This window comes from Dermacentor silvarum, chromosome 2 (genome assembly GCF_013339745.2).
Source record: "Dermacentor silvarum isolate Dsil-2018 chromosome 2, BIME_Dsil_1.4, whole genome shotgun sequence".
Classification (NCBI taxonomy): domain Eukaryota; kingdom Metazoa; phylum Arthropoda; class Arachnida; order Ixodida; family Ixodidae; genus Dermacentor; species Dermacentor silvarum.
The window spans coordinates 120,362,178-120,434,266 of NC_051155.1; the positions used below are offsets into that span (position 1 = coordinate 120,362,178).

Sequence of the window (72,089 nt, forward strand, 5' to 3'; positions counted from 1 at the left end):
ATTATTAACATCTGTAAATTGGAAGCGTTTGCGAGATAGCTGGCTATTAATTCAATGACATGGCACGTATTCCATAACATTGCAGTTTTAGCAGTAGTGGTACTATGATTACCGAATCAAACGCTTTTCGCAAATCTAGAAAGAGCCCTAATGTATAATCCTTATTTTCAATACTTGAATGATTTTCTCCCCTTTCCTTTGCACGAAGTCGCTAGTTCAGTTGACTTGTGTTTTTGAAATCCAAATTGCGAACTAGATATGATATTATATTTCTCTAAGAACTTTGCTATGCGATCATTAATTGCCATTCAAAGACTTTTGATAAAACAGGTAATACGATATTGGCCGATAATTTGTAAGGGCGCTCTTATCTCCGGATGTGTGTATCGGAACACCCTTGCTATTTTCAGTTGGTCAGGGAAGATACCATGTCGAACATTAGTTATAATATGGCGAGACATTTTTTAGTAAGCTGGAAACATACTTTACTGGTTCAGCCCTAAATTCGTCATAACCAGCGGCGACATCATTTTTCATTCTATTAAGTAACTCTTCAGTCTCTTGCGGGGAGACGTGATACAAACAAACGAATTTGGTAAGAACTGATATGTCTGGTTTGTTGATGACTGCCTATAATTGAGCTATCTGCCTGCCCTGATTCTATAAAATACTCATTGAAGGTGTTAGCTAAACGCTGCCCTGTTATCGCATTTCCATTTATCCCAATCTCTTGTACGCTGGTTGTTGCATTTTTCTGTTTGTCAATCTGTTTACTGTTTCCCATATCTTTTTCACATTAGTTTGATGGCGGAGAAACAAATTTTCATAATAATTTTCTTTTGCTTTCTTAGATCTGAAGTTAGTTTATTTCGAACCTTTTTGACTCCTTAAATAGGTTTACATCGCGCGTAATAATAAAGTATGATACATCTTGTTTTTTTTCTCTTATTCTTCTGTATAGTGCAGGGTTAATCCACGGTTTCCTTATTGCTTTCTTATTTTTGGCGGCCACATTGTAAAGGAAACGCTCATCATAACTTACTCTTAACTTGTTATAGAAGTTCTCATAAGCATCATTAGGATCATTGCAGTCATACACGCTAGTCCAGTTTACTGCCTCGAACCAAGAAAGAATTTTTTGAGTGATTTGTCATTTATCACTCGATACTTGCTTACTTCAAATGTTGTCTGCGTGTGAAGTGATCAGTAACACAAACCACGGGCAGATGATCGCTTATGTCACTACTATCACTCCACCCATTAGTTCTGATACACTGATATTCGTAACACAGATGTCTATGGTTGTACCCGTTTTAGGACCAATGCGTGTGGGAACCGAAACCAAATTCTCACACCCGTATGACATAATCAGACTCTTATAATTCATCGCGTACTGGTCATTACTGACCGTATTTATATTTATATCACCAATAATGAAAAAAGGTAACTTGTTTGCCTGAAACACAGTTGAATAAAGAATAAACACAGTTGTATGCATCGAACTTAAATTTCACAACATTCCATTACCCGCTCCATTTTTGAATTTGAATTTATTCCGCAACAAGAAAAAGTACGAGGAGGGCAGGTAAAAGCTGTAAGAACAGCTTGAGGTGCCCTGACCCCCCTAGCACACGGGGAAGCAATAAAAGCGTGCGGCTAAGGAAGTACAACCTACTAAGGAAACACTTACAAAAGATATAAAACGTCACTTAAAAAGGGCATTACGATGCAGTCATAAAGAAAAAGGGAATCATCGTATCACATCATTATACAAACATCAAACGCAATTGTTTTGGTGATGTACTAGATATGTCAATGTTATTTTCTTTTATTATGTGGTTTAGAAGTGTAGGCAATTGAAATTCTAACATTTGATTTCCATAATTAGTTCTACATTTCGCGACATACCACACTTCAGGATTAATGCTTCGCTTCATATTACAGCACGTTACAGCACGTACGGTGAATCTCCATTTTTTTGAACAGCAGTAGTAGTATTTTTGTGGAAATAAACATACAATCAAAAGGAATGGCCAATGATTGAGTCGCACAAATACGCTCTGAAGTGTATGAAGTTGAGAAGCAAAGAAAAGTTTATTATAATTGGCAGAAAGGCAGCATGTGATACGTTACCGCCACCCGGCTCTACCTATAGTAACCTATTGTAAGGGGGAAAAGAAGACCAGACGACGACGACGACGACGACGACGACGAAGAAGAAGAAGAAGAAGAAGAAACAGCGGCAGCAGCAGCGGCAGCAGCGGCAGCAGCAGCAGCGGCAGCAGCGGCAGCAGCGGCAGCAGCAGCGGCAGCAGCGGCAGCAGCAGCGGCAGCAGCGGCAGCAGCAGCGGCGGCAGCGGCAGCAGCGGCAGCAGCAGCGGCAGCAGCGGCAGCAGCAGCGGCGGCAGCGCAGCAGCAGCAGCGGCAGCAGCGCGGCAGCAGCGGCAGCAGCAGCAGCGGCAGCAGCGGCAGCAGCGGCAGCAGCGGCAGCAGCAGCGGCAGCAGCGGCAGCAGCGGCAGCAGCAGCGGCAGCAGCGGCAGCAGCGGCAGCAGCAGCAGCGGCAGCAGCGGCAGCAGCAGCGGCAGCAGCGGCAGCAGCAGCGGCAGCAGCGGGCAGCACGCTGCAGCAGCGGCAGCAGCGGCAGCAGCAGGCGCGGCAGCGGCAGCAGCGGCAGCAGCAGCGGCAGCAGCGGCAGCAGCAGCGGCAGCAGCGGCAGCAGCAGCGGCGCAGCGGCAGCAGCGGCAGCAGCAGCGGCAGCAGCGGCAGCAGCAGTGGCAGCAGCGGCAGCAGTGGCAGCAGCAGCGGCAGCAGCGGCAGCAGCGGCAGCGCAGCAGCAGCAGCGGCAGCGGCAGCAGCGGCAGCAGCGGCAGCAGCAGCGGCAGCAGTGGCAGCAGCAGCGGCAGCAGCGGCAGCAGCAGCGGCGGCAGCGGCAGCAGCGGCAGCAGCAGCGGCAGCAGCGGCAGCAGCAGTGGCAGCAGCGGCAGCAGTGGCAGCAGCACGGCAGCAGCGGCAGCAGCGGCAGCGGCAGCGGAGCAGGGCAGCAGCGGCAGCGGCAGCGCAGCAGCAGTGGCAGCAGCAGGCAAGCAGCGGCAGCAGCAGCGGCGGCAGCGGCAGCAGCGCAGCAGCAGCGGCAGGCAGCGGCAGCAGCGGCAGCGGCAGCAGCAGCGGCAGCAGCGGCAGCGCGGCAGCAGAGCGGCAGCAGCAGCGGCAGCAGCGCGCAGCAGCAGCAGCAGCAGCGGCAGCAGCGGCAGCAGCGGCAGCAGCAGCGCAGCGGCAGCAGCAGCGGGCAGCAGCAGCGGCAGCGCGGCGGCAGGGCAGCAGCAGCGGCAGCAGCAGCAGCAGCAGCGGCAGCAGCAGCAGCCAGCGGCAGCAGGCGGCGGGCGCAGCAGCAGCAGCGGGCAGCAGCGGCAGCAGCGGCAGCAGCAGCAGCAGCGGCAGGCAGCAGCGGCAGCAGGACAGCAGCGGCAGCAGCGGCAGCAGCGCAGCAGCGGCAGCAGCGGCAGCAGCGGCGGCAGCGCAGCAGCGCGCAGCAGCGGCAGCAGCGGCAGCAGCAGCGCAGCAGCGGCAGCAGCAGCGGCGGCAGCGGCAGCAGCGGCAGCAGCAGCGGCAGCAGCGGCAGCAGTGGCAGCAGCGGCAGCAGCAGCGGCAGCAGCGGCAGCAGCGGCAGCAGCAGCGGCAGCAGCAGCGGCAGCGGCAGCAGTGGCAGCAGCAGCAGCAGCGGCAGCAGCAGCGGCGGCAGCGGCAGCAGCGGCAGCAGCAGCGGCAGCAGCGGCAGCAGCAGCAGCAGCAGCAGCAGCGGCAGCAGCGGCAGCACAGCGGGCAGCAGCAGCGGCAGCAGCGGCGGCGGCGCAGCGGCAGCAGCGGCAGCAGCAGCAGCAGCAGCAGCGGCAGCAGCGGCAGCAGCGGCAGCAGCAGCGGCAGCAGCGGCGCAGCGCGCAGCAGCGGCAGCAGCGGCAGCAGCAGCGCAGCAGCAGCGGCAGCAGCAGCGGCAGCAGCGCAGCAGCAGCAGCGGCAGCAGCGGCAGCAGCGCAGCGGCAGCAGCGGCAGCAGCGGCAGCAGCGGCAGCAGGCAGCAGCAGCGGCAGCAGCGGCAGCAGCGGCAGCAGCAGCGGCAGCGGCAGCAGCGGCAGCAGCAGCGGCAGCAGCGCAGCGGCAGCAGCAGCGCAGCAGCAGCAGCAGCGGCAGCAGCAGCGCAGCAGCGGCAGCAGCAGCGCGCAGCAGCGCAGCAGCAGCAGCAGCGGCAGCAGCGGCAGCAGCAGCAGCGGCAGCAGCGGCAGCAGCGCGCAGCAGCGGCAGCAGCGGCAGCAGCGGCAGCAGCGGCAGCAGCGGCAGCAGCGGCAGCAGCGGCAGCAGCGCAGCAGCAGCGGCAGCAAGCGGCAGCAGCGCAGCAGCAGCGGCAGCAGCGCAGCAGCGGCAGCAGCGGCAGCAGCGGCAGCAGCAGCGGCAGCAGCGGCAGCAGCAGCGGCAGCAGCGGCAGCAGCGGCAGCAGCGGCAGCAGCGGCAGCAGCAGCGCAGCGGCAGCAGCGGCAGCAGCAGCGCAGCAGCGGCAGCAGCAGCGCGCAGCGGCAGCGCAGCGGGCAGCAGCGCAGCAGCAGCAGCGGCAGCAGCGGCAGCAGCGGCAGCAGCGGCAGCAGCGCAGCAGCAGCGGCAGCAGCAGCGGCAGCAGCGGCGCAGCGGCAGCAGCAGCGCGGCAGCAGCGGCAGCAGCAGGCAAGCAGCGGCAGCAGCAGCGGCGGCAGCGGCAGCAGCGGCAGCAGCAGCGCAGCAGCCGCGGCAGCATGCGGCAGCCAGCGGCAGCAGCAGGCAGCAGCGGCGCAGCAGCGGCAGCAGCGGCCAGCAGCGGCAGCGCAAGCGGCAGCAGCGGCAGCACAGCGGCAGCAGAAGCGGCAAGCAGCGGACAGCAGCAGCGCAGCAGCGGCAGCAGCAGCAGCGGCAGCAGCGGCAGCAGCGGCAGCAGCAGCGGCAGCAGCGGCAGCAGCGGCAGGCAGCGGCAGCAGCAGCGGCAGCCAGCGCGCAGCAGCAGCGGCAGCAGCGGCAGCAGCAGCGGCAGCAGCGGCAGCAGCAGCGGCAGCAGCAGCGCGGCAGCAGCGCAGCAGCAGCGGCAGCAGCGGCAGCAGCAGCAGCGGCAGCAGCGCGTACAGCACGCGGCAGCAGCGGCAGCAGCGGCAGGCAGCGGCAGCAGCGGCAGCAGCAGCGGCAGCAGCGGCAGCCGCAGCGCAGCAGCGGCAGCAGCGGCAGCAGCGGCACAGCCGGCGCAGCAGCAGCGCAGCAGCGGCAGCAGCGGCAGCAGCAGCGGCAGCAGCGAGCGGCAGCAAGTCGGCAGCAGCGGCAGCAGCAGCAGCAGCGGCAGCAGCGCAGCAGCAGCGGCAGCAGCGGCAGCAGCGGCAGCAGCGGCAGCAGCAGCGGCAGCAGCGGCAGCAGCAGCGGCAGCAGCGGCCAGCAGCAGCGGCAGCAGCGAGCAGCGCAGCAGCGGCAGCAGCGGCAGCAGCGGCAGCAGCGGCAGCAGCCGGCAGCAGCGGCAGCAGCAGCGGCAGCAGCGGCAGCAGCGGCAGCAGCAGCGGCAGCAGCGGCAGCGGCAGCAGCAGGCAGCAGCGGCAGCAGCAGCGGCAGCAGCGGCAGCAGCAGCAGCGGCAGCAGCGGCAGCAGCAGCGGCAGCAGCGGCAGCAGCGGCCGCAGCAGCGGCAGCAGCGGCAGCAGCGGCAGCAGCGGCAGCAGCGGCCAGCAGCGGCGCAGCCGCAGCAGCAGCGGCAGCAGCGGCAGCAGCGGCAGCAAGCAGCGGCAGCAGCAGCGGCGCAGCGGCAGCAGCAGCGCGCAGCAGCGGCAGCAGCAGCGGCAGCAGCGGCAGCAGCAGCGGCAGCAGCACGCAGCGGCAGCGGCAGCGGCAGCAGCGGCAGGCAGCAGCAGCGGCAGCAGCAGCGCAGCGGCAGCAGCAGCAGCGGCAGCAGCGGCAGCAGCGGCAGCAGCGGCAGCAGCAGCGGCAGCAGCAGCAGCAGCAGCGGCAGCAGCGGCAGCAGCGCAGCAGCGGCAGCAGCAGCGGCAGCAGCGGCAGCAGCGGCAGCAGCGGCAGCAGCAGCGGCGCAGCGGCAGCAGCGGCAGCAGCAGCGGCAGCAGCGGCAGCAGCAGCGGCAGCAGCGGCAGCAGCAGCGGCAGCGGCGCAGCAGCAGCGGCAGCGGAGCAGCGGCAGCAGCAGCGGCAGCAGCGGCAGCAGCAGCAGCGGCAGCAGCGGCAGCAGCAGCAGCGGCAGCAGCGGCAGCAGCTGCAGCAGCAGCAGCGGCAGCAGCAGCGGCAGCGGCAGCAGCAGCAGCGGCACCAGCGGCAGCAGCAGCGGCAGCAGCGGCAGCAGCAGCAGCGGCAGCAGCGGCAGCAGCGGCAGCAGCAGCGGCGGCAGCGGCAGCAGCAGCAGCACGGCAGCAGCGGCAGCAGCAGCGGCAGCAGCGGCGGCAGCAGCAGCGCAGGCAGCAGCGGCAGCAGCAGCAGCGGCAGCGGCAGCGGCGCGCAGCGGCAGCAGCGGCAAAGCAGCGGCAGCGGCGCACAGCAGCGGCAGCGGCAGCGGCAGCAGCGGCAGCAGCAGCGGCGGCAGCGGCAGCAGCAGCAGCGGCAGCAGCGGCAGCAGCAGCGGCAGCAGCGCCAGCAGCGGCAGCAGCAGCGGCAGCAGCGGCAGCAGCAGCGGCAGCAGCGGCAGCAGCAGCGGCAGCGCGGCAGCAGCAGCAGCGGCAGCAGCGGCAGCAGCGGCAGCAATAGTAGAAGAAGAAGAAGTAGTAGTAGTAGTAGTAGTAATAGTAGAAGTTGTAGTTGTAGTAGTAGTAGTAGTAGTAGCAGCAGTAGTAGTAGTAGTAGTAGTAGTAGTAGTAGTAGTAGTAGTAGTAGTAGTATAGTAGTAGTAGTAGTAGTAGAAGTAGTAGTAGTAGAAGTAGTAGTAGTAGTATTGCTGCTATAACGGTAGCGGTTTTGGTCTGGCAGCACATATTCCGGAGACGGTTTCGATTCCGCATGTCTACACTTGCATCAAAAATACCTTGTTTGTTACTGGCATAATGTCGATCGCTTAGCCAGCACTTGGTTGACAATTCATCGAGTGGTTGGACTGTTACAAATTGTCTACTCTAACATACCTGTTAGGTTTGAATGCATGCTTTCTCCAAGTGCTTCAGTGAATCGAACTGAATGAAATAAAGTTTTGTAGATCAGTCAACCATCCAAAAGTGGTGACTAGCCGTCAGTTAATATCGGCATTGGTGGCCAACGTCATACACCCTACGTGTGTATCACGTTCCACCGAATGAATGATATGACTACGCTATGCCTAGTTAGCCACTTGTCGCGTTAGTATGCACTTTTCGGGTTATATTGATACGCGTACATCTCAGATTACCATATACATTGAAATGAATGATTTGCCTATAATCTTAGCGTAAGTTCTTTTAAGATAACCATGATAACGGCATTGTTCACATGTTCAGCTGTCCAGGCGTCACGAACAGCCCTCATCATTTACGAATTTTTTTGGGAAATGAAGAACGAGAACGTTAAAATACTGTTTCTCCTTTTTTCCCCTTCTCGCTTCCATTGCAAATCAAAATGAGTCACTCGCCAGCTTTATGCACTGTGGTAGGTGTACTAATTGAACAAAAGGGCGGCCCCGAGAATTCGATTAACAGCCCGCAACGCGTCATTAATGAGAATTTACAAGGAACACACTGTAATCCTGCAGAGCAAGCATCGTCAGACATGCAGATGTTCACGCGGGCTGTTCACGCAGCGGTTCAAGAAATTACTCATGCAACCGAAAACACCAAAGTAACTCACCATTTCCACCGTCGAGTCCCTGGTGAAGAAGTTGAGTATAAAATTTCTCACGGAGAAGGTGCTCGCATCATCCCATTCGGCGAGGAACGAGTATTTCTTGCCCGACACTGAGCAAAGAAAACAAGAAAGATCCTTGCAGTTTCTCGTGATCCACACTTCGCACCCACTCTCGATATATGTTCACTTTCCCTCACTGTTCCACCTGGTTTTGACCTCGTTCGGTAAAGACGGGTGAATAGTTCGTAACTGTAATTCCAGCACCTCTCCTCCAAATATTCACCGTGCAGCGGCTGTACATATAGCAATGCATGCAACATCAGGGTCCAAGAGCACACCGCTGCGCTGAAACATGAAGAGCTCGCTGACAGTGACGACGGCACTGATCATATCCCTAACATTGTGGGATGAAACACACTTCAAACCGTTCTGATGAACTGCGACAGTTTGTTTGGCGCTTTGGATATTACAAGAACAATGCGCAACACTTGACATGATCGGACGAGTATTGTTGTACACACCGGTACCGCGCGCGAGCAAGATTTTCGCTGCGCGCGCCGTATTGACGTCGGATGAGAGAGCGAGCGCTGGCAACAGCGGCGGAACGTGACGGTGCCATAGAAACCATGGTTGGAAACAGTCTGCTGCTCGCTTTATGTGAAGCAGACGCCTCTCTCCTCGCATTGGAACACAGGCACACAAGTAGGGATGAATCCTAACTGGCCCAGTACCGTGCACGTATACGAGCAGGGCTGTCGAAACTTGCAGCAACCGCTGCAGAAATAGTGTCGGCCCAACGCCAATACAAGCTCTCATGTGCGTCGGATGTACTCAGTCTGCAAAACGCACTTCCGTCGTTGTTAGTTTAACGTCTCCCAGCGATACGTACACTTGGCTGCATTATAACATGCGTGGAATGAGCCATCGTTGGAAGGAACGTCGGTTTCCTTTTCTGCAAATTATTCTGTTGCAACAAACAAAGGATCGCAGGTTAATGCAGAGGATACAAGAGACCTACTTTGAAAGCCGCTGGGATTCCAAAGGGTAGAAAAATTATCCTCTCCGGTGCTGGTCGTATAAATAAAATGCGTCCGCTCGGATGTTGGCAGGGTTGCCAGACGGCGGAATCCACCCAACCCCCGCTACCGCCAGGGTTGACGGTTAGCGCAGACCGAAGTGTGTCGGCATTGTTATACATATCGACCATCGCTAAGAGTATTTACTGAGGGGCCAGCCCTTCCACACAAAAATTGTTATAAAGATTCAGTCATATGTTACTACTGACTTGTCATCGCATTCAATTGACTCAGTAGAGAAAGTTCAATAAAGAGCGTGAAATGTGGGTGTAGCAGACCGCAAGCGACGCTCAACTGATACTGTCTCATATAAGGACTTCCACTGACCAAGTCGTAACTTATCTCTGAGTTACAGAAAATATCATCAAAAGTTCTTCCTACGCTTTGCACAAGAATGATTCTGGTAATTAGCTTCGTTCTCATGGCATTTGCTCCTGGGATAACAAACTTAGACAAGAATCTGCGGCTGAACACCCAAAGATTTTCGTTCGTAAATGTTCTTCGTAAATGTTCTTCGTTACGCTCGCCTTCTGTAATAATATATTTGGCAGGAATTTGCACTTAAGCATTATTCTAGCGTAAGAGCTCTTTTTTTAATACGGGCCGTATACCATAGTCGAAAATCGGTTTACCCGCCGTGGTTGCTCAGTGGCTATGGTGTTGGGCTGCTGAGCACGAGGCCGCGGGATCGAATCCCGGCCACGGCGGCCGCATTTCGATGGGGACGAAATGCGAAAACACCGGTGTACTTAGATTTAGGTGCACGTTAAAGAACCCCAGGTGATCCAAATTTCCGGAGTCCCCCACTACGGCGTGCCTCATAATCAGATCGTGGTTTTGGCACGTAAAACCCCATAATTTAATTCTTTTTAATCGATAAAGTCGCATTGAACATTGACCAAGAAGTTCACGGAGAATCTCCTCAGGGAGTTACATGAATGATGCATAAGCGTTTCGTAGTAACGACGTGGTGTTGAGTGCTCACACTCAACACTGCTGCTAATGCTCAGCGGCTGCGGTCATCTTGGTGGCATTATGGTAAATGCGACAGCGCTGCGGCGGCACGAACTGCTGCGGAAGGAGGCGAAACGTGAACTGATGAGGCAAACTGCAGGTGGCGGCGCCAGGTGCGCTGGTGACGTTCCGATTCGAAGCCATGGCGGCTGCACAGTTCTGGATTACCAAAGGTGTGCCTAGTGCGTGTCTGATTGCACACGCCCCATGGTCACAGAGACGCGCTTGTGCCACTTTGCGCGTTCGTCATCGTCTTCTTCCATAGCTGGCGAACTTGAAAGCGATCGTCTAACGCGAAGTGCGGACGCACGGACAGTTTTCTCGTTGGGTAACCATAAAAATGCTGACGCATTTAAGAGGCTTAGTCTAGGACTTCTGCGGTCTGAGCAGTCTCTCAGGCCTGTCACGCCAGTCTGCGCTGGCCACGTGGTTCCAAGGAGGTTTGCGTGGTTCTGAGCTGAACAGCAAGACCCCCCACTGTTCGGAGGTGGGGTTGGTGATGGGAGGTGTCTTGGGTGTGTGGATACATTCCCAGGTGGTGTGGTAGAGTGGGGCCTATTCTTAATAGTATGGACATTTGTAAGAGAAAAATGTGAGTTGTATGGCGTGACAGTGACTGAGGTGGGGGAGCGTGTTTGTTCGAAGCTGGCGCCATGCCTTGTTCTTTCCCGTGAGCTCTTCTCATTCACTTTATTCTTACACGTAATTTGTCGTCTTATTCTGTTACTTTTTATTGTAATGAAAGTATAATCTTGTGAGTGAATTCGAGTTATCGAGCAAGCGAGTGGATACATACATTACACACACACACACACACACACACACACACACACACACACACACACACACACACACACACACACACACACACACACACACACACACACACACACACACACACACACACACACACACACACACACACACACACACACACCACACACACACACACACACACACACACACACGCACGCACACACGCACGCACGCACGCACGCCGCACAGCGCTCTTGGAGTCAGGTGCAACCTTCCGCTCACCAGGAAACACTAACATTCAACGTAAACGCAAATACAAAGTGTTGCATAAGTAGGAGTGCCAGGTGTACCTAACCATTCCTACTTCCAGATGGTCTCCACTCAAATGTTGCACAGGGGCACCATTTTTCATGAAGCTTAGTTTATTATTGCGATAGCCATTATAAGGACACTCCAAGCGGATTTCTGCCGCCGGCGTCGTCGTCGCCATGAGGTTCCGTATAGAGTCCAACTGCGATGAAATCGTCACCGCGCGCCGTATGCTGTATGTGCGAGTGCGGGGGAGCGAACGCACGGCGGAGAGCAAACGTGACTTCTTCCGTCGCGCGAAAGGCTGGTAGGGGACGGGAGGGGAGGCAACGTTTAGTTGCAGCACCAAATGAGTACTGCACGTCCAAGTTTATACAGCTGAGAAAACTACTATCCTTACTCCGTATAGCTCTCTACTAATTTCGGGTGAAACTTCGACATTTCTTACCCTCCTTGCTGGCATTATTTACCGGGTTCGTCCACAATTAACCCAAGGTACTCGTAAGTGTCGACTGCGGCGACGCCACTCTAAACATGTCATTTCCATTGGTACTGAAACGCGTTGTCATCTGTCACGGACGATGAACACCGTGTTTTCGCCGTATAGCAGAGACAGATGGCGCCGGAATGACTGCGACACATGTGTCAGCTGAATCGAAAATTTGTGAGTAGCATCAGGCGCATAACTACGATTGTTTTTTTTTTTTTTTTTTTGAGGAGGGGGGTGGGGCTACGGTTGCATACGCCCCTCAGTGGTTCTGTTACGTCTGTGCAGCAGGTTGTGGCTGCCGACGATTTATTACAAACAAGGGAACATGAACCCGTTAAGCGGCATAGCTTAGGCGTTGGAGTCAACAACTAGCTAGCGTTGGATGCCAAGCTCGCGCTCGAGCCATCTCGTCCCGTGCATCGCGCGCACTTCGTGGTCGTCTTCTTCTAGCCCGACATGTCAATCCTTCCTCCCTTAGATGAAGTCTCCATAGCGGTCTGGAGGACGCCTAAGTTCAGGTGGTCGCAGTTTCCGGGTGGTTCCTGCTTGTGACGTCGAGGTCGACGGTTGCAAGGAAGTATTGTCTTGCCTGTTGAGCGAGTCAGGCCGTTGAACCGCAGAACTCGAAGATGTCTCTTCTGACGTGGTGCCTGAGAGATCGTCTGCTATGCTCCAATCTATCGGTGATTGGGTTGCTTGTCCGGTCTGGCTCGTCTCCTTCAAGCACCAGAGAAAAGCTTCGTAGCGACATTTCCCTGCTATCTTGTAACAACGATTACATGTTAAAAAAAGAAATACAGAACAAAATTATTATCATTATAAAATCAAGAGCCCGGAGAAGTGTAGAATGGCATACTTGTTGTCTTGGTATTACTTCCATCTACGCGAGATAGCCGGGCATTAAATGATCAAATAAACAAAGAAAGAGGGTTGGAGGTGTGGAGAGAGTATATAAAAAGAATGAATGCTATTCAAACTGGAAGGAGCTTTGCTGCACCGCTAGCTTTCACTCACCACAGAGAAACGAGCTTATCAGAAGCAAACCGGTGAAAAAGGGAAACGAAGTCTAGTGTTGACTAGATGATGAGGCACGTAATCTACAAGACATGAATGCTTAACATGATACCGCACTCAACGTATCTGCAATTTTCTTTACCCCTAGCCTGAAGCTTAAGAACTACCAAGAACTAAGGAAACACGTTTTTATGCAGTGTTGAACATGGGCGAATCACACACGCCCTACGAATTTTATTGAACAGTATACGCGTATTTGCAAATACCAAGGAAACCATGTAGTACGTGGAATCTAAAGTTTCTTATGATTACAAGGAACACATAAGCTCCTATAATTTGGTCTTCACATGAATACCTTAGGTGAAAATGACAGTAACGCACAGGCTTGCCATTGTTGCATCACCAATTATTTAAAGAATTTAAATTCTGGAATGTGAGCTGATTATATGAGGCACGCCATAGTTGGAGATTCCGGAATAAACGTGAACACGGGGGTTCTTCGAAGTGCGCTGTAAATCTGACAGGGTTGTGTGAATAGTAACTTTTCAGACCAAATCGAATACGAATCGAATAGTACCACGAGCGATCGAACCAAATCAAATCGAATATTTTAAAATAATGAACATCTGTTTTCGTCATTATTATAAAACGAGTTTCACATCCCAAAATAACGTTAGCAAGTTTCTGTCATTACTGTGCAGGTTATGAAAGCCTTGCTTATTGAATGCACAAGTGAAGCAATAATTAGGAGCACATATAACGTTTCTGTGCATGTCCAAGGACTCTTCTGAGAGTGCGAATGATCGCCTTTTAACCAGTAATGCCTGGCTCTCTAGGCGAAGTAAACTTACTAATCAGGAGGCCAGGGCTGGGGGCCTTAGTTCTCATGGGGCTAATAGATGTTATATATCTCTCTCATGCTTTATGCCTCTTATGGCTGCGGGGATGATATTTGTTGGACTTTTGCTCCAATTTTATGTGTCATTGAGTACAGTTCATGGCTCTGAAATATTCGAAAAATATTCCCATTTACGAATAGTCGACTATTCGATTCGAAGATCGAATCGAATAGGACAGTATTCGATTCGTTATTCGAAAGTTGCGAATATTCGCTAGCCGCTAAAATCAAAGTGCACGAATGTTTTCGCATTTCGATCCCATCGAAAAGCGGCCAGTGCGGCGGGGTCCCAACCCGCGACCTCGAGCTCAGCAAAGCAACGCCATTGCCGCATGTGTTACCGCGGTGAGCTCAAATCATTTTCCGTTTCGCACATTGTCCAAGGCCGTGCGGCGCTACGCCCACGTTGTCACCGGGATTGGCCAGCCGAGAACACTTTATGATAGGAAATAAATAGAAACAGATGTAAGAAATGTTTTATTAGAAGTGTTTTGATTTCATGTGAAGACCGTTCGAGCTCTTTATTTGATAAGGATAGCCAGGGCTCGCTACCGCCTGCGCCGCCAGAAGTTAAAAAATCATGGGGTTTCACGTGCCAAAACCACGATCCGATTATGAGGCACGCCGTAGTGGGGGGGACTCCGGAACAATTTCGAACACCTTTGGTTCACTTTCGAACACGTGCACCAAAATCTTAGTACACGGCTGTTTTCGCATTTCGCCCCCATCGCAATGCGACCGCCGTGGCCGGGATTCGATCCGTCGACCTCATGCTTAGCAGCCCAACACCATAGCCACTAAGCAACCACGGCGGGTCGCCAGAAGTTGCTGTGCGCCTTGCTTCTGTAACCAGGAAGCCAGACCGACTGCACCTCTCTTTCCTTTAACCCGTTCATAGTGTAGAAATATGCATAGATGTTAAACTAGAATTAATGATACGAATCTAGAAAGAAATCACGCACAAAAGCATGGTAAATATGGAAACAAGCGATGCTCAGTGCAGTGGCTTTATTATTATTATTATGGTTTTCTCATGACTCTTTTCAATGCTGTGGCCAACCCCTTCCAGGGCCTTCTCTATTCATTTGTCTCGCTCCAGAGGTGGGTGATAAGGTTGGCCGAGTTGCGGCAGCCTCTGCAGCGGCACCCGTCGCAGGCGACGCCGGCCACATAGCACGAGCATCGCTGCCCGAGGCACATCGACGGCCGCGGATTCGGGCTCACCCGCCCGCAGCGGCAGCCCTTGCGTTTCGCCGGCGTCTCCGGTCGCTGGAAAGGCAGCACGGTGGTGGTTGGCGTCGCGGTTGGTGCCGCCGCCGAAGGGCTGCCGCACTCCTTCTTGACCGTATAGTATCGCCGGATCACCAGCACTGCGAAAGAGCGGGCATGGGACAGCGTTAATGGATTCCAAAGGCAAACTTGAAGTCGGAGAGTGTTACCCTTCAAGGACGCCTCCGACGGTGCAATCATGTCACTCTATAGGTTCGAACCGCGAATCTTTATCATCCACTAGTCACGATGGGCCGATCGTAGATGTAAATAGGGTGCCTCGATAGCATACCGTTATCGCGCCGTTTAAGGTGGCGACACGTTCGTCATTGTGGAACACAACCGCCGTACGCAGCCGAGCCCTCGCCGGTGATTGGACGGGGGTCGTAATTAGCTAACCTCATATAGCACTGCAAGAGTGCAGCTCCAGCTGGAAGCCGCGGTCACAGCAACTGCTTTTGCTCTGTGAATGTAAATTCTTGGTTAAAATATGTCCTCTGGCAGATTAGTAATATCGCAATTTCCCGTACTATTTGCCAAGGTCAGTTCAAGCTTTTCATCCCAACACCTGTCACGCAAAGAGAAACGTTGACCAGAATCAGAGTCGCCATTGGGGTACAAAGCGGCCCAGGGCTGCTGAAAGGGTGCCACCATCCTCAACGGCGTCCCTGCTGCTTTCGAGGCACCCTAGCGATAAATAACGCCCTATAGCCATAAAGTATAGGCGGCGCGCTGCTCTTCCGACTACGGATTAAAAGCACGGAAGCAAAAAAAAAAATGTCGCAGTTTCACCCGAAAGGCGAAGCATCAATTGCGATAGCAAATTAGTAGAGAGCTATACGGAGTAAGGATAGTAGTTCTATCAGCTGTATAAACTAGGACATGCAGCAACACCAGCAACGCGCAGAACTGTTGTCGACGCCGTCGGCGTTTTGCCCGCGTACGTTCGCACCGAACGCGCGCTTTCACTCGCACATACAGCATACGGCGCGCGACGACAATTTCATCGCCGTTAGACTCGATACGAAACCTCACGGTGACGGCGACGCCAGAAATCCGCTTGGAGTGTCCATATAATTGCTATCGCAATAAAATAACTGTACAGAATGAACCATTACGTTATCCCGGCCATACAGTAGTAATAATAATAATAATAATAATAATAATAATAATAATAATAATAATAATAATAATAATAATAATAATAATAATAATAATAATAATAATAATAATAATAATAATAATAATAATAATAATAATAATAATAATATAGGACTCCTGCAATTCGTGCATGGGCAGGCTGACAGCAGTAACCGCACTGGGGGTTACCGGTTTTCCTTAGCGCACACGTATACATGGGGCAAATAAGTTTCTAATTTACTTTCTAATTAAAATTCGCAGTTATGATTTAAAACAGCACGCAGAACGGAGCAACAATATATAAAGTCAGGTATGTTTACATAATGGGTTTGGTAGCAGAAGACACTGCCCCTCGAATTCTCCTCCCGCATTGGAATGCAAATTCAATACCAGCACCAGGGCAGCTTTTGTTATTTCAGCTTTAGGGCTGGTGCGAATGATCCTTTAACCTGTCCGGTAACGGATCAACGCTTTATGCTAGAATACTTATTTTCAGTTAATTAATCATTAATTGGTTGTTCTCACAAGAACACAAGCATGCGACTATAGCGGGACCAGAGGTATAGACAAAACACGAGCATCGCTTGAAATTTCGCGCGTTATTAGCAGAGCACCGACCCAATGGACCATAATAAAGTTTTTTCCATCCATCCATCCATTAGCGGAGCACAGCCCTGTACGCGCAGACGCTGCGCATCTGATTGCCGCATCGCGAGAGCAATTTACTAAACGTCATTCGAAACACGCGTACAGCTTGTACTGCTTAATCGATACGCGCGAAACGGTGTTTAATGCGCACAAACACTACGCAAATCAACACCAAGGCGCAGACACAGTAAATGAACACCGCGCAAGAGACACAACAGCAACACCGACTATTATCATGCGGCGATAAAATAGCAATGGAAGCCGTAAAATAGCAGAGGTACTCACCAGTGAGCAAATGCAAAATGTGAAAAACGAATAAAAAAACAAAAAGAACCGAAAGCGTATGTCTACAAAGCACCCAACACGCACAGCCACAAACACATTCCGGTCATGCATGCAACCTAATGCATCATCAAAACAGAGTAGATAGGAAGAGAAACAAGTAAAAAGGAAGCCGTACCGATTATAAAATGCAAAGTACAAAGATAAGGGGGGGGGGGGGGGGGAAGAGACATACACACAGCGCATATTAGAAATAGCACCCGATAGGTACACATTCACAAACACATTCCGGTCTTGCAAACTAAAGCACTACCGAAACAGTGCGCTACGTATGATGCGACACAACGAATCTGCAAGTTGATACACAAACAAGCTCGGTGGGTTTTCGAGTCATTTCGCACGTCTTCGTTCTTCGCTGTGCTCCCTCAAGTGTTGCAGAATCAAGCGTCATTTCCTTCTTCTGATCATTCTCTCTCTTCGTCGGCTCGACTATAGCAACACAGCATGTGAGTAGTACATGCAACAACGGCTCACGAGCGGCAACTTCTGACCTTCGTTGTTCGCCTCTTGGGCGCTCGTAGTCTAGTCGTACTCACGTAATCCGTTTGCGTTATCGACTGAAAAGATTCCTCAACTCGGACTCTCCCTGGGAGTTCCTTAGGCCACCACTCTGCAACTCGGTTTTTACAAATATCTTCAAATACACCCGAGCGCCTCAAGCGACGGCCGCGGCGCGGCTCGTCATTGGCTGACAGTAGTCATGCGATTTTGAGAAAGGGAAAAGCTAGTCGCTACTTTCCTTTCGGCAACGTAACCATGGCAACGCACATTCTCTCTCTTCGCCAACTCTTTGATATGGCACGGCCGGTCTGAACGCGCGCGCGCGGACGTCGCGCGTCCAGACCGGCCGTGGATATGGAAAGTCAAAAACGACGCAGACGAAACCGTGCTCTTCGTATTTTTTTTTTTTTTTTTTTTTAGAGCTGAGGCCGAGTTCCTGGTGCATGTTTGTAACGGCTCTTTCGATGTATGCTGCTGAACGGACATTGAACAAAAGTGCGTTTGTTGTGTTGCGTCCGTGTGCGATGATAAGGAACACCACTAGGCTTCATTTTCGCCAGAAGCGTGCTTCTAGCGTTTTTTTTTCTTTTTTTTTAACATTATTATTTTTTTCTCAATTGGCGTTGATACTTTTGAAAGCGGTTAAAGAACAGAAACGTGGGCCAGTTGGTACAGGTTCATTTCAAAACAAGCGCCGGTGTTGGTCTGCTTTTATACGTCCCTCGTTTCGTGGCACTTTGTTCTGCAAATGTTTTGAAAGCCGCTTTTTGTACAGGCTGTTTCACACTTTGGGGAAAACTCGGAGCGCATTGCATCGCGATGCAGCGGGCGCTGGAGTCGGGTGCCGGGAGCTGCTCGCGCAGGCGCACACGCTCGAGGCGCGGAGTTTTGAACCGCGCGTTGTCTGCAACGGCGGAGCGCGCTTGCCGCATTGTCTAGGGAGCCTACATGCAAGCGCTGTTCTTGTATGTAGGCTCCCTAGCGTTGTCGAGAAGCATGCTACTGTTAAGGGCAGGGCACGGATTTTATCGTTACTGCGGGAACTGAGCCGATATTCTTTACTAAACGTTGTGGAACGCCAACCTCTGAGCCTTCATTGGCGATAATGCGGTTAACTCTACAAACTTCTTTTGACAGCATCCTTCGTTTGTTTTTTCGAAAGGCCGGGCTGCTGAGTGCGTGCACGTACATTTCCGCACTGTGTGTGCTACTGTAATACGCAGCGACAAGAAACAGACACGAAAACGCGCGCGGCGTGGGTGACTGTTGCAGGGGCACCGGCAACAGTCACCAACACCGCGCGCGTTCGGTGCGAACGCGGGCAAAACGCCGACGGCGTCGACAACAGTTCAGCGCGTTGCTGGTGCTGCTGCATGTCCAAGTTTATACAGCTGATAAAACTACTATCCTTACTCCGTATAGCTCTCTACTAATTTGCTATCGCAATTGATGATTTGCCTTTCGGGTGAAACTGCGACATTTTTTGTCGAAATTAGCGCCATAATAAAGCTTTCCGATTACAAAGAATTAACGGGCATATATTTTGAACTCGTTACATTTGATGCTAGCATGCTGCGTCTTCCGTATCACGAAAAAAAAAAGCATCACTTGATTTCCGAGCCAAAATAGGTAACCGAGCGAGCCGCAAAGTGCCAAAGAAACAGTGAAAATAGTCACAAGTAAATTTTCAACTACACGGACGTGCATATATTGCTTAAAATCTTAGAAAAACATTTTGCGCTTACCGCTGCTCTGTTCCTGCTCAATTTTCTCAGAAAGATCGAAGTTTGTTGTGTACGTCGATCGCTCACTTGGCACTATAGTGAACTAGAACACTTTCCTTGGCACCGTTGTTTCCTTTGTTTTTAAGGAAAATAATTTAATTTTGCCTTCGTTTATTGGTACGCAAGTTGCCGACAAGGCGGCGCTAGCATAAACTTGTGTAGCAGCCTGTAGGCAGCAGCTGAAAGAAACCGCGTGTTGCCCGCTCCTCTGGAGGGCTCGGCTATTATATAGGGATGGTTCATTAATTATACTTCACTGACGTATTTCCGTCACGGAAATACGTCAGCTTACAATGTGCACGAACATAATACTAAGAAAGAAACCAGAAGAAAAAGTTCCACAAACATGGAAAATTTGGAAATCGAACCCACGACCTCTCGGTCCGCGACGATAGATCGCCGAGCGTTTAACCCATTGCGCCACAAACGCATTTGCAGAGAGCTACACAGACGCGCCTTATATATCTAACACTCCTCCGTGTACCCGCGCTCTTGCTCGGGGCGGTGCCGCCGCCTACGAGCAGAAAAGAGAAGTACTGCATTATGACACTAACGCGCACCGACAGTGAACGCTTCGGTGGTCTCAGCACTACGACGCCTCGATGCCAGCATTCGAAGGGACGCTGGCATCAAGAATAAAGTCCCTAAAAAAACTAAAGTAGCGCCATTCGTGTCGCCCATGCAGGCTCCTCCTCTCCCGCGTGTCTTGCAGATTGTAAATGGAGCCAATTGAGGGGTGGCATGGCTGTTGGCCGAAAAGATGGGCTTGTTCAAATCTTTCCGCTAAACGGAATAGAGCGCTGCGGTCTAAAGCGATTCATTCGAAGAGTCTTCGAGAGATAAATACGGCAAGTATCATGCTTTGTAGACCAGTGAAATAATAAAAACGCTTGCACTGCAAAAAAACATCACCTCAAGCAAGCAATACTCGATGCGAGAGCCGACCGTTTGCTTGCGGACGCGCTCGGCGCTGACGCTCTCGATGGCAGCGCCACTATCGCCGTGTAAACTCGGCGGCGCTAAGAATCTGCAAGCATGACGCACTAGCTTTTCTGAAGGTAGTGAAGGCGCCATTTTGTCTGTCCACTGCGTTGTTTATTTTGGCACGCGATGCCGACCCGAAGAGCCGCGCGCCGCTTTCGCTTTCGCGTCCGTAGTTTCCTCCTGGACGCTGTAGGGGTGCTGCTGCATCTACTGAGAGAGGAGGCAGAGGCGAAGGGGTGCGGTTGGCGCTACTTATTTTTTTAGGGACTTTAATCAAGAAGCACTACCAACGCCACCTAGGTGGCGTTCACCGTACTCAGCACAGCGTTTTTCGATTGACGATTAATCATTCATCATTTAGCCTTTAATCGATTAATCGCTTTCCATGCAGGGCTTTTCATCGATTAAGTGATTAATCGAAGTGTTCGGCAGCGAACTTGAAAAGGTTGGAGCACGTCTACTTTTGTGGGACCCTCTTTTAATGTTTGAGAGTTGGAACGAAGTTTGTATAAAGTTTGATAAAGCATAATCTTCAGTTTGTTAAAGACTGGAGTTGCCAGTCGTGGCCATTGAAAAGATAAACAATATATGTTATAAAATGACACTTAGAGTAGAATTAAACGAGATACATGACACTATAGTGAATACTTGTACAGTACATTTAAACAAGAAAAAAGAAAAATGGCGAAACTGAAATGTGAAGTCAAGCTAAAATATGCAAAGGAGAAAATAAAGTTACTGGTTTAGGATTTTAATCCACTTGCTCTTTTCTACAGAGCGAAGGAACGTCGATTGGCTGGGATGTTTGGGTGAAACCGACACCTTCTTTGAATGGTCACACAACCAGCATTCGAGAACATGAACTCCATCGCTATGTCAAATACATGCTCCAAACCTGCGCGAATGCAGTGCCACGTCTTTAGTGGACTGGGAGTGGTACAACGATCGACGACTGGAGTTGCCAATAGTATGCCTAGAATTGGGAGGGCATTTCAAGCCTTCGGCTTCGGGCGCGTGTACGTTGCGGGGGAAGAGAGGGGAAGCGCTCGCTTCGGCATCACTCGGGACTCGGAAAGACAGTGGACAGTCGCTCTACCACAGCCGCACGGTCACTGCTCGTGCTCCGCCATTCCAGTACGATTTGAGAATTTTCGCGCCACCCCTGTCAAACTTTAGAAAACGGCTATTCGAACATGTCTAATGAAAGGTGAACATCGATGAACATCAATGGTTTTGCGCGATACCTTTCATTGATTAATCGTACATCTATATTACTACAGTGCCTAGAATAGTATATTCTAGGCACTGTAATATTACCAAGCCGAGCGGCCACCCTTCCTGAACGGCTCCTTTCTTCAGCTGCCGGCACGCGGCGACACAAGTTTATGCTGGCTAGAGTCACACACTGCCATGGCCGCTGGACTAAAAAAAAAAACCGAGAAAAAAAAAGACAAACCCAGAAAGAAAGAAAAAAGGAGGAACGATTTGCCGCGTGCATCGGAAACGGTGTCATCCCGCACCTTTTCTTCTTTTTCTTTTCTTTTTTATCCAGCGGCCGTACTACTGCAAGCTGCTGCTGCAAGCAACACCGTAAGTACACAGAAAGTTGTCCGCGAGCTCGTGTCCGCGAGCAAAGTCCGCGCGCAAGGAGAAAAGTGTGGAGAAAGTCACGTGGTATTTTGCGCTGTAGCTGCCATGTTGTCTTGACGCAATCGCGGTTTTGTTACGGTGGTGTGTGCTCATGTTTGTGCTACTCCGCAGGTCTCGCACCGTGGTAAAGGCATCGTGTGTGCAGGTTTGCGTTAGTCTCCGTGTTTTGTGCCGCTGTATTATCTAGACTGCGTTCTGTCCCGGCTGTTGCGGCCTGGTAGGACTCAATCAAAATACGTGAAGCAAGCGTTCGTACAAATGATGTACATCACCCCCTACACCACGGAGAAAGCACGATCTGGGAGTATTCTTCCCGTCGTCGATGGATTCATGCTAACGTGTCATCACAAACTGAAACCGCTGTTCTTCAGAATCTGTTCCGTAAACGCATTGCAAGTCTGTGACAGTTGTGCAGTTTTTGACAGCGCACGATGCAATTGTTGCACGCAAAACATCCATGCAAAAGGATGGGAAAGAAGCGGCTGCTGCGAGTAATTAAGGGACGAACCCCACTTACTGCAGAAGTCTTATCTGTGCGCCCGAGAGGCAGCAGGAAAGTGAAGGTTGGACGTTGCGGAGCAAGAGTGGAACAAGGCTCAACAGAAGAACGTGCGCCTGTGGGCGCGTCGAACGGCACAGCGCGGCGGCTACCACACAACTCTGTTTCCGTGAAGCCTCACTTACCGTGAGAAGAATACACATCGAGTCGCAGTCAGTGTATCTAAACGTGTTCTGTAATGCTGTCCTCTCTTCAGCGCGCTGTGGCTCATCACATCACCGCGCACCGCGGAGATGTGACCCAAAATTTGTTTAATAAAGCAAAATAATTCCCCAAGCGATGACCAGCGTATACGTGTTTGTTCTCGTCAACTACAGATGGCCTAGCCATAGGTCGATGTGTCTTGACGTATGTACGCGAAGTGTGCTGCCTGCCGATCATCGCATGTGTATTCTTGCAATGCAGTGAGAATGCATGCGCCGATTTATTTTCACGAAAGCCGGCTAGAATAGCGGGGACCGGCCTCACGGTCTGCTTTGCGGAGTTCACTATGTGCGCAATACTCGCACATAACTTTGGCACGGTATCGCGATGGTACACCGCGATTGGATCCGTTGGTCCGATCACTATATGTACGGCGCGCACAAGTGGTTGCACGCCGGAGGCAAGAAATGTAAATAAGAGGGAATGAATGAACGAATTCTTTTATTCAGAAAAGGGAGGACCGAAGGTCGCTGGTGGGGAGGAGGGATAAACAAGAGGGAAAGAACCAGCCCCGACAGGGTGGCAGAGTAAAGCCAATTATCGACGTCATGGAGGCTTCAGAAGAGCGACGTCAGGGCCTGTCCATTTTAACGCGACCCCGTCTCCCAGAAAATCCGGTGTCGGCGTTGGCGCCCCATGAGCGAAAATTCCTTATATATATATGTATATGCGTACACCACGCCTTGCTATATGACATGCGGTATATGCGGGTTATATTACCATCGCACTCTATAGCTAAAGTTGGTCATACCTTGTCTTACATTTTTGACAAAGTTATTCCTCGGAATTTTGAGAATGACAGCCCACAAACAAATGTCATGAAACACAACACCGACAGCGCATGCCTTTTATGTTAAATCTTCCCAGACTGAAATATTAAAAGTGCGAAACAACAAGAGAAACCTGAAAGTGATGTAATTTTTTTTGAGCGGCTTCGCACTACCTCCGGGATCGGCCCACACAAGAGACCGCGTTTCTACCAGAAATCTCGCCTTCGTGCATAGCGTTCGCCTCCGGCGTTTCCGGCATACATTACGGTTGCATAAGCTGCAGTTGCCGAGAAGCGTGAGAAGCAGTCAGGGATATTTCAGTGCTATCGCATCCTCGAATTTTTTCCCTTCCTCCATGGTTTCAATCGTTTAAAAGGTGCAAACAGACACGAACGACGCAGTGGCGCACCGACGGGAGGGGGGGGGGAGGAGGTTCGGGGGTTGTAAACCCCCCCCCCCCCCTGAAGCTGTGTTAACCCCCCCCCCCCCTTTTTAAGTACTGCAACTAAGATGTAAGACGCGCAATCGTCTGCAGACTCGCAAACTTGCACAAAAAGCGCATTTTTTGACAATTTCCCGTGAAGAAATTGAAATTAGTGCTGTTCAGATGGTATTGGCAAACTAAGGCAAACTGGCAACCCCCCCCCCCCCCCCCCCCCTCCTGGCAGAGATCCTGGGTGCGCTACTGGAACGAAGAGTGCATGCTGCCTGAAGCCATGCCAATCCAAGACAGTGACGGTGGCGAGCCGCCTGTGTGTTACCCACGATGTAGTGTTACCAATAGTTAACAACTTACCATAGGCTGGGCCTTCTTCTTCCTTCGATATAGACAACCAATCTCAAGAAGCCCGCATAGATAACGCCCCAACTCTGCTGGCGAGATGCGATGAAATATAGCGAAAGCCTTCTTTCACTTCCAGCGAAAGGGGCGAACTGGTTAGAAACGGCTGCCCGTTTCGTATAGGTGTAACGTATCGGCCCCACACGTGAACACCACGTCAGAGCGCGCGGCAGATTTTAATGCTCGCACTCTGCAGGCAGAGCTACGGCAGCGCAGCCGAAAAAGTGTGCATCGATTAAAAACTACCGGGAGCCAAACATTCTTGGCCATTACGCCGTGTCTCGGAAGTCATGCTGGGCTGTTATGGCGAGGGAAAAAGCGAGAATGGCTTCACGGTGAGTTCACTATACGAAGGATGGCTGCATTACGCAGTGCTCTCTCCTATTTTTTATTTTCTTCCTCCACGGATTTTCCTCTGTTCTGACGTCAGGGTGATGTCTATGACACCAAGTCAGGCACCTCGAGATAACCTTATTAAATTATTATCAAAGTAATATATCTTATAAGTGTCCCACAACCTCGTACTTGCGAAATGTTGCCTTTTTACGTGCGGGAAGTGCCCGTGGTAGTGTTTGTGTACAACTTCGAAAGTATGTGTCAGCACTCCTTCAAGAAAACAAACGAAGAAGCTCCCATGAAAATGCCAACAGGTAACTCGTATAAAATGCAATCAAAACACAGACACTCAATGCATTAAAACTTTATTCTCTGTGTTAACAGAAATTAATGTTCAGGTCGTCACTGAGAACCTGTGCGTAGTTGCACTCCAACTTCAAAGTTGGTTTGGCATCGAACATCAAAAAAAAAAAAAAGGGAGGAGAGAGAGAACAAAGACACACTCCTACAATCACGAGTCTTTTAAATATCAGATGAGGCATTCTCTCCGCCACAAGGACAAAATGCCACACGATAAAACTAGCAGGTCCCCGAAAGAGATTGTAATGATTGTTGAAAAAAAAAAAACATAAAAATCGTGAAAAAGAAGACGAAAATCTCATGCCAGTCTGCCCAGAAAGGAGGAGCTCATTACGAAGACAAAAAATTGCTCAAGTTCCGCTATCCGTCGGGCAACAACCACCTCGAGAAATGACCGCGCCTGCAACGGACTGCGTTTATTTCATGGCCAAAATGGCCGTTCATCTTAAGAGAGCGTTCCCTTGTATTAACAAACAATAAATAACAAGTGTAGACGAATGATTATTTGTTCGATGCGAACTAGTTAAGAGTAACAAGGAGAACGAAAGAAAATCGTAAGGCTATTTGTAAACCATGCATAGCCAAATATTTTACCATGATCCAACAAAACGGGCACGTTTCGCAACGCGAGCCTCACAAATTGACTACGGGTTAATCGTTACACTAATTTCTTGCGCGTCCCGTTTCTTTCAGATGATTTCACGGCAAGTGCAGCAGTACGAGAATGCCAATTTCGTCATCTCTTCGCTTTTTCGAAACAAGATCACCGCGGAACAACTCTGCATCGTTTGTACACGAGAGCTGGTACGCTATTAAACGAAGTCAAATAAGAATGAAATTTATATGATATAGAGATCTTCTCAACGCCCACTCGGCTTTACGTGGATGAAGTGTACATGTGTCGAGCAAACGAGATTTTCAATTCATTCCCAAGAGAATAATTACAGTGCTGTCTTCCCACGTGTGTAGCCAAGCCAATTCACAACATATAGTAACGACTACGCAATCGAGAATTATTTTTCAAAAAACTTAATCAATCTGCATGTTACTTTGTCTACACGGCTAGCGCCTTCACCAAATAACGACATTATCTAACAAAAAAAAGATGTGAGAAAAAAAAAACAATTCAGTCAGAGGCGCGGGCATTTTCTCGATTCGTGGGCCCGAATCCAAACTAGAAAGAGCTCTCACTTTTCAGCGGTCAGCAATGGACACACCTACATTAAAGTACGCCGAGACCACATTCAGTCGCACTTCTCACGCGGTCTGGCGACAGAGTACAGAAAAAGGGTAGGCGCGACAGTGCGCCCTACGACAAAGTTCGTGCAATTAACCCAGGACCACTACCCTATCATCGTGAACACCGTACCGCATATGAACAAGACAGAGAAATCAAACCACACGAGGCGAACGCCACGGTTATTCATAGTCTGCCGTTGCGATTGCATTGTATCGCTGTTCAGGATCCAACGATTACGCAGCAATAAAGACCACTCGGTCGGTTCCGCTACACATGGAAGCTCTGCGTGTGCGTTTGATAGTTGTTCTCACAGTGTTGCTTGATCACGTTTAACGCTCTTGCAATATCGGGGGAGTCTGTAAGGCGCTCGCCTACAGTTTTGACCATAACACCGTGCCTTAGTTAATTAGCTCGGCTGGAAGGACACCGCATACCTTGGTGGTGGCTCTATGAACTCCCACATTCAAATGGACATTGCATCAGTGTGTCACCGCTTTCGTAGTCGACATGCATTCAGGGTTTGGGAATTGCTTTGTGCAGCCATTGCCGCTGCTACAAGCACAGGTTCACGCCGTGATTCTGAAAGTGCGGCATCGCAAATGCTCTCTTCGCATCCACACATTAGGCAGTCAACGTTGGGATCATCACCGTAGGGCCCTTTTTCGAGAAAGCACTTCATGCTGGCCACAAGACGGCCTTGATTTAGAGGGATCACGAAGTCACTTAGAAATCTTTCCTTGCCATATGGCTTTTGTGTATGGCTGCACATACTGCACCTTCTTGTAGCCAGGCTCACGAGGATCTACATAAATACTTGGTCAATCAAGAATGCACAAGCCATTGAGCATGAGTTACCGGAAGATCAATAGATACCCCGAGTTCAGAAACCCTTAAAGCATGAGCATAATTCTGCCTAAATCTCTGGAGCATCGGGGAAGTATTGTTATGCCTACAGTTCCCCAGATACTTTTGACAAGCATTGAATGTCACGCATGTCTTCAATATCCAAAAGCCTATGAAAGCTGTAGGCGGGCATACCTCTACTGAGATGTTTCCAATGTAGTGCCGACTATTAATTCCATAGAAATTCTGTGCTATTCCTAAGGAATCGATAATGATTCCTTATATATCCTGCACCATTTCGGCAAGAATACTGCGGATAACTTATGAAACCAATGGATTGCAGATGAAGTGTTGAGAATGTTTGTGTAAACATGTGACTGCTTGTATTCAATTCTCAGAGAAAAATTAGTCAACTGTACATGCAAATACTAGGGTACCTAGCTGCTCTGCACTACTTAAACTAAATCTGCTGTTTGAGCTTAACTATTAAGAAAAGCAATGCACACAATGCCAAACAGCCAAGACACATATACATATTTTCTGACTATTTGTGGCAGAAGCAGAGCTAGATTATTGAGCATATAATCACAGCAACGGTCAGAAATGAATAACCATGGCGCTGCTCAGGAAATGGCAGAAAGAAATAAAAAACCAGTTTCTAAGAAGGAACAGAAATCAGAAGAGATCTCAATACTGTACACATACAAAAGGCAGTCAGTATCCAAGAAGCAGAACGGTTCTGCATTCCACCACAGGCCGTTCACAGGAGTCCAGCAGTTCAGTGAGAAACAAACCAAACATTGAAAACTCTCTCGTGACAAAAAAATGAAGACAGCCTTGTGCTGTCACAATCAGAGGCATTGTTTTGGCCCATAGTGTGCGACCTTTATTAAACCTTATTCTTATTTATCTTTGTAAAAATATGTCGCTGGTAATTCACCGCAGTTACAGGCGAAATTTGCATATATGAAGTATGTATATATGTACACGATATTTACACATGCAAGAGAGCGATAACTATACAGGGAGCTGTGAAATCCCGGCAAGCAGCTCACACCAAGAAAATCAGGATTTGAAGTGTGCATAACTTGCATCTCACTCGGTACAATTCGTTTCGTACCTATGTTCATCTGTGCAGCCAGCGGCTAATTGACTCAAACCTTCTCTCCTCAACCGGTTATTGTTGATACGTCACAATGCACGCATGTTGCAATGCAGGTGCAAGATGGGGCAAAAGTGAGATCACAAATGGTGCTTCGATCTGGAGGTGTTTTCTAAGAGCAGAGGCATCTGCAGAGGGTATAAGCCAACACTCTGAGTAGTTTATGAAATTCAGCATTTCCCTAATGAGTACAAATTTACAAATTCCAGACCATGCAGCTGAAACTTGGTACATGTTCCATTTCTGCGAAAGATCATTAAGTTATCGTAGTGTGAATAAGATTTACTTTTCTAGTATGGATTACTTTCTTGCTCTTAGACTGCCAGTACCCCGTGGGCACACAATCCCATGCTTAATTCATGAGCTTCTCCTTCTATCAGCGCATGCACTTGTGTAAGTTGCTGGGTCTGTTTAAACAGCAGTCACTACAGCATGTTCTGACATGTCTCTGCACACAATGAAAATATATGGTATGTCTGCCAAGAAAGTGCAATACAGAAAGTAACAAAAAAATTACCTTTTAAATTTCAACAATATTAAAACAAAATCTTTGTTCTTGGTAAGGCAACAAACAACATCTAGATTAACTATATATATGATCAAAGATATTGCAAAGCAAGGTACTGCCACCTTGTTGAAATGATAGCCAGCACAACTTGCATAAAAACTGAAGCAATGTGAATGATCTATTAGATCTACCACTGAGTATAGATGCCGTGGGCCAATGCATTACAGCAATTGCGAAACACTGACACATACATCATGTACTTTAACAGCTGATTCTGCAAAATGAAAATAAGGACTCTGTATAATTTCTTAACAAGAACCATAGTACTTAACCTTAACCTTAAGGGCATTTGTGTCAGCGTTCATCAAAGAACCTCAGTAAAATGCACTGAAAAGACATGGAACTGATACTGAAAAGCAACTATGAGCAACACAAGAACAAGTTAAGAGCAGGAGCCAATGTTTTGACAAGTGGACTTGTCTTTTTCTAGCCTTGAAAAAGACAAGTCCACTTGTCAAAACATTGGCTCCTGCTCTCACCTTGTTCTTGTGTTGCGCATCGTCTTCAGTTTCCAACTCCTGCATTTCCCGTGTTTCCCCTGAAAACCATCTAGAATTACATTTCCTTTTGCATTTCTATTTCCTTGAGCTTGTTATAACTGACACCTCAGTTAGTAAAGCAATCATTAAATATACAAACTACTTTGCTTTCTTGCTCTTAGTAACACCCTGTGCAAAGACAAGGCTAAAAAAAGAAACAGGAAGATAACCTCCTTCTGACAGGGCTATGTTAATGATGATGCAACAATGCCAGAGCTTCAGTCAATGTATATTTACCAATAGAACATTGATACCAAAGGAAAAGCGTGTATTAAAGGTATAGAACAAAAAGCGTGGGCAGAAGTTTTACCAGTGGTGCAACCAAGGTTCTTAAAAGAAAATGTAGCAATGTTTGCTAGATTAAGTAACTCAACCATATATGCAATATGTTGAGAAATTGTCTTCCAACTTAGTGCAATGCTGAACGACATCTTATACAATTATTCAGCGCTCAACAAACTTGTTCACATAGTAAGATCTGTCATGGCTGGCCCATTATTTGACATAGTGGCATGTTTTTTCTTGGCAGTGCAAAACTTGCAATATGATGAATGCCTACTTGATTGAGATATTAAAAGAGTGCAGAGTGTAAAGCTAAGCATTAATCTTTATTTCGTATTGTGTTTCCTCTGTGATGATGAAATTCATACGATGTGCAACAAGTGAATCTTGATCTCATGGTCTAAGGCAGTGATCCAAAGTCAGCACTGCTTGCTTCAAAGTGCTGCCCTCCTCAAAACGTGACAGACTAAAGCATATAAAAATGTTTTATGGATGTTAAATGATTATCAAACTTCCGGCCCATCTTGCACCTCAAGTAAGGCATACCAACATCTGAACACAATAGAACAGGCACCAGGAGAAAACAAGGAACAGTACAATGTAACTCAGGAACATCAAGCTGTAGTTGTCATTCATAGGTTGTTTAAAACATGCTGCCAAACAGTTCATCATCTAAGCACAACACTGACAGTGTCTACATTTTGGCTCAAGCCCACAATTGTTCTTTTGCTAGACATGCTTTCTTCCTGGGCCTTTACAAAGCTTTGCAACACAGAATACTGACAAACGCTTATTAACATCTTCGAGTAGACAAACCAAGAGCAGTCTCTCAACTTACACTCCCTTTGGCACAAAATATTCTGTTTTGCGAAGTGGCCTGAAAAATGGAATTATTGCTTCGATCAGCAGGCATCTGGGCTGTAATTTGACTGCAGACTAGCAGCTCACTGCAACAAGCATAGTTAAGAAACCTGAGCTTGACACAGAGTAAGCACAAAGAGGCCATCAGGAGTACCACGCTTAGTCAAAACATACCACAAGGCACATGACATAGGTGTGAAAGATGAGGTACCACGAATACAGACTGCCATGCTGTGCTTTATTCTACAAGAAATACAAGCTTTACCTACCAGGCATTCCTTTCACAAACTTTTTTTTAGTTACAAAGCAATCGCTTTAAAAGTCAGGGAGCAGAATCGGATTGTCGGTACCTACAAGGCACACAGAAATCATATACTGTAACCAGATCTAGCAAAATTAAAATGTTAAAGTAGTTACTGTGTGTAACAAAATGTGGTTACAGTTACTTCCTCTATATCAGCATTACGCATCTGAAATCAGTATTATGGTCATAAACTGTGAGTGAAGTAAAAAATATTTTCCACGCAGAAAATAAACAGATATATCAGAGCCTTACAGAAACTTAGAATTTCAAGGAATGGCTTTTTGCTACGACAGAATCTTGTCATTGCTATAAATGAAAAAATATTTTAGTGCACTGTGTTACGTTTATGTGTCTCACAGCTGAAAATTCATGTACGGATGTCTGAAAAGGCAATAAGAAATGTCACACCGCACTTTCTATATTTGCAGTCTGCAACCGTGGTGCCCTTATTCCGCAACCTTTATGTCAATATGTCACGGCTACTGTCAAGCATGCGACAGCCCTTAAATGCCTGCCAGCCAAAAGCCTGAAACCAAGACTGTCGACTGGCGTCCTAACAACGCCCTCGAGACCTGCAAGACGTGATGACGCATGCAAAGCAGCCAATGGCGAAAACCGCCCGCGGTGTTCAGCCAGTAGGTCGTTGCCATGCTAGAGTCCACTGGGTCTGCCACTAATGTATACCACAGCATGTACACCTTCTCCAGGAAGGCCCTTCGTCACATTGTCCTCGGACAGGTAGACCCACAGTGCTGATGGCCTGAATGAAGATGTGATGAAACAGAAACACGATAATACACAGATGGTCCATGCACATGCTGGCGTTGCGTCACTCGTCCACCTGCACGATGTGCACCACGTGTGTCCGTGGCTCGGAGGACGGCTTGCCGTCGGCTCCCGCCTTGACGGCATCGTGGCCGCTGCCCACTTGCAGAGCCTCGCCCCAGAGCTGGGTGATCTTGTCGACCGGGTTGCGGCACCCTTTGCAGCGACACGTCTTGCAGCTGGCGCCGGCCACGTAGCAAGGACACCGCTGGCCGCAGCACGTCAGCTTGCCCGGATTCAGGCTCGCCGCGCCACATCGACAGCCCCTGCGTGCCGCCGATGTCACTGGCCGCTGGTAATGCAGCACGGTGGTTGGCGTCGGGGGTGCCGCTGCCGAAGGGCTGCCGCACTCTGATGCTGACGTCGAATCTGAACCGGATCGGCTGATCTCCAGTACTGTGAAAGAACGAGCGCAACAACATGCGTTAAAGGCCAATTGCAACGAAATTCGACATTTTCTAAATTTGTGTTAGATCAGTAGTATTGGCTATTGAAGCAATATTGAGAAAGCTGCAGGGCTGCTAATTGCATACGTTTTTTATTAGCAACCCTTAAATAGCAGCTAGTGATAACGATTTGTAATGGCATCCCTTTTGAAAGGGGGCGGCGAGAAATGGCCACCTAGCCTGTTCGAGGTAATCAGGTTTTGCTATCTGTTGCAGTCTGGCATTACCTATCTCCACTTTACATGATTTCTCTTCTTTAAAACATTTATCTACATATTGTACAGTTACCTAAGCCTGTGAGGACCTCGACTCCATCTCTTCCCTGCTTTTCCCCCCCCCCTACACTAAACGTCGCCTCTTGTATGCTGATTCGATCACTGACCAAATAAGGCTCCCACCATCAATCCATATTACTTTAAAAAAAGAAGAAAAAAACATATACAGAGACACAAATTTGCGATTGCTCGAATTACCTGGATGACTGATCTAAATTTTAGCTTTGCGTGATAGGTCATACGTCATGCCACCGTGCGTTAGGTCGTCTGCACTAGCCAAGGAGGTTTAAAAAAAAGTTGTGGAGTGGCAATGCTGCTTCGAAAGTGAAGCCAGGCCACCGCCATCTTACTCGGGGCACGAAGAGACATCAGGGAATAGTGGAATATAGGAAACGCCTTCTTTACGCCTCCTTCATGTTGAAGATGGGCAATGTTGCTCTAAAGATCCTATTGAATGTACACCTTTGTTTCACAGATTTTAGGAGGAAACCTGAATGCCGTGGTAGATTTTTTGAGAGTTCTTGATATGAACTCTCAGCCAAATGTAATATTTTAGCTCGAAACAGCGACCTTTTATTTTACAATTACCCTAGCGTTTACATTCGCCCAACAGAAGCACTTAAGGTGTGCTCGGACTGCAGCCTGCGCGGCACTCTTTCAGAGTTGAAGTCAGGGCAAGCACTGGCTTCACTCCTGCTGGTAAACAGTAGCGGGCGCCGCCACTCCAGATTATTTTTTTAAACATCCTCGGCACTAGCACCGCCTCTGCACGGCACAGCGGTAGACTGCGGTGCGGCCGAGCGCGGCCGTGCGGGCCCTACCTTGAAAGCGATCTACGATGGGAACAGAGCGCGCCAAGTGCTGATAGCTTCGTGTGCGCTGTGTTCTCACCGCTTAGTTCGCGTTGAAGCGTGAGGCAGCCCGAAGTCAATTCGCTCGCTGCTCTTGCCGCGCGTCCTTACGCCAGCAGTTTTGTGAGCGAGTGTCCGCGGTCATCGAGTGAGATGTGCTCATGTTTGCTTGCGCGCGCCTGACGCCATGCTTGTTAATTTAGTTAGTAAGCAAATGTTTACAAGTTTATGCGGCCGATAAAGCTACTATGCTTCATAGTATAGCTGATTAATAATTTGCTATCGAAATCAATGCTTTGCCTTTAGGGCGAAACTTCGACATTTTGACAGTGTTTCAAACTGCTGAAATATCGATAGACGCAATTGTTTTCTTTTTAGAGCCGCTATATCAGCGCAAAAAGCAAAGAAAAATCACATTCTAGCTTGACAGAAATCTGCCTCACCGATTGCTGATCCTATCACGCCGTAGATCGCACCGCGTTTCGACGCGTACGAGCCGTGCTGCACCGTATGCGCATGCGTGGGCGCATGGACGCGAGCTTGCGCGCGTTCGCAAGCGTAAGTAGAGTGACCTAGAATATGGGAGAGTGTCCAAAGCGCCGGCTCCGGCGAGGGCCTTTTTCTGTGAACTGCCGCACCGCTGCTGCTCCGGACCCGTGGGCTTTTCGCGCTCGCGAAGCGCGCGGGAAGCGAGGGTCGTCTGCTACGCGCTGTAGTTTTTTGCGTTCATTTTCCACGCACAGCACTTAAAGTCTATTTAACTTCAACAGTGTGGTGCTAATGGAGCTTACCCATCTTTGAGCTTTTCTTTGTGCTTGGGCAGCAAGATAATGCAAAAACTTAGGTATCAAACTTATCAGCGTGGACTATGTCCAGTGCTGCAGCTCGGCAACGGTATTACGGTTACTGTGCGTGCCTAGAAACGCGCTAAATGAGCCCGCGCAAGGAAAGAACGAAAAAAAAAAAAGAAACTTTATTCGCATAGGTACGCGGGCAATAGCACCATGCTTGCAAGAATAAGAGTAACGAAAAAAGTATATTACTCGCGCAGTCAAGTGAAATACGTGCGTGCAATGACCGCTTCGCTCACGATCAGTAGTGGTTTACAGCTATATGCATATGTATTTATTCAAATATTTTTTAGTCACGACAATATTTTATTATGAACAGAGCAGAGTGAGAAGGTGTAAGGGAAGCAAGAGAAAGAGCAAAGACGGCCCTAACGCCGCAATATTGTTGGCTTATTTCGCTTCAGAGATTGCGTACACAAACAATTCTTGCTGTACGCTATCTCTTCAATACAAACTACGCGCATGATGTACCTTAAGGTTGTTCACCGTGAGCGAAGTTTTTTTTTTTTTTTCAAATTCAGACATTCGAAAGAAAAGCCATTCGATCCAGCCAATAGCCAAACAAATATATTTTTCTACATTGAAATGAATGGATAGCTACTATGAATAGAGACTACTGGCCTAGCCATTTACTAATTTGTTATGTAAAAGTTATTACTGCAATAGCCTTCTTTTATTAATCCGTGAATCCTCTCTGAAATTACCAACATGTAACTTCTCATTATAGCATAGTTATTGCGTAACGTGTGATTTTTTACGTAAACGAACCAGCATTCATGGCGAGTGACGATGTTTGTGCTTGCATTATATTGAGTGGAAAATCGTCTTGAAGATTACTGTCTTTGATGCACTACAAATATCGCTATTGATTCTACATATCCCTAAAATAGTTACCTACAATAACAGCAAAAAATGGAAAGTTTATGTTCTGGTGATTTGTTGCCTCTTTCATTACGTAAATACAAGTACGTAGTTATTGATCAGTGAGTATATTTGCTGTGTACGAACCAGCGAGCATACGCAATAGATATTCCTAAAGTTATTTCATGTTACAGTTCGCTTAGTGTTTGCGCTCTTGCAACACAAGAAGGCGAAAGACGAGTTGCACATACGTAATCCATCATGTTCGTTTTCTGACGCTTGCTCGTAATTATGAAATGAGGTGTACGTACACAATGTTGCACTGTTAGCGTTTCATTTATTTTGGTTTGTCTTGTTTTTTGCAGCGTATATTTCTCGCGTACCCTTTACTTATACACGCCGTGCTATAGCTTAGTGGCTTTGGTAGGTTGTACTGCTAAGCTCGAGGACGCGGGTTCGATTCCCGGCCACGGCGGCTTACATTTCGATGGAGGCGAAATGCATAAAACACCCATGTACATAGATTCAGGTGCACGTTCAAGAACCCCAGGTGGTCGAAATTAACGGAGCCCTCCACTGCGGCGTCTCTCATATCCATATTGCGATTTTTGGGTGCAAAACCCCAGAAATTATCATTACTATTATTACCATTTACCTGTGCTCTCAGTTCTTCATGATATATGGGTAAGTTCGACACGTTGAGATCGAGATTGGCATTCGACACGTTTTTATCGTCACACCCACAGCATCAGAGGGATTTCTGGCCGTGGTCATATGACCACACGTCATATTGTTAAAGTATGTCAATTTACTAATGTCATGACCTATCAGTCATCTTAGTCACACATTTGTGCCTTTCCACACTATACTTTGGTATATATACCAAGTGAACGAGCCGCGAGAGTTACGCGGTTTGTATTTATTTTTGGTACCGCGGCCCCACCGACGGACACATTACGCTTCCCAAGGCCCAGTTAAGGATTACGCCTTAATAAAGAAACAACAGAGCACGGGATCCAGTCTTGTAAAGAAAATCGAATGCACGAAATAAAAGAATTAAAGGGAACGATAGGGTGTAAAATCGTTAACATGAGCTAGCCACATTTGCTACATTCTCTTGGTTATTATCGCGGTCTCCAGCTTATTTTCTTCTGCAGCACGTTCACGTTGCTCCTTCCACGCATAACTAAATGAAGCAAGCGCGCGGAATGCGTTACTCAAACAGCCGCGTAAGCGCGGACCAAGCGAGCTAGAAGGAAATAGAGAAAATACCCGTATTCACAGCCGGCAAACGCGTTCTCTGTGCGGTAAGTCACTGCGGTATTACCTTGCGGTGACGTGGTACTTAATATATGCCAAGTTATCGCGATGTTGGCTAATAGCAACGAAAATATCAGGCTCGTAGCAGACGCCCGCCGCCTTGGCGCGGCTTCCGCAGCGGAGAAAGTCCACGGATCCGGTGCAGTAGCGCCGCGGCGCGGAAGTTCACACAAAAAGGTCCTCGCTCCTCCCATGCATTCGCGCGGCGCTTTGGACACTCTCCCATACACTAGGTCACTCTAGCGTAAGTGTGGACTGGGCTTAAGGGTTTTAGAGCGTCCAGCATCGCTGATCGACGCATCACCAACGGTAATGCTGTGGAAATTGAAACACTTTCCAGGCTCGGGGCCGTCTCGGTCGTCTTTCTAGGCCTATATATAGGGGCGTCGAAACGAACAGTTGATCTCAATATAACGACAAAACATAGCTAATAATTTGTCAGCAGCATGAGATGGGACTAAGCGATGGCTGATTTTACCGTCTATTTGCAGCTGAAAACACGGAAAGCATGTAGCGAAGGTTAATTCGGATTAAAGCGAGCGTTCTGCACGGCTCGTGTGGCCGTTATGTTGTTACGCAATCACAGTAACTGGCTGGGGTAGTCAGCGGTATCGGGCATGCAATGGGTATAAGGCGTTATAAGCCAGGCATTCACAAGGTATCACGTACGTATTATGCAAAGCTAGATCTCTCTATAAATTATATTCTGGGGACTTTCGCGCCAAAACAACGATCTGATAACGAGGCACGCCGTACGGAGGCAGGGGGGACTCCGGATTTATTTTGTTGACCTGAGGTTATTTAACGCTCACCTAAATCTAAGTATACTGTGGCATATATTGAATTTCGCTCCTTCAGAAATGCGGCCACCGCGCCCGGTGTCGAACCCGTGACCTCGAACTCGGCATGCAGGGCGCGCCACATCCATGCACAAAGTCACCGTGGCAGGTCTTCATAACTGGGGTTTGACGCCCGACAGCAACACTGGGGTTATGAGAGACGGCGTAGAAAAGGACCAGGATAATTTTTTTTACAGCCTGTGGTTCTTCAACGAGCTTTTTCTTTTCTTTCTTTCTTTCTTTTCTTTTCTCATTTTTTTTTTGCATTTCACCCCGAACTAGATGCGTCCGCCGAGGCCGGGAATCCAACCTGCCACCTCATGTTCAGCAGCAGGAGCCATTGCGGTAGATGTACACTAAATCAACGGGCTGCAATATAACTATCCGATTCGATCTACCCCAATCCTTCACCACTTGGCACCAAACAATCGCACGAGGCTAATACAGAGCCGTTCACTTTGAAAGCACTGTCATAGATGCACAAGTTCTGTATAACGTATCTCAATGAAATTTACATGACTGAGAAGAGCTGTGTGCCACTGGATTGGTGCCTCGAGCCTAGCCCGATTAGACCCCCGTGCACATAATAGAGAGATACATATAAAATAAACACGAGTAACGTACATTTAACTCCTCTATCACATGTTTTGTGGAAGCGTGTGTCACCACAGTACGCTCAATGTATATGCCAGTTGCAACAGATTCAGCGCGTTTCTGCGAGCGTTAGAAAGCGGAGCGCTCCACCGGGCACACCCTGAACAGCCAACATGGATTGAAATGCTGGACGAATTGGCAGCGTTGTAAAATAAAAATTTCAGTATGTCGTGCCAGTAAACATTTTGCTGACACGTTTTATCTTTTGTGATTTTTTGGTGTATCACGTCAATGTCGGCAACAAAAATAAATAAAAACCGACAGTGGCTGAATCGGTTAGCGTGGTGGTCTTACAACTCGGAGGTCGGTGGTTCGAATCCGCAGCCCGCCGAACCATTTTTATTTTCGCGCGGCTTAAGAGTGAATTTTTTGCGGTCCCACCTACAACGGCACCGACACTTGTGAGGCAATACAAGCTTCGCTTGAACATTTCATGAGCCATTCCACTCTGTGACGGTAGATGACCAGCGAAGCTGTTTAGCGCACGAGACAGAGGTGACACAGAACTTTTAACAAAGGTACGAACATATTGAAACGCGCACAGATATAAGGTTAAATGGAACCATGTTTACTCTGCCGGTAGATGGCATGGCCAGTGCAACCAGTATGGCGGGACGTTAGGTTAGCCCCACTACATCATTTCTTTCGTCTTGTAGGTGATCGTCTCCTTTGTGCTGCTCGTGGCACCATGGCATAACCCCAGGCGGCGAAAGCGCCGACCCGGCGCCTTCTAGATCGCGGCCACATGGTATGGCTTGAGACGACCCACGTGGACGATATCAGATGACGTGGACGACGGGGAAGCATCGGCTGAAGCTATTTCGTAAGTGACATCACTGAGCTGTCGGACGACGCGGTAAGGGCCAGAGTACCGGGAGAGCAGTTTTTCCGATAGGCCCACACGTCGTGAAGGAGTCCAAAGGAGGACGAGGTCGCCGGCAGAGAAATGGACATCACGATGACGGTTGTCATAAAGAGACTTCTGTCTTGCCTGCGACTCAGAAAGGCAACGGTGGGCAATCTGGCGTGTCTGGGCGTGTCGCGAGCGTACTCAGACGGGAACTCGAGAGCAGTTGGCAAGAGCGTGTCGAAAGGCAATATCGGGTCACGATCAAAGAGGAGATAAAAGGGGGAGTAGAGAGCGGTGTCGTGACGGGACGAGTTGTACGCGAACGTCACAAATGGGAGTGCGGCGTGCCAGTCACGATGATCTGAGGAGACATACATCGAGAGCATATCTGTATGTGATCGGTTCAGGCGTTCAGTGAGGCCGTTCGTTCGCAGTCCTGAACTTGTGTTCCGTGGGACAAAAGCGAAGTAGATCTTCGATAACCCGAGATAAAAAGTAACGGCCCCTGTCTGTGAGAAGCTGGCGAGGAGTTCCGTGGTGTAAGATGACGTCTTGGAGCAGGAAGTCTGCGACGTCGGTAGCACAACTGGTCTGGATGACTCGTGTGATGGCGTAGCGGGTTGAATAATCAGTTGCAACGGCGATATACTTATTTCCAGCTCTAGAAGTAGGGAAAGGGCCCAACAGGTCGAGGCCAACACGATAAAACGGCTCGGTAGGTATATCAATTGGCTGGAGGGTTCCAGCCGGAAGCAAAGCAGGCTACTTACGACGTTGGTATGTTTCGCAAGAAGCGACATAACGTCGCACGGTACGACAGAGGCCAGGCCATAAAAATCGTCGCCGGACACGGTCGTAGGTCCTGGAAACACCCAGGTGGCCAGCAGTGGGGACATTATGCAGTTGCGCGAGTAAAGCTGCCCGGAGATGAGAAGGAACGACTATCAGCAGTTCATGTCCTTCTGTGCGCATATTTTGGCGGTATAAGATGCCGTCCAAAACGAGGAACAAGCTAAGCGAAGGATCTGACGGGTCAGAACGGAGGCGGCTGATGAGGTCGCGCAAGGATGTATCACGTGCTTGCTCCTCGCCGATGTGGTGGAAGGCGGAGCGCGTGAATATTCCAGCAGTTGCATCCCTGGAGTCGGGAGCGTCGACGGGGTGCAGAGACAAACAATCGGCATCCTGGTGTAGCCTACCGGACTTGTACACCAATGTGTAGGTGAATTCTTGAAGACGTAGTGCCCAGCGACCTAGACGAGCCGTGGGATCCTTTAGTGTCGAGAGCCAACAGAGAGCGTGATGGTCCGTGGTAACAGTGAAAGGTCGACCGTATAAGTACGGCCGGAATTTGCTCACTGCCCATACGAGTGCGAGGTACTCGCGCTCTGTAACGGAGTAATTGCGTTCAACTTTGTCACACCCACGTTGACACTGAGCTAAAACCGCGATAATTCCATGGCCACTAGCGTCTGTGCGGGCCTCTGTTGGGGCAGATGGGTCGAAGTGAGCAAGAATTGGCGAAGTAGTGAGCAGGGTGATAAGGCGTTGGAAGGCAGCAGCTTGGTCAGGACCCCAAGAAAAGGGGGCGCCTTTCTTTAGGTCAGTCAGAGGACGAGCAATGTACGCAAAGTTTCTGACAAATCGACGGAAATAAGAGCATACGCCTACACAGCTGCGGAAGTCTTTGGCACAGGTCGGCACAGGAAAATCGAGAACAGCACAGGTCGGCACAGGAAAATTGAGAACTGCACGAACTTTTGCGGGATCGGGGAGGACGCAGATGAGTCGTCGAGATGACCGAGGATGGTAATTTGGCGGCGACCAAAGTTGCACTTCGAAGAATTTAAATGTAGCCCAGCAGCACGGAAGATGGAAAGAATAGACGAAAGGCGGTCAAGGTGTGTCGCGAAGGTCGGAGAAAACACGATGACGTCGTCGAGGTAACAAAGGCATATAGACCACTTAAAGCTGTGCAAGAGAGTGTCCATCATGCGCTCGAAGGTGGCTGGAGCGTTGCACAAGCCGAACGGCATGACTCGAAACTCATAAAGGCCATCTGGCGTGACAAAGGCGGTTTTCTCACGGTCCATGTCGTCGACGGCAATCTGCCAGTAACCGGAGCGCAGGTCTATCGATGAAAAATACGTCGCACCGTGTAGGCAATCCAATGCGTCGTCTATGCGTGGCAGTGGATAGACACCCTTCTTTGTTATCTTGTTTAGATGGCGGTAATCTATGCAGAATCGCCAGGTGTTGTCCTTCTTTTTACCAAGACAACAGGAGAAGCCCACAGGCTCGACGATGGTTCAATAATGCCCTTGGTAAGCATCTTATTAACCTCCTGTTGGATTACTCGGCGCTCGGCGTGTGACACAGGATAGGCCCGTCTGTGAATAGGCGGTGCATTACCGGTATGTATGCGATGCTGCACAAGGGAGGTTTGTCCTAAAGGCCGAACGGCAAGGTGAAAAATGTCGGAATAAGATGTGAGCAGATAACGAAGATCGTCGGTTTGTGTAGGGGTAAGGTCCAGGGCTATCCGCTTGGTAATATCGTCGTGCGCTGGAGGCGACGTTGCGGAATGAGCATTGCAGGTGGCGGAAGAGTTGGGGGAAGACGGATGAGGCGAGAGGGGAGAAAGGTCGTACTTGTGCGACGGCGACAGTGTGGCGAGAGATATCCCTTTGGCCTGAGGGCAGAATCCAAAATTCAGGAGCGGCAGGTAAGTTTTGTTAGCTGATATGGTCACTACGGTGTGAGGAAACGACACGCCGTGCGAAAGTAAGGCCCTAACACAGAGAATGACGACATAGTCACCATCCGGTACACAGGGGTTAGGCACAGCAGTGATACAGGTCAGTGCCTGCGGAGATAGACGAACAAAGTCGGCGGAACAGAGCTGGATCGGCAGGGTGTCGGTAAGGTCGGTAACATCAAGGAAATCAAGTTTAACTACACCAACCGAGCAGTCAATTACAGCTGAGTGGGCAGATAAAAAAATCAAGGCCAAGGATCACGTCGTGAGAGCAATGGTCAAGTACATGAAACAATACAGATGTGTGACGACCGGCGACGCTGAAACGAGCGGCACACATTCCCAGCACAGCAGGAGTTCCCCCATCAGCAACTCGTACGACGCGGAACTCGGAAGGAGTGAGCACTTTCTTGAGCCACTTCCGGAGATCAGCACTCATGACCGAGATGTGTGCGCCGATGTCGATCACAACAGTGACAGGTAGGGCATCAACTTCCGCGGCGATTAGGTTCTGATCTATCGGCAATGTAAGGAGAGGATTTGCAGGTCGAGAGTCCAATGCAGCGTCACCTCCGGGAGATGCATCCGTCAGTTTTCCGGGGATGAGCGAACAGAAGGGTGTGGCGATGAAAAACGACGGGGCAGGGGCGAGCGGGACCGACGATCGTGCGGCGACGGCGAACCGCTCGAGCGTCTGGTGGACGCAGATGGGCCGCGGTCACGGTATAATTTAATAAAGGGTCATTTGGAGCAGCAGATGGCTGGCGCTGGTTGTCATTGTGGCGGTAGTAAAACGGGGAGCGTGAAAACGAGGGCTGACGATAACGGCAATAGCGAGGGATGTGCCCCACGTCGCTACAATGGAAGCATATGGGCTTGTCGTCAGGTGTTCGCCATTGGGCCGGATCTCGATAGCGCCGAAACGTCGGTGGATGTCGATGAAGAGGGGCAGGGCTAACCGGAGGGCGTGTTATGGAGCACACGGGTTGAATTCCTGCGTTTGCCAGTTCTTCGCGGACAACCGTCTTCTGGATGAGGGAGATCGTCGATTGAGTATCCTCAGAAGGGCGCGCGAAAGAAGATGGCGACGTAGCCTCGATTTTGCGCCGCACAATTCGGACAACGCTATCCGTAGTGGACGACTGAAGGGCCGAATGAGCTACGTCGTCTTCGCACGACGATGTAGCGGCGGTGTTGGGAAGCCGCAAGAACTGACCGGCAATGCGCCGGCTCTCTGCGTCTTCGAAACGTCTGCACTCACGGATAATTTCGACTACCGTCGAGGAGTCTTTAAAAACGAGCAAGTTAAACGCATCATTGGCGATGCCTTTCAGAATGTGCCTCACTTTGTCAGCCTCGGGCATACTGGAATCGACGCGGCGGTAAAGAGCTAGGACATCAACGATGTACGCAACGTACGACTCGGTAGCTGTCTGAGCCCGACAGGATAAGTCTGTCGCAGCGGCGCACTTGCGACCAGCGAACTTGCCGAAGAGGTAGCTATGTTTTTGCTTGAATACGTCCCAGCTAGTTCGCTCTTCCTCATGTGTGCTGGTCCCTGGAGGTAGGAGAGATTTGCGAGCATCACTGTCGGGTCCCATCGATTGTGTGCAGCGACGCGTTCGTATATACTAAGCCATTCTTCAATGTCGACTTTGTCGGTACCGTTACCAGAGAAGGTGCCGCAGTCGCGCGGATGCGTCAAGACAACTGACGGTTGCGCCGTCGCAGATGCTAACGCCCCGGGTGCGCCTGGTGCTGACGCCGTGCTTGACCCAGCGGCCTGGTCGTTTGTCAGCATGGTAGAACGGCCGAGGACAAGCCCGCTGCGGAGTTCCGTCTTGTGCAATACCCAGCGCCTCTACCAAAAATGAAATGGGCAGAGATATAAGGTTAAATGGGACCGTGTTTAGTCAGCAGAAGATATGGCCGGTACAACCAGTATGGCGAGACGTTAGGTTAGCCCCACTACACCATCTCTTTCGTCTTGTAGGTGATCGTCTTCTTTGTCCTTCTCATGGCACCGTGACAATATTTATTGTCCTGGGCCGGTATTTTGTAGCGATGCCTTTCCGATGCTAATGCCTTTTCGCGCTTGCTCAGTGGTCAGAGCGACGGTCCGCCCACGTTATCAACGGGATCAGCCGGCCGTGAGCGGTGGATGATAAGACTAGTATAGAATAAGGCATAACGCACAAAATATCGGCCCTTATCGGTGGTCACCGTGACGATTGGTACGCACACACATTCGCGTATCACCTCTGTTATTAAGTCTGTCGAAAAACAATGAATGGCTCATAACCCTGTAAACGCGGCCTCCCCATTACGTCGACAGAAGTAAAATTCTAGGCTGGAATGATGAGCGGCAACGGAGCCAGCTGTGGAAGGATGCGACGAACGCGTGAGCAGTGGCACGGGCGCCAACGAGCCAGCTGTGGAAGACGATGACGACGCTCGAGCCATTGCTGATGATTATAGTTTTTCTGCGCGGACGCCGCTGTGAAACTTTGTTTTATTTACTAAAGCGAAGATGACTTAGATATTAGAGGGGAAAATGCAGCCGTTACCACCTCGACGTAAATACGATTAGTATTGAAGCAACGCAGCGACACAGCGTATATTACCACCACCGGAACGCGCCACTCCTCTCTCGCGCTTTCCTCCGCACACAATGCGCTGTGGGCGTCTTGCGCTGGAGATGATGATGAGATGATGATTTATTGGCATCCCCTTTGAAACGGGGCGGCGACAAATAGTCACCTAGCCTGCTTGATTTAATCAGGTATACTATACATGTTCTTTATCTAGCATTTTTGTATACCTCTCATTATTTTTCTTTTTCAAAAATTTACCTTGTGCCGCTGCCTATGATTTTAAGAGATCAGGTCGTATCCATCTTTTCCCTGCTTTTTTTCCACCAGTACTCCAATCGTCTCTTGCTGATCTCTACGGCTGATCTGTCTATGTTTCCTTCCACTTTGAAACCAAGCGCTTCTGGGAGTTGCACGTTACCTACGGTACTCGCTGGGTGGATCCCGTCGCATTCCATCAGGATGTGCCGAGTGGTTTCTGGATCTTTACTGCAGCATGCACATGTCTCATCTAGTTCCGAATATTTGTTCCGATATGTTTTCGTCCTTAGGCAACCGGCTCGAGCCTCAAATAGCAAGGCACTGCCCTTTGTGTTATCGTACAGATTTTCCCTTCTAATTTCTTTCTCCTCATTCTTGTAAATCTCCATAGACCTTTTTGTTCCATTCTTTACATCAAATTCACGGTCTCTATTTCTCTCACTTTCTTTCTAATGACTCCTGGTTGTCTATTTGCAGTTTCGATTATCCTGTACTTGGTTGCCAACTTCCTTGACCTCTTCCTCCATTCTGTGTCCACGCTTTTCATGTAGAGATACTTGTGCACTTTAGCCGCCCATTTATTTTCATCCATGTTCCTGAGCCTTTCTTCAAAACTAATTTTGCTCTGTGCTTCTCTGACTTCAAAAGAGGCCCAACCCATGTCACCCTGCACGGCCTCATTTGTGGTATTACCGTGGGCTCCCAAAGCCAACCGGCCTACTGATCTTTGGTTAACTTCCAAACCCGCCAATATATCCGATTTAAGCATATAATGGCATTTGCGAATGTTAGCGCTGGCACCATTACTCCTTTCCAGATTCCACGCACCACCTCATACTTATTGTGGCTTCACAGTGCTCTGTGTTTCATTATTGCTGCATTCCGCTTCCCCTTTATTTTCAGATTATCTTGGTGGTTGTTTGAGTAATTCTTTCCTTCGTTTATGTGTACGCCGAGGTACTTATATTGCTTCACTATGGGTATTACTTGCTGTTGAATTGACACCACGAAGTTACTCGTGTGTTCATTAAAGATCATAATTCCTGATTTCTCTGTGCTAAACTTAAGGCCTAGATTTGTCGCTACATTTCCAGATATTCGCAAGTATCTGTAAATCTTTTTTATTGTCCGCTAGTAGCACAATGTCGTCTGCGTACATCAGTCCGGGGACCTTCTGTTGCACCATTTGTCCATTACGCATGTAGGATAAATCAAAACCTAATTTGCTGTTTTCCAGTCGTCTTTCTATACCCTTGACGTAAAGCGTGAACAACAATGGTGACAGAGGGCATCCTTGCTTCAATCCTTGGTGAATTCCCACCATTTCATTTCCTTTTCTACCTTCCCATACCACTTGTACTTGGTTGTCTCTATATATCTCCCTCAGCAGCTCCACGAAATCGTCATCTATGCCTTCGTATTGAAGAATATCCCACAACAATTCCCTGTCTACGTTGTCATAAGCTCCTTTAATATCCAGAAATGCTATCCATAAAGGTCTTTTCTGAGCTACTGAAATCTCTATGCACTGAGTTAGTACAAAGATATTGTCTTCTAAGCGTCTGCCTGGCCTGAACCCATTCTGTAGTTCCCCCAATACATCGTTTTTCTCCACCCACTTCGACAGTTCTAATTTTATGGCTTGCATTGCCATTCTATATATCACCGACGTTACTGTAACTGGCCTGTACGAGCTCGTCTTATCCTTATCTCCTTTGCCTTTGTAGATGATTCATCTTGCTTTCACGCCATCCAACGGGAATTTTCTTTGTTCTAATCACTTGCTCTATGGCATTAGTCAGCAGTGCCTTGCTTTTTGGACCGAGGTTTTTGATTAGCTGTATTTGGATTTCATCGGGTCCTGCTGCCGTGTTGTTAGGGACATTTTCTGCTGCCTTTTTCCAATAAAAGCTTTCTATGCTAAATTTTGATCTCTCTGACCTCTCTGCTGTTGCTGGATCTGTTGTCTGAACTACGCTTTTTCTCGTGCCGAAGTTATCCCTAATAACGTCTGTGATGTACCGCATCGCATCATCTCCTTCGTAGATGTTACCGTCTTCATCCCTTATAGCCGTTTGCGAGTTTTTAGTTGGAGCTCCGAGTGAGTTTGAGGTATAGTAGCGGCACCTGGTGGCGGCGAGAAAAGTTATATCTGGGTAGTACCAGCTTGGGTAGTATTGAGCCCTGGCTGTGGCTAGAGTGTACTAAAATACAGTCGAGTGGAACGAGCGGCTTTGCAGTGAGGCGCCCGATGTGGAAAAATACTGTGGCGGCGCTGCGATCGAAGTAGACTGGGCCGCATCAAGGTCGCGCCGTTGGAAACTGCTGGCGATACAGCTCGGCAGGGTCATTCGTACTACTTCGCGCGCAGATATTTGCGATCAGACCGCTCAAATGGCGTTCATAATTGCATACCACATGTATTATGCCTTAAGAATAAATTCCTTTCTCTTCTTTATTTTATTCTATTTGTAAATGCCACTTAGTGATTGCGCGTGCATTGCGGCCGCAGTGTCGGCTTTCATTCTACTATGTTATTTGTACGCTTCCCTTTGGAGAACAAATATTTTTCTCGTTCTTCAAGCAGCATGTATCTCGCGTGTGTATTGTTGCGCATATAGTTTTCCATCAGTAGGTCTTGCGAAACGCAGACGGAGAAACACATGTAACCTTTCTGCGTGCCGCTTGAAACAAGTATACAGCATATCTGCCCCATCCGGCGCCTTGTACTCAGATTTACGGGAAGCATTGTTATAGATTAAAAAAAAAAAAAAAAAACGAGTAAACTGCAGCGCAACATTCCATTCAGGTTTCCGCCTGCCGGTAGGACCTCGAGCGCCGAAAACAGTTTAATCATTCTATATTCTCATCTTTGACCGTATAAGCCGCTTGTACGTGGAAATTTTTTTTACTTGTCAATACTTCAAAAAAAGAAAAAAGAAGGAAAGAAAGAAAGCTGGCGCGGTAGCCTAATTAGTGGCTATATAGTGGATACGGCGTTGGGCTGCTAAACTCCATGGAACTTGCGGGTTCAATCCAGGTCGCGGAAGTCGACGGGAGCGAAATGGAAAAATACTCGTGTACTTCTATTTAGGTGCGCGTTAAAGAAGCCCAGGTGGTGAAAACTAAAACTCATAATCATATCGTGGTTTTGCCACGTAGACCCAAGAATTTGTTTAAACTAAAAAAAAGAGAGAGAAAAGCACGTGGCTGCGTTCTTCGGCTTTTTTCTAGGGGTGTAAACAAAATAGTTGTAAATTATTCTCGAGTCTGATTTCCGAGAAAAACATGTTACGCTTATCCTATATTTCATACATAAATGTAATGCCATTCCCAAACGTATGACCGCTCAACTCAGCAGCTTGTATATTATAAACGGCTGCTTTCAGTTATCCGGTGCACTATCATAACGACCATCATGAAACAATTAAAGGAACGGCATACCTCACATGCACGTAGAGATATGTGCAGATCTGTTGCGTTCGTTGAAGAAGATAAGTGTGGTATCATATGGGGCACCCAGTTTTAATGGGTTGCAAACATGGTGAGACTGTCAAAAAAAGTTTTCCTTGCCTGAATCAAGTTAGCAGATTTTACAGGCTGCCCCCAAACGGGGGCATTTATATTGAATGATAGCTAGGTACTTGTTAAGCAGGACTTATTAACGCCCGTGCGTTAATTCTCTCAGGAACTGCGCCTCTGCGCAACAGCCACGACTCCCGGGCAGCACCATCATTCGGAATAACAGTTCCCACTTGCATCGGTCACTCACCTTTGAGACTTCAATGGTGCTGTTATGCGTTACACTCAACCGGAAACGACTATTCGGCCTCGTACAGTATATCAATCATCATCATCATCAGCCTATAGTGTATGTCCACTGCAGGACGAAGGTCTCTCCCTGCGATCTCCAATTACCCCTGTCTTGCGCTAGCGTATTCCAACTTGCGCCTGCAAATTTCCTAACTTCACCATCCCATCTGGTTTTCTGCCGACCTCGACTGCGCTTCCCTTCTCTTGGTATCCATTCTGTAACCCTAATGGTCCACCGGTTATCCATCCTACGCATTACATGGCCTGCCCAATATATCAATAACACTTGCGTATATATGTAAGATGGTTTTGCCTGCTATGAATATTATTTCTGCGAATGAGAGTTTTATGTGCAGTATTCACTAATAAGTAGATTACGCAAATAACTCAAGAAATAGACGGCGGGTTAGCCGCGCCGTAGCTCAATTTAGGTAGAACATCGCACGCCGAGTTCGGCTCCCCATCGGCGGCAAGTTGTCTGTTCGTCAAATTTCATTACCTCTCCTTATTAATTTTACACCGCAATTAAAACGACAATTCATTTCCTTTATGATTTCCTTGACACACAACACACATTTTCGATATTCAAGACCTTAACAGCGGGTGATAGCTGCGCGGAACAAAAATAAAACTGCGCATTGTTTGTGAAGTTTCCGCAGCTGACGAGCAGGAAGCGTCTGGATGCGTCTGTTAGGATATTTTGTTTGCAACTGTTCAAAGCAGCTGAAAGATTTTCACAAATGTGGAAAGGGTTTGAGGATCAGTCTTTTAATGCTCCCGACATTTTTAACCTACGGACACTACTTAAACACGGCAGAAGTAACTTAACTGCCTCACTGAGCAGCCAGTTTGGCTGCAGAAGGACGGTACCGGAAGGTAGAAAAAGTCAACCATGACGACTGGTCACGTTTCAGGCAAACCACATGCAACATCTTTGAAATAATTTTGCAAACGTTAGTGCAAGGGCAATAACAATCATGTGCGTCGTTTATTAGCACGGCGCTACGCGCATCTTAAAATACATCAGGCTGAAGGAAGACAGACAACATAGGCACAAACCAGTTCAGCCGCATATGTTGTATACCCGTAGCACTTCGCACGCAGCAGAATCAGCGACGTTCATTGCACGGAGCACATAGAAATCGCGTACCAACTGCGAATGCGTGAAGTTTTCGTTTTATCTCACTTGCGAGAGACGACAAAACGTTCAAAGTCGGGACAGCTACTTCAAGTCTGCACATCTGAAACACTGTATAAGATACACGCGTCGCTCGCTTGTCGAGGTAGGCGCTCAGCGTTATTTATATTTGGCAAGGTTCTCCGCTGCACAAGAGCACACAGAAACGGACCCGGACGGGCGTAAAAACAGCGCTGTTGTGTCTACAGGTATATGCCCCTTCCTGTCGATCGTCGTATCATTGGGATCGCTGTACGTAGCCAAGGTACTCACGTTGAACGATCACCGCTTCAATGTGGATAACGTGACAATCTGGGCAGGCACGCGAGCATGTGTTATGTTCGTAAAATTCCTTTAGTGCTATCGCCTAAGGTGTGGACAGCGGCCAGTATAATCGCTCTCTAAGTAATAAGTACAACTTAGAACCATCCGCCTCGTCGTCTTTCTTGCGTATGTCTAAAGTCACGCTTTCCTTGAACTGCATACCAACTATCGCAACAAGCGCTGCCGGTTGTCCTCTGCGCCGCTATAGACGGCGAACTGGCTCCTCGGTGGGCCAATGAAACGGCTTTTAATTTGTGTTTGTAACCTTACAAACTTTCCTTTAAAGGAGTACTGACAAGTTTTTTTTTTTTTTTTTTTTTTGTCTCGCTCTTGTTGCTTTATTGGATAGCCGTCGACCCAGTACTTACGCTACGAAGCCTCAATTCTCCGAGATCACAACGAATAATTAACTGCGTTACCGTTTGACGCGACAAGATCAGAACGCGCGCCAAAATGCAGTGCGGAAGCTTCGGACGCGAGAAAGGCGACCCATCACGTCACCGAAAACATTTTGTGGAGGTCGTGGTACCAGGTACTAAAGCCACCGCCACCGGCGAAAACGTGTATCGGCTTTATCAGATACCACTTATGCGCGCACGCACACGCACGCGCACTCAGCGACACGGTCATTGCATGTGGCCTTCAAAAACACCACCCCGCCATCGCCGCTTTCGGTTACGTGATGATTCTCCTTTTTCAGGCAGTGGCGTACCAACTATTTCTCGAGCGGAATGGGGGGGGGGGCAGCGACCGCGAACGATCTGACTCTCTCTCTCTCTCTCTCTCTCTATATATATATATATATATACATATATATATATATATATATATATATATCATAAGAAGCCAACAAACAATGACACCAAGAACAACATAGGGGAAATTACTTGTACTTCCTAAATGAATTAAAGAAATGATAAATTAATGGAAATGAAAACGGATCAAAAAACAACTGTCCGCAGGTGGGGAACGAACCCACGTCTTCGCATTACGCGTGCGATGCTCTCACCATTGAGCTACCGCGGAGCTGTTTTCCCATCCGCTTTCTGGGGTATTTGTGTTTTACAACTAGAACTGACGCCTGCGGCAGAAAGGATGTTCCACATGCGCCCCTAGGTTTGTGAGTGGTGGCGCTGGCTAACACTCCCAGGGTTAGTTCTAGTTGTAAAACATAAATACCACAGAAAGCGGATGGGAAAACAGCTCCGCGGTAGCTCAATGGTGAGAGCATCGCACGCGTAATGCGAAGACGTGGGTTCGTTCCCCACCTGCGGACAGTTGTTTTTTCATCCGTTTTCATTTTCATTAATTTATCATTTCTTTAATTAATTTAGTAAGTACAAGTAATTTCCCCTATGTTGTTCTTGGTGTTTGTTGGCTTCTTATGATATGATTAATAAAAATCGGGCCCCTCGGTTCCCTTTCTCCTCGTTCATATATATATATATATATATATATATATATATATATATATATATATATACAGGGTGTTTCAGCGAACACTTTCAAAATTTATTTAAGGTTGCATGTGGCAGATAGCCTAATTTTAATTAATGAGCTGGTCTGCTCGAAGAGGCGGACATTACTTGCACAATAAATTTAAATGAATAATCAAATAATTAACAGAAATTCAATAATTAAGTTTTTAACTGATGGCCCATATTGCAATTTACAAATTGTAGCCGTGGAGTTCGCAAGGCGGATCCACTTGGAACGAATTCTCGGGATGACACCAGTTTCGAGATATTAATTCCCGAACTTTGCGGAGAAATGCATTGACGTTCCAGTTAATTTTGCGCTTCAATGCATAAAGCGACGTTTTCTTAAGATACTAACTGGAACGCTAATGCATTTCTCCGCCAAGTTCGGGAATTAATATCTCGAAACTGGTGTCATCCCGAGAATTCGTTCCAAGTGGATCCGCCTTGCGAACTCCACGGCTACAATTTGTAAATTGCAATATGGGCCATCAGGTAATTAGTTAAAAACTTAATTATTGATTTTTTGTTAATTATTCAATTATTCATTTAAATTTATTGTGCAAGTAATGTCCGCCTCTTCGAGTAGACCAGCTCATGAACTAGAATTGTGCTATCTGCCACAGGCAACCTTTAGGAATTTTTGAAAGTGTTCGCTGAAACACCCTGTATGTATATATATATAGGATAAATATAAAAATAACTGACAGACGCAATTCCAGGCTGTCTCACTTGTTGTACAAGTAATTCAATATATATATATATATATATATATATATATATATTGTAAAGACGAAGTGAACTTGGCCGCGAGTGCTCGCAAGGCGGGCTCTGGAAGAAAAAGACGACGAGGAGAGAATAGAACAGCCGGCCCAGTGAACGGGTGCTGTGTCTCTGTCTCCGTTCATTACAATATATATATATATATATATATCACTATACAACAAGTGAGAAAGCCTGAAATTGCGTGTCTTATTTTTATATTTAACACACATAGACATATTTATCGATTACACGTGCTGAACGATGGGAGCCTGAAAAATCATTTGAATTCGCATTTATTTCTTGACACTACATAAAATCTATATATGATGAAGGGACAAAACGCAGTGAGTGCCCATAAATTCTTGCTCCTACCCAGTAGCAGCAGTGCAGCGCACATAAAAAATGCATATTTGTTACGGACAGTTTTGCTAATTAAACAATGACTTGTACTTAGCGTTTCAGTCTATATACAGCACAAATGTATTGCTATCAACATGAATAACTTGCAATATTCTTAAGAAAAAGAAGACAGCAGATGTGTGCGACATTGGAGCATTACAACCAAATGTCCAGCGAAGCTGTTCCTTTCCAACAGTTTGAACAGAGGTTTCAGTTTCTTGTAATTATATTGCACAGTTAAAAAAATTGCCCATGTATGACTGTTAAGTTTGAAACGGAACCTTGATATCAAATTTCGCTAAATTTGATATTGGTTGAGTTCACAGTTCTCCCAGGGCAGCCGGATAAATTCTGATTTGTTCCTAAAACACAGTCATAAAGCTCCGCATAACTTGCTTGCATAATTTACTGCAGATATCATAATTAGTCTCCTGTTTTTTAAGTTTACTTACATAGTGCCCAAAGCACGCCCTTTATTTTCATCAAATATAAAGAATGTGTCTTGTTTAGTTCACCAAGGACATCGCTGAAACCAACTAGGAAACCTTATGAGGCATGAAAAATAAGGGGAAGAAACGATGGCTCAGTAATTACTTTCAACGCTTATAACTAGACCAGAAACGTAAACATTTTGTCGCACGCTGCACTTACCATGACCCCCTCCCCTTTCCATGAAATATAAACCTGTTACAACCAACAGCAATGTCGGGACACTGGCAAGCATAGCTGAAAGTGGCCATATCACACGCTCTAACACTTGAATAAGAATTTTTTGTACAGACTGTGTTTGATCCAACCTCTTTAACTTCGCACAGAGTTTTCACAGCGTCCCATCGATTTTCGTGAAATTTTGTCTTGGTGGCGTTCACAGTTCTGTCAGGGCCAGTAGGCTCAATTCAGCCTCGCTCGTTTCACAGGCTCAAAACAGCCTACAGTGCTTGCATACGTAATTTGTTGCAAAAGTCCCAATTACCCATCTATTTTAAACTGTACCTACACATCATACATTACCTGTTCCTCAAAGTCACAAACCATAAAGAAGCTGCTTCCTTTAGTTCAGTGAGGACACCAGGCGAACCCAATATATCACGCATGAAAAAGTAAAAAGAAAAAAAATGAGGGTTCAATAATTATTTGCAATAATTCTAAATAAGCCAGAAACGTTAAAACCTCGCATTAAATTGTACTTAAAATGCTGCCTATTCCGTCATAGTATCAAATATCTGAAACGCAGAGGGACATTGGGAAACCTTGCTAATAACAGCAGCGTAATACTTTCGAATACTTGCCTACAGTTTTTTTTAAAGCTGTTTTTGATCAACATGCATTTACCATTGCACATACACTTGGTATATTGTTGCCCCGTATGTTCGCAAAATTTGACCCCGGTTGTAGTTGTAACTATGTGACTTTCCACCTATTCTACTGGAAAAAGCGAATTTAACCCACTCAATTGGAGCATTGTCTACATATTGCCCATATCATGCCAATAATTTTGCCCAGATATTGACAAGATGCCTTGTTTAGCCTACCAAAGACACTGGAGAAGCAACTACGCATTTCGTATGATGCACGAAAACAGATGAAAAAACGAGGGTTTGGTAATAATCTGCAACACTTGCATTTAAGCAGGAAATTGAAAGTTTCGCAATGCATTGCGCCCCCCCCCCCACCCCCCCCTAGAATGCTCACTATTTTCACGGAATTTCAAGTCCGCATCTCTTGCAGTTGTTTTAGGAGTCTGAGAAACATTTCGACTAGCGGCAGTATGACACCCTAGCTGGAACGCTTCAACGAGTAACTTTCTAAAAAGGCTGTAATGAATCTACACAGAATAAACATATATCGCTCGTCACTCAGAACATTGCTTCGTACTTCGAATAAATATAAACACCGTGCCACGGATAGTTTACCGAGGACACCGGGGGGAAACAACTAAATGCCGTGTATAAGGCATCAAAAATGGGAGAAAGCAAGTATTCAGTAACTGCTTTTTGAGCACATACGCAACCTACACAGTTCCAATTTTTGGTACACGTCACCAAAAAGTGGCCTTCATTTCTTCAAAATATGAAATGTCTGCTGTTCTTGCTCCTGCCGGGAAACGAGTAATAGTGTAGCTCTTATTTAGAACCGGCCTGAAAATGAAATTGACAAATCGGAAGTGACACACGCCTTTAGAAAAGCTTCAGTTCAGTGTTCTGTTGGTATTGAAATGGCTCTGCACGTTCGACCAAGGTCCTTTTCATGAAAGTATCTACGATAAGTCGTGATTACACAATAAAATTCGACAGTTAGACCTGTAAGTGGTTTGATTAGATTTTTTGATGGTGATAAGATATTGAGACTGCAACGCTATGTAGACTATCTCTCGACGGAGATTCAATAGTTCCAGCATTTGATAATTCAACGATTTTATGCCGTAAAAAGGCACACCAATCGTTGGGCACGGCTGATTATAATACTTTATCCGGACCTCTCCATCCACTCGCCCGCAGGTTAAATATGGCAAGCCGAGTGCGTTTTCAAATAGGCTTAGGCAGTCCCAAAAAACAGGGCATGGTGCAAGTAGCGCAAGTGGCAATTTGTTAGGGCGGAAACTGTCCAGTGCCAGGCCTTCTCCGCAATGCGAGCGTGTATGGCGAATCCCATGTGTCGGCCGCTACAGCGTGTCTCGAGGAGGCACAAAAGACAATCCTTGCTGCCCAAGCAGGGGATATGTATAGAGCAAAGAAAAGCATTACGTACGTGGCCATTCTATTAAGAAAGAAAATTTAGCTTGAGCTGTAGTTTTGTTGGACTTTCCAGCGTGCAGCCGAAGGTGAGCGCTTACAGAATGTGTGTATGTGCAAAGTATGCCATGCCCCCCCCCCCCTGCAGATACGCCTACGCCTCTGTTTTTAGGCCCGAAGTCGAACTGCACTTGAAGCGCGTTTTGAACGGATTGCACAAAAGGTGCTGTAAATAATAATTGAGAACTTGAAGCTTCGCAAAGCTTCGCACGGTAACTACGAAGTCAACTGTACTTTAAAAAAATGAGGGACAACATTTTTGTGTCCAGTATGCCGTAAAATGGTCAAAACATTCAACACTTGGGACAATCTTTTGGCTGATTCGAACAACCGCAAACAAAACCTCGGAACGGAGGCGGGTCGCCTCCACGCTTTCCGCTCGTTCGGCGGCTGAAATTTAACGCACACAGCGTGATTTTTTATGCCAGACAGCTACACCCATCTGTTAGGATCTTGATATACACTTAAAATGCAACGGGCACCACGGTGCCGCTGAGCGCCAGTGAGTGCATGCATGCGAACTCGGTCTCGGCAGCGAAAGCACGGTGAACGCGCAGCGGAGCGCGTCTCCGCAGCGATAGTTATAAATCTAGCGCGTTCGCAGCGTCGTGTGCCCACTTTTCGTTACACCGCGTCTTGGCGGAAGCACGCCGCGGAGCCTGCTCTATCATATTCGAGTAACGATGTAATGCATTCCCTCTAAACAACTAAGCTATAAACACTCACAGTCTCCAACGCGAACGATCAAATCAAAAAAAAAAAAAAAGAAAAAAAAAAAAAAGAAAGATCATGACTGGTCCTTACTGGTACGACAAGAGGGTGGCTGCTAGTCGTGAATCCCAACCACAAGTTCGTACTCCGTAGCAGAATGATATGTTGATAAAAGCTAGAAAGTGTCTCTGCATGCATTTAGATCGAACACTTTTTCTTTCTGTAAATGATCGTAAGCGTACTTTCTAGCTCCGGACGGAAAGATAACCTCGTTTTTGTAAGTATAAAGCAAAGAGGAAACAGCAGTGCTTTGGATGGCCTTGGCCGGTCTAAACACCCGCACGTCTTTATTATCGCCACCATTTGTTGGATGTTTGGAACCTGAAGAAAAACGCGACGGGCGACAGGCCCATAATTTCACCTCCGACGCCGCTACACAGATTAAACCAGTTTAAACAGCCCGCCGGAAGAGACGGTATCGCCATCCGGTGTCAACTTCACCAAGCGTCCGAGTGTGGGGCGGTAACGCGCGCCGCCGCGTGAACGGTCGCGAAAGCTTCGGCGCTCAAACCAGCCAGCCCTGGAAACAGGGGTAGCTGTACTATTCAAACTATTTGTCCCTCGATTTCACCGAATAGCGAGCGCGTCCAAAAGCGACACACACAGTTTAGCGAGTCACAACTTCTCGTTTGCACACAGAGATTTCACCCGGCACTCGCAAAAGAATGCGGGATCGTGGCAGTGCTTCGCATGTCAGTCAGAACGGGGAAAACCGTTAAACACATACGAGTGGCTGAACGCATTGTCGCAAATTAACGGCTCGGCAACAGTCCAGTGTGACGGCTGCACTATCACTTAATGTACGTGCAAGGCCGTCCCAGTAATCTTACCAAGCATCCCACAAGCACAGCAGTGCGCGGTTACAATCGCGAAACCGTGGTATGTGCTCCGAAACTGCACAGGGCCAACAACGGCGCAGTCCCCTCCCAACAGGCATTTTCAAGCAACCAAAGAATAAACGTGCTGTTTTCAAACCACGGTACCTACCTGCGGGCACCTTTATGAGCTTGTACGGCGCCGAAATGGCACGATCGTGCGCTAGTGCCATTGCATCTCCATTGAGCAGCACAGCAGCGCGACGCGTCCTGTCACCGTTCACACTTTTCGTAACCGCGGCCGCGGCTACGGCCGAAGTCCGATTCACAACACGCGATGCTTGGGTAGGTACGGTTGTGGATGCTGCTGCTACACACGGTGATGATAAAGACGGAGAAAAAGAAGACGAAGCTGCCAAGGAAGGCACTGCGGACGACGTCGACGGTAGGCTAGTCGAAGTTGGCTCGGCGTGCCGATAGTTATCGGCCAGGCGCGATCCTTCGACGACAATGTCCCTGAAAGTAATATTTGTACCACCATTCAGACTACCCCACTTCCTCTGAAAACTTGGCGCACTCAGGTAGCGGCAGATCTTTTTGTAGCACTGTAGCACAATGCGTAGCTGCAGGTTCTCGGTGAAAGCGGACGTGTTGTTGTTGCAGTCGACGCAGGGTGCGCTCAGCCGCATTGTCTGACCTACGCACCCCTTGCACACCGCGTGCCGACACTTGGACGAAGACGAAGACATCGGGACGACCAGGAGATCGGAACACACACTGCACGCAAGTGCCTGCCTAAGCAGAGACAGCAGGCGATATATGTCAGCCCAGGCACTGTGGTCTTCGGGGTCCGATTCGAACACTTTTCGGCACGCTTCTAGGTAGAGGTTCAAAGCGTTCATGATTCACAATGCGGGCTTGCTTTGGAGGTCTCCCTCGCGCCCGCAAAACATTAAAAACCGACTTTTCATGCGCATTTAGCGCTCGTTCTGACCCATGTTTTGTTTATGGGCTGCCGATGTCGCTGCCGCTTCGGCTGACGGTTGCGTTCCGAGGCATGGCGGGTCAGCTGTTAGCGGCGGACTGGCGCCGAATTTGACAGTATTTGTCGCTAATAGGCTCTAAGAATGGCCAGAAACAAAACTATGTTTATATTGGAGCATCTTTAAAAGCCGCCTTCGCAGGAGAGAGTCAAGTTTTGCTACATAACGCTTCAGTTAAACCAATCGGAGATGGGCACACAGCCACGCGTTTCCTACATTTTGTGGCTCAGCTTGGAGCTAGCTTTTCTTATTTTTAGTAAAGTAAGCAATATACTAAAAGGCATACACTGTATTATAGGCGCGATAGTATCAATAATATTTTTGTAAGGTTGATCCTCTGTATAGCTCTCTACTAATTTGCTATCGCAATTGATGCTTCGCCCTTCGGGCGAAACTGTGACATTTTTTGACTGTACGAAAAGCTTTTGTTTTTTCCGTATATTTTGCTGTGTTGTGCATTCCACATAGCTTACAAATAGGAGATCACTTGTATCGGGTACTGCTCATTGCACTTACATAACCTAACATTGCGACATATGTAATGAGCTTTCAACTGTGTATTTTGTTTCATCAATTTACTTAGTTCACAGGTGCCAACCTTCTACAAGCCAGTTCATTTTCTCTGTTTCGCTTTGAAATCAGGGGTGTGTGAGAGCTTATCCGCGGCATAGCAGTTGCCACCCTGCCCGGGTGTTGAAAAAATTGAAAAGAAAAATGATATACCGGCTACCCGATGAGCGCACGAAGCTACTGATAAAAAAAGTTCCACAGTTAAAAAATAAATAAAAAATAAACTCGACCTCGTGGGGATTGAACCCGGGACTAATGCCTTACCGCGGCGGCTCTTTAAATTTTTTTCTTTATTTCCTTTACTTAATTTATACCCCCCCCCCCCCCCCCCCCCAAAAAAAAAATACATCATACAAACATACCAGCCCAGCAAGGGCTGAGGAGACCAACAATCAAAACTCTAGCATGTACATTAGCCCGTATAACTTAGGAAGCCAGTCTGGTTTAGGTTCTTACAGTATATAAACTTGAACCATTCCGCTTAGATTCACGAAAACAACTCCTTATTGACCTCATCTCTAGATATGCAAGACGATCTGCCACTCTTGACAACCAAATACTATGTATAGGCTCAGAAGCATTGGCATGTCAAACGGCACGCACTACCGCACGCCCCCCCCCCCCCCCCCCCCCCCCCCCCCTCCGCGGAGGCCTGTGACGTATATGAAAAAATTAAGTAAAAAGAAACCTGCAGTAGTAGTAAGTAGTAGGCGGAGTAGTAGTAGTAACATGCTATCGACGTAATAAAATAAAAATAGTTAAAGTAGAGGAGAGACAGGACAGTTACAATAAAGGGGTAAAGGAACAAGGAAAATGACAGGACATGGATTAACACTTTCGAAACCTTGCGCAAGCAAGCAAAAGCTTCAAAACTGCAAGATGTTGCTTCATTTGCAAATGCAATCAGATTTGACAACTGACATGAAACGTGGCGTATAGAATACTACAAGTAGGTGCGCGTCCATCATGAGAAATTTCGTCACTACCACAACAGAATAAACGAGCAGAAATATAAATGACTAGGCAAGAGAGCAGGCATGCCGGCTTGACATTCAGCTTTAATACATGCATAATTTAGGTGTTTCAAGGCATTGCTACATGTTTATAGGCCGGCAGAACAGCCCATAAATCAGTCTCTTGCAGCATTAATTATAATAAAATATCTACTAATACTACTGCGAATACTACAATTATTATTATTATTATTTAGATTTTGTACCATCGTGTAAGGTCCGGGAGGTCAATGATCGCGGTGTACGTTTTGATACAACCTTGCACTTTTCAGCTCGCATTGAACGCGTTGTAATGCGGGGTATGCGCTCGCCTGGCTCTGTTTGCAGATTATCGAAAGAATTCAATTCTCCTACGCTGTTCCGCAAGTTGTACACACCAATCTGTCTTCCCCAACTCGAATACGCGTAGGTCGTCTGGAATGGCATTTCTAGCTCCAACAATGACATTACAGATCGGGTCCAGAAAAAGCTTCTAAGCATATATCTTGCTCCGAACCTTGCACCTGACCTTGCTCTAGCACTGTTGGACTATTGTCATTGCCCCTACTTCGCTGCCGACGTGATCGCACTGACCTTCTGTTTCTTTTCAAAATCCTTCATGGTTTCCTCACCTGCCCCGATGCCCTCAGTTGTACCATGTTTCGTATTCCCGGCACCATCACAAGAGTACATCGACCTTTCCATGTTCCTGCCTGCCATACCAACACTCAACCATCCACGGAATACAGAGTCTTTATAACGCTTACTTTCATGATCTTCATATTTTTCGTAACTCACTGTCCTCGTTATCTTCAGAGCTCTGAGTCATAGTTTCACGTATTGTTCAACTGCCCTTCTCCTCCTTCTTCTGTATTCACCTTGCGCCTTGTATGTGCACTCTTCGTTTGAAGATTGTTGTTTTTATTTATTGTTCTTTTTTTTACGTTCTTACGTATACTACCGTGCCATTTTCTTTCTTTTATTAATGTATGAGTGTGTCAGCACTTAGACCTCATGGTTGTTCCTGGGCACAATAAATAAATGATTGATTGATTTATTGATTATTATTACTGCTATTATTATTATCAGATGTCGCCAAATTCTGACGTTTGTATTCTATGCTCCCAGCCTTTTTACTGCAAACATCGCGATATTTCATGCGAAAAACATGCTCACGTGAAGAGTATTGCATAGCCCGACTAGGACCTCGAGCTTCTGAAGTCTGGTGAGGAAAGCTTTCACGTGTAACCTGTGCCAGAATGCCGACATCCCAGCGGTCAGGCTTGGCGATGCCAACACGCCCGCTGCTTCCCCAATCGGCGACCCATCCACGGGCGTTCCTCCCGTCGGGACTGGTTTCGAGGCGGCCTGCCCGTTTTGGAGCTGGCGAGAGCAAGGGGACATCGGTGGTTAAACGCGCCCCGGGACCGAAAGCCATTTATGTGTTCAGGCTCTTTCATGAAACCTCGCCTGCTGTTCGACTGCGCACCTATCAAACATCGGAGCACCGCCCATTGTATACAAACGCCTCAAGACAAACGTCTGTGAGAACTGTAGTCTCTCAGATAGTCCACTCGATCGCAAAAACTTCAAGAGTGCCTTGACTGACTTGTTTATGCCTTGATTTTTTTTCGTGACTGCTTTTTATCTTCCCTATTCTTCCCGCCTTTCATTTCCCCCTCCCCTTCCCCCAGTGCAGGTTAGCAAACCAGAATCTTTCCGGGTTAACCTCCCTGCCTTTCCCACCACGTTTCTCCTCTCTCTCTCTAGACAAGGCATAATTCGTATGCCTCGTTTTACGTCTGCGCTGATGAAACATTTAAGTGCCTGAAAAACCCATCACTGTGGCCAATCGGGTGCCTGTTCAAGGCGTTCCGTGGGGCGCTACACGCCGGTATGCTTCGTGCTTCCGATAAAGCCCGCAAAGATCAAAGTCGTGTGTAATTTGGACATCTTTTACCAAAACGCTCGTGGACTTCGCACCAAAGCACGTGAATTTTTCTTCAATGTCATTTCGTCTTCTGTTCCTATTTTTGTTATTTGCGGAACTTGGCTCTGCAGTGACATTTTCTCTTGATGTTTTTTTTTTCCCCACCACATTACAACGTCTTCCGCAGTGACCGTGATTTAAGTGGATTTAAACAAAAAAGGTGGTGGCGTACTGATTGCTGTTGACAGCTCCCAGACATACGTGTAAGGCGCAGTGACATATAAAGTGTACAGGAGCGGATTTGGCTTGAAGTCAGCCAAGCGCGCTGGGAAAAATTGTTAATTGGAACTTTACGTGTACCACCGTATATTTCCCCTGTCGTGTTTGATGAGATTATCTCATCTACCGAAAGTGTCTTATCCGCCCATAGAAATTTGAATTTGCCTTTATTTCCATAAATGTACAATTTATGGGGGATTTAAGGAAAAAGTTGCGCACAGCAACTTGACGGGCCTTAAAACCCAGTCTGAGGGCAGCAGCGGCAGGCACAGGCGCTTATTCAGGACTGACAACAAAAATACATTTGAATACAATGCAATGTTGGCTTAAACTTATGCCATAAAAAATCAATATAAGAAAAACACTGCAAACAGAAAATAGCAATTTTATACATGAGCAAACAAGAAACGGTGAAAAAAAATTGATCATGATCAAATATCACTGAAAAACTCATACAAACGCGAAACAGGATAAGAAATGACATCAATGTTATTGCGCATGAGTGTGTTTAACAAGCGTGGTCAGCGATGATGTAACATTTGAAAAGCATAATTATTGCGAGGACGTGGTACATGCCAGTGTTCAGGTGACCGTGTGCTGTATTCTGTTCTATTTCTAATTAACTGCGTTAAAGACGTAATGTATGACTGATTTTGTTTCACGTCTTTTCGATAGGCTAAGGACAGGCTAAAGTCTAACAGAGAGTGCAGCGTGAGTAATTTAAGTTGTTTGAAGAGAGGTGCAGTATGAGAATCTGCTGGAGCATTGAAACTAGTACGAATTACCTTTTTTTTTTTGCAGCAGGAAGGAACAATCGGTTTATGTTGGTAGCAGACGTTGTACTCCACACCAGACAGCAGTAGTGTATGTGACTCAGAAAAAGAGCATTATATAAGAGAAGTTTGACTTTGCGTGGTAGCTGTTTTAAACTGAACAGTATTCCAGCTACTTGGGCAAGTTTACCTGCAAGGAAGTCTATGTGATCATTCCATCACATATGGCTATCAAAAAACACACCAAGCGTTTTCGCATGAATTATGAAGTAATCCTTCTTGGCGATCTTAATACACCTGGAATTGATTGGAACACGCTTAGGTAGTCTCATTACAAGCGCATTAAACACACAGAACGAATATAGTCTTTTGTTGGACTTCCTGCCCTTCTGCTCACTTCAGCAACATAACTTGATCACCAATTCCTGTGGCCACGTCTTAGAACTTTGCATCTCGAATGCTAAAGTTATAGGTGTCTCCCGTTCTGACATTTACCTTGTGCGTCCCGATAACTTTCACCCTTCACTTAAGATAACTGCCTCTGTGTCAGCCTTGAGGCAGAGCTTCTCAACTGGCATAAATGAATATTCTCACTTTGCTTTCAAGCGGGTTGATTATGTTGGCTTGTATGATTTCTTGTCCACCACCGATTGGTCAGTGGTCACAGACAAAACCAAGGTTGATGACCAAGTAGATCAGTTTACCAAGCTTGTTTAAAGCGGTATGCGCAAATACCTTCCTCAGTACACTCCTAGGCGCTCTAAATATCCCCACTGGTTCTCATCTGAACTTATAACTACCCTAAAGTATAAAAAGCGCATGCACCGTAAATCCAGAAGTCTTGTGCTTAATGAGTGAAGAGAACGCAGCTTTTCTCGGACACTCTGCAAACGCCTCTAGATCTATAAGCGGGATAACGACTCATATATTGCATTCTTAGAAAAGAGCGCCACCGACCGGCCGGCGTGATTTTGGAAGTTTATCCGCAAGCACTCTCGTAAACGTGGACAGTGTTTTTACCTGCTTGACTGTAGAGGAGTAGAAGTAAAAGTAGCCGCAGATTGTTTTGCTGCCCATTTCTTATCCTTATATAAACCTTCAGGTTTCAACGTTGGTGTCAGTCAGCAGCAAACGACGGTTCCTACATCTGGTGCTGTGTTGTTTTATGAAAAGCGCTTGAAGCCTTCTCTATCCTGCGGCCCTGATGGCACCCCCTCCGCAATTTGGAAAGCTTGTGGCCTTACATTTGCACTATTGAAATCTATATTTAATAACTATTTGAATACTTCCACTTTCCCTCCCATGTCGAAAACTGCTAGCATTTTTCCTGTATTTAATTAGGGCTGGCTGTAAAACCGATGTATCGAATTATCGCCCGATTTCTCTTCTCTGCGTCACGTCTAAGGTTTTTGAGCTTGCTCTTCACTACACATTGTCTTTTACTGCGAAGAACTCATTGATTCCTAATCATCATGGATTTCTCACCGGCCGCTCCACTATCGCAACTCTCGCAAGTTTCATGACACAGATCTCCGCGCCGGTACTTCAAAGGGGGAAAGTTGACACCATTTATTGTGACCTCAGCAAAGCTTTTAATGTAGTCACCCACTCACTGCTTCTGATCAAACTTACGCACTTTGGTGTTGACTCGTCAACTGTAAATCTCTTGTGCAATTATCTTCTTGATAGCTCATGCTATGTTAACGTCAATGGCCAAACGTCTTCTTTTTACATGGCAACTAGCGGCGTCCCTCAAGGATCAGTATTAAGACCACTCATTTAAAAAAATCTGTATCACATGCCCTGCTCGCTTGGCTCCGGGAGAGTCTGGACGGAATGTCTGGCATGCACCCTCATGCTCATTTTCTCCTCTCAACTCATTTTCGCTCTTTATTACTTCTTTGCGCCACAAGTTCACCCCTGGGCTAGTTTTACAGGCCATTCCTCAACGGAGCCAAAGGGTCCAGCTGGGGGCCAGAGGTCCTGACTGGCAGTAATGTTGACGCTGCATGGAAGCCTTCGTCGTTGAAGACAACCGTGCTATGTGGACTGTTCCTACTGGCTGTTTTTTTTTCTCTTCTCTCTTGCTTTTATGTCTCTGTTATTTTTTTATTAATTTGTTTTTTGTTTCTTTCTAATTGTATGTACGTATGGCAAATGCGTGTATGTTTGTAAAATAAAAGTTGTCGCAGTTTCACCTGAAAGGCGAAGCATCAATTGCGATAGCAAATTTGTAGAGAGCTATACGGAGTAATGATAGTAGCTTTATCAGCTGTATAAACTTGGACATGCAGCAGCACCGGCAACACGCAGAACTGTTGTCGACGCCGTCGGCGTTTTGCCCACGTTCGCACAAAATGCGTGCGGCGTTGGTGACTGTTGCCGGAGCCTCTGATATAAATAGGTAGTTGGTGCCGCAGCTAAACGTCCCCTCCCTTCCCTCCCCCTCGCCCCCCACGGCCTTTCGTGCGCCAGAAGAAGGCGCGTTTGCTCTACATATATGGTGATTGTAAAGGAGGAAAGAGACGCCTACTTCTGCAGCCCTTAAGGGAGCACGGCACAGAACGCGCGTTTGTTCTCCGCCGTGCGTTCACTCCCCGTGAAAGCGCGCGTCCCTCGCGCCCTTTCACTCGCACATACAGCGTTCGGCGGCGCGCGGCGACGATTTCCTCTCCATTGACGTCATACGGAACCTCCCGGCGACGGCGACGCCGACGGCAGAAATCTGCTTTGGAGTGTCCATATAATTGCTATCGCAATAAAAGCCGAGACGTGCCATGCCAGGCCATTGCAGACACTTAGCTTCCGCCTGCTGCCTGAACATAAGCAAATGTCTTTTCCGTCTTTTGGGTCGGCTCACCATCGGCATTCTTTTCCTTTTTTTTTTTCAAATTGGCTTTTCACTAAACTCTTATTTGGGTTATACCCCTATTCATTTTCTTTTGATTGGCTTGAGCCTGCGATACTTTAGTTGTGCGGGCTACCCTCCTTTTCATTTAGGTTCTTTTTTTGTTTCGAGGGACTCAAAAATAAGCCCTGCTTTAATTCTGTTTGTGCTAAAAACATTTTAATAGATGAACAGCATGGTTTTGTATCAGGACGTTTCACAACAACGAACTTGGTTACATTTATGACCCGTGCGTCTAGTGTAATACATTGTATGGACGAAATAGACGTTGTTTACTTTGGCCTAAGTAAAGCAAGAATTTTCTGTAGTTTAGCATGAGTTCCTCATTACAAAGTTCGCGGAAACGGACATACCTTCTTCCATCACTGCCCTGGTATCACTGCTTGACTACCTAAGCAATAGATCCTGCTCCGTTGGCATGAATGAACAGAGCTCTATTAGCCATGAGGTCACTAGCGGAGTTCCTCAGCATCCGTTCTTGGCCCTATTGTTTTCTTACTGATTGTAAATGACAATTCGTCCGCAATTCAATACTCTTCATTCCTATTTATATATAGGCTGACGACTTAAAGCTATTTGTGCCTGTCGACAGTGTGCTCGACTGCATTGGCTTCCGCAAAGACACTTTTTAACTCTCAAACCACCGCACAGATTTACCCCCCTCCCCTCTCCTCAATTACTCTTAAATGCTTCCAAGCCCATTGTATTGAGTTATACCTAGACAACACATCCTACTCTCGTACACTCTTCGTGATGCTCCATTGCCCAGGGTCAGGGAAATGAAATATCTTGGTATGTACTTCGGCGAAACGATATGCTTCTCTTCACACACTCAATATGCGAAACAACATGCCCTTCGCGCTCTCGGTATTCTTAGTCGAATATCGCATGGCTTCCACTCCCATACGGCGTTCCTAAAATCTTATTCGACTCTGTGCCTTCCACTACTAAAGTATGCCTCTGTCGTTTGGGTGCGGAACGTGAAGACCAAATTCTGACATCATTGAACGCGTCCAGAATACATTTATGTATTTCCAAGCACGGTTTTGCCGCTCTGGCGGCCATCGTCCGGCCCTCTCAGATGTACCCAACTCGCACCTCTAATATAAAAAAAGTATTAAATAAGACCTTTCCTTCCTTTATAAGGTGATTCATGGTCTACTATACATTGCCCAAAGCTTCTTGATCTTGGACAATTTTCCGTGCCGCAAAAGTATACCAGGCAGCATTGCGCGTTTGGCGCGTGGCGTTGTTGCAATGGTCACTGTTCTATGGCTCGACTGTAATAAGTATTCCTGCCTATATTAACATATTTCAGAGTTCATTTCCTGTGTTTTGTATATCTGTAGGTAATAATGTTATATGATTAGCTCCTTCTTACATCCGGCTCCTCGTTTTTTGTTCGCCTATTTGTTTCTAGTTTCCCTATCTCGTATTGTTTTGTGCATTCGTACGGCGGCGGTCTATCGCTCAAAGTCACGTGGCTCACTGCCGACCGCATCCACTTCTTGCACTCAAGTGATGGAGGTAGTCGCGAAAGCGATTTCTGCTGCCGGTCTGCTGAAGTTTCATCGGTAACAAAGTGGTCATCAACTCGCCTATCGTTCGTTCAAGTAGCATCTATTTCTCTCCTTCGATAGGTAATTCATGCATTGCGGCGACAATGTATACACACGGTGGTATTCAGGAGGTCCGCTTGAAACGCAAGAAAGCTCAACGGCGACATCGTCGTCAGCCTCGCTTCCTCTTTAAGAACGTTTTCACATAGGCGTGGGTAATCAAGCCGTGACAATTCGGCTCTTGCCCTTTTCGTATACCTGTATCGTTCCCTCTATCTATCTATTTCCATGGTTTCTCTTAGGTAACTATTATGGCACACCCCTATAGACTGTTTTCAGGGACGCTCGGGTTTCGTAAGGCGGTGCCCAGTCGTTGATAGTAGCAACCATGCTGCGTAGCTTAGTAGCAAGTGTATTGCAATATGAGTAGTCTTACGGCCGCTTTACCGAGAGTACATTATACCCACGGTTTGATAGTTTTGGTGTAAATGTCACAACACTGCTTCAACGCGAGTTATGAAGCATTCGTGCAAGTGTCACTCTTTCCTTTTTCTTTGTTGTGTGTGTGCGTGTGTGTGTGCGCGCGCGCGTGTGTGTTAAAACTTCCTTACTGTGAGGTAGCTAATGTCACTTGCCAGGGCGACAGTTTACCCACTAGTAAAATGCTTCGTTCAAGCGGCCAATTGGCAAGTTCAGTGGAGGTCGTTTCTCTCTCTCGTTCGGCAATTAATATGGTATATTGTAGCGAGGATGCATGCATACATACACGGTATTATTCAGAAGGTTCGATCGAACTGCGGGATAGCACAACGGACAAACAAGGGATTGATCCACCCCTATAGTGCACAATTTTTTTTATTTATTGTTACTATAATACCAGGAATGGATTTTCACAGGGTGGGCGTACAGATACAAGCACGGATCAAATATTTACAAAAAAGCAAGAAAAAACAAACGCCGCAAATTATTAGTAAACAAACAAAATGGATCATCAGCATTGGAGACAAAAAAAGTTCAATCATGGCAGTGCAACATAGGAGTAGGCATAGCAGTACAGTAAGGTTTATGGCATGTCTTAATTATTCAGGAACACATAAAATATTGAGTGAATATATTAATACAAAATGTGAGGGGCATAAAGTTGATAACAATAAGGAATTAGTAACTATATAGGCAGCATGGAATGAATACATCAGAAAATGAATGCTAATGGACACTGAGGCTTCTGGTGAATGACGTCAGAGATTGCTGTAGTACTTGATCGTTAGTAAGCCGATTCCGTTCCGTTAGTGTTTTTGGAAATTCCGTTACTATTCTCGTTAGTAAGGCGATTCCATTCCGTTACTGTTCTTGGACAACAAGGGCGACATGACAATGGCGACATCGTCGCCCTTGTTGTCTATGTGATGAATGCTTGTCTTGAACGTTCTCTATTAGGTCGAATATGAATTGGTCCCTTTTGGGTATTTAAGGTTAAGATAATTAGGTAATTCGTTTAGAAACTATATTCTCGCCCTTAACTTTTATTTCATAAGCGAGGACTGTCCAATCAATGAATACGAGCGTGTTAAATTTAATGCAATATCCAATAAAATAATACGGTGATTTTAGATAGTGTTAGAGCGGCATTAAAATATTCTGTTTATTATTTGGGTTTCAATGAAAGTTCACTTATGTTGCAAATTCTCTCTCAGCTCCGAACCGTGCAGGAGGCATTAAGGTACCGTGACAGAAAAATGTGTCAATTTATAAAGCCACTCCTAGTAGTAATTAAATGCTTTCAACTAAAGATAGGAAAATAAGTAATTTGTTCAAATCAAATCTTGCTTTGACCTAGTTGGTATTGATTTGTTGTTAAAGCAAACTTTTCGGCGCAAATCAAACGAGAATGACAAACACAAACAACAGGACGGGCGCCCATCCTGTTGTTTGTGTTTGTCGTTCTCGTTTTATTTGCTCCGAAGACATTGCTTTAACTATGAAAAGGAGTAAACACCGAATGAGTAAGAACTCGTTCACTCGTGTAGGAGACGGTGCAGTTGTATTTGACGCTGAGCTCGGACTGAAGCCTGGTATCGGTTGTCTGCCTTCCGAAGACCTCCATTATAGTGACGCAGGCATTCTCCCCGTTATCTTATCTGAAACCACCTGGGTGATCAAATGTGCAGCATGCACTTTCCGTATCCTATCACTTGGCTTTAGTGTCGAGCTGGACCCATTGAGCCGAGGACAAAATCTATATCTCGTCCTTAAACATTATCGAAGAGCTGTATTAGCGGAGAAAAAATCAGGGAGAGAAGTGTCGGATTCATCGCAATCCAACGCCAGCCAGATGCGTTACCGCATTACGCTATCCTGACAGTGAACTGCTTCGGGACAGCGAGGCACTGACCCCCCCCCCCCCCCCCCCCCCCCCCCCTGCCTTCAGGGTTCCCTTGCCGGGTGCTAGAACGTTCCACATCATCGTTTACCGTCAAGGCGGTCACGCCAGAGCACGCATATATGGCAATTCCCTGATCTCGATCTGCCTAAACGGCGACTAGAAGGAGCCACCTAAACTTCGTCGCATGTTTTATTTATTTATTTATTTATTTATTTATTTATTTATTTATTTATTTATTTATTTATTTATTTATTTATTTATTTATTATTTATTTATTCATTTATTTATTATTTAATGAATGAATTTCTTAATGTCGTTTGCCTTTCGTCATCAAAAATTTGCTACACGTGATTGTGAAGAGCTGTCTCCCGCATAAAAGTTTCAAGAAAGAGCAGTCGAGTTGAGCACGTCTGGGTTGAACGCCATATAGACTGAGCCACCCCGGTGGAAACGTCAGAGAGGGTGCAGTGTAGAAGTCGTGGATATGTCAGGGTGTGACATTGTCACAGCGGCTTTACCCGTCACTAGATGATGATGATATATGTTGTTTTCTGGCGCAAGGGCCAGCTATGGCCAAAGAGCGCCAAGACGTGGTGTACTGAGTGAGCAATGGTATGATCAATGACAGTGGGTAGGTGTAGGGTGGCTGTAAAGGGGCCTAAAATCCTGCGCACTAAAGGTGCGTAAAATACAAAATTAATAAGATCATGACAATGATGTGATAGGGCGCAATGAATATGGTATAAAAAAGCTGTGAGCGATACAAGGCACTACTGCCTCACAGAGACCCTTAGAAGCAAGAGCCTGGAGGAGAGTGCATTTCAAAATGCTGTCGCAGCAGCGTCCTCTGAAAGAGGACCCTGCTACGAATCTCTCGGGCGAAGAACTTGCAAAATGTCGATGTCGGTTAAAAAGGCTATAACTGATTCGTGCTGAAATACCGGGTCAGTATGTAAAAACATCGCTGGGTGAAGGGGTATATTCTCTCTATAGGCTTGAACGAAGTGTTTCTTTCTTTCAGGTTCTATTAGTGGACACTGTACTAGGATGTGAAGTACAGTAAGTACCTCCCCACATCTAGTACAGGTCGGGGGTTCGCCTCCAGACAACAAGTAATTGTGCGTGCCATAAGTGTGTCCTATTCTGAGCCTACAGAATAGGACATCATTTCTTCTAGATTTCGTGGTCGATGGCCAGTTCCCTAAGCGAGGCTTAATTAAATGAAGTTTGTTTAGACTCTGGGCGTCCCACAAACGTTGCCAGTGGGCTCGAAGTCTCTTGCGTAGATATGGCTTCATATCGGGAACAGGGACGCGCATGGATGTGTTTCCAGCTTTTGCGTCGATGGATGTGGCAATCTGGTCTGCCAGTACATTTCCCTCAATGTCTCGGTGTCCTGGCACCCAGCACACCACAACATGTTGCCCAGACGCATAAATATTACATATTAATGAATAAAGCGATACTATTACGGGATTTTTGTGCCTTTTAAGAGATTTTAAAGCTTTTACTACGCTCAGCGAGTCTGTGTAGATAATTGTTTTTGGTATTTTCGATTCTTTGATATGTTTAAGAGCCGACAGTATTGCATAAGCCTCTGCTGTGAAAATGCTCGTTTGGGGGTGCAGGGTGTCGGCATCTGAAAATGATGGGCCAACCGCTGCATAAGAGACGCCGGCATGAGACTTTGATGCATCGGTGTAAAATTCCGGACAGGAGTATTTATGCTGCAGTTCGAGGAAATGCATTCGAATGTGTGCAACCGGGGCGTGCTTCGTAACATGTAAAAAGGACAAATCACAGTCTACAATCTGCCACTGCCACGGTGAGACCTGTATAGTGGGTGTCATTAGACGATGTTCAAAGAGTGGGACATCCATTTCCTCAGCCAGACTTCTCACACGCAACGAGAAGGGCTCTCTTACTGCAGGTCGGTTATGAAAGAGGTGGGAGCTGGACAAATCATTTACGGTGGAATATGAGGGATGTTCACTGTTTGCATTCACTCTAAGGAAATACATGAAAGCTGTGTAGGTCCTCTGCAAGTGGAGGGACCACTCATTGGATTCCACGTAAAGGCTTTCTACAGGGCTTGTCCTAAAGGCACCTGTAGACAAGCGAATACCTAGATGGTGGATGGGGTCCAGCATCTTCAACGCGGTTGGGGTGGCTGACTGATAAATTATGGCCCCGTAGTCTAGGCGTGTTCGTATGAGGCTTTTATACAAATTTAACAGACACTTTCTGTCACTACCCCATGTAGTGCGTGACAACACTTTTAAAATATTCATTGTTTTCATGCACTTGTTTTTTAGATGTTTTAGGTGTGGTATGAATGTTAGCTTTGTGTCAAGAATAATGCCTAAGAATTTATGTTCCGTTTTTACAGGTAGACGCTGTCCTTGCAGGTCAATGTCGGGGTCGGGGTACAGTCCTCTCTTTCTAGAAAAAAGGACGCAGGTGCTCTTTTGTGGATTTAAGCAGAATCCATTCTCGTCTGCCCATTTAGCCACCTTGTTCAGACCAAGTTGAACCTGCCGCTCACAGATTGCAAGGTTGCATGATTTAAATCCAATCTGTATATCATCGACGTACGTTGAATAAAACATATTACGTGGGATGCCTAGACGCAAGGAATTCATTTTTATAATGAAGAGAGTGCAACTCAGCACCCCACCCTGTGGCACTCCAGTTTCCTGCACAAAAGGTCGTGATAATGCATTGCCAACTCGAACACGGAATGTGCGATTCACCAGATAACTTTCAATGACATTTAACATATTACCACGTACACCAAAGTGGGAGAGATCTCTCAGTATTCCAAACCGCCATGTGGTGTCGTAGGCCTTTTCCATGTCTAGGAATACAGATAAAAAGAATTGTTTGTGAACAAAAGCTTCACGTATCTGTGCCTCAATACGTATCAAATGGTCAATGGTGGATCGACCCTCGCGAAAACCGCACTGGTATGGGTCAAGCAGCTTGTTTGATTCTAGGAAATGTATCAGACGACGGCTTATCATTTTCTCGAAAGCTTTGCAGAGGCAGCTTGTTAGAGCTATGGGCCGGTAACTGGATACGGACGATGGATCCTTGCCCTGCTTCAGGATAGGGATCACTATGGCCTCTTTCCAGGCAGAGGGGATCTCGCCGGAGGTCCATATAGAGTTATAGAGACAGAGAAGGGTTTTCTTAGTTTCAGAGGGTAGGTTTTTCAACATGTCATATAGTATACGGTCAGGGCCTGGGGCAGATTGGTTGCAACAGGTGAGTGATGCATGCAGCTCTGCTAGGGAGAAAGGTAGGTTATATGGCTCGTTTCCGGTGCTCTTTCGGTCCAGTTTTCGTTTTTCTATTGCTGATTTGTATCTTTTAAACGCTGGAGAATAG

At 47.5% G+C, this 72,089-nt stretch overlaps 1 protein-coding gene and 1 pseudogene across 1 annotated transcript; one reads left to right on the forward strand and one right to left on the reverse strand.

The window, feature by feature from the left end:
• The first annotated feature begins 2,248 nt into the window (after window positions 1-2,248).
• LOC119440325 (ice-structuring glycoprotein-like) lies at window positions 2,249-6,861 on the forward strand (annotated as a pseudogene).
• A 17,619-nt stretch (window positions 6,862-24,480) lies between these two features.
• Window positions 24,481-57,266, reverse strand: LOC119441713 (E3 ubiquitin-protein ligase MSL2). Its single transcript, XM_037706307.2, has 2 exons — window positions 56,435-57,266; window positions 24,481-31,767 (listed from the first exon to the last, which is right to left on the reverse strand). The coding sequence occupies exons 1-2, from the start codon at window positions 57,162-57,164 to the stop codon at window positions 31,376-31,378; spliced, it is 1,122 nt and encodes a 373-aa protein (XP_037562235.1). The 5' UTR covers window positions 57,165-57,266; the 3' UTR covers window positions 24,481-31,375.
• Window positions 57,267-72,089: the final 14,823 nt, after the last annotated feature.

Excerpts from the sequence above, each read along its gene's own strand:
- LOC119441713 (XM_037706307.2), bottom strand. The coding sequence starts at position 57,164 with ATGAACGCTTTGAACCTCTACCTAGAAGCGTGCCGAAAAGTGTTCGAA. Across the intron at positions 31,768-56,434 it reads GCTCATAAAGGTGCCCGCAG|TACTGGAGATCAGCCGATCC; the intron begins GTAGGTACCGTG and ends GTTCTTTCACAG.